This window comes from Peromyscus eremicus, chromosome 3 (assembly GCF_949786415.1).
Source record: "Peromyscus eremicus chromosome 3, PerEre_H2_v1, whole genome shotgun sequence".
Lineage (NCBI taxonomy): Eukaryota > Metazoa > Chordata > Mammalia > Rodentia > Cricetidae > Peromyscus > Peromyscus eremicus.
The window spans coordinates 100,029,358-100,100,495 of record NC_081418.1 but is presented as its reverse complement, the minus strand read 5'-3'; the positions used below and the strand labels follow the sequence as shown (position 1 = coordinate 100,100,495).

The 71,138-nt window shown below is 45.7% G+C and overlaps 2 protein-coding genes across 2 annotated transcripts; both read right to left on the bottom strand.

The window, feature by feature from the left end:
• Window positions 1-12,154: 12,154 nt before the first annotated feature.
• Hmces (5-hydroxymethylcytosine binding, ES cell specific) lies at window positions 12,155-40,168 on the bottom strand. The gene is made up of 7 exons (XM_059258155.1): window positions 40,088-40,168; window positions 39,071-39,275; window positions 33,767-33,910; window positions 23,988-24,113; window positions 18,762-18,940; window positions 16,444-16,636; window positions 12,155-12,703 (listed from the first exon to the last, which is right to left on the bottom strand). The coding sequence occupies exons 2-7, from the start codon at window positions 39,251-39,253 to the stop codon at window positions 12,458-12,460; spliced, it is 1,071 nt and encodes a 356-aa protein (XP_059114138.1). The 5' UTR covers window positions 39,254-39,275; window positions 40,088-40,168; the 3' UTR covers window positions 12,155-12,457.
• Window positions 40,169-40,568: 400 nt separating this feature from the next.
• Copg1 (COPI coat complex subunit gamma 1) lies at window positions 40,569-66,395 on the bottom strand. Its single transcript, XM_059258154.1, has 24 exons — window positions 66,239-66,395; window positions 65,148-65,200; window positions 64,557-64,637; window positions 64,255-64,326; window positions 64,016-64,095; window positions 62,040-62,115; window positions 61,752-61,844; window positions 61,329-61,415; window positions 60,084-60,241; window positions 59,868-60,001; window positions 58,240-58,307; window positions 57,895-58,083; window positions 55,689-55,784; window positions 50,636-50,879; window positions 49,685-49,760; window positions 48,989-49,092; window positions 47,701-47,826; window positions 47,363-47,431; window positions 45,567-45,709; window positions 45,136-45,307; window positions 44,472-44,569; window positions 43,916-44,054; window positions 43,530-43,628; window positions 40,569-42,095 (listed from the first exon to the last, which is right to left on the bottom strand). The coding sequence occupies exons 1-24, from the start codon at window positions 66,273-66,275 to the stop codon at window positions 41,965-41,967; spliced, it is 2,625 nt and encodes an 874-aa protein (XP_059114137.1). The 5' UTR covers window positions 66,276-66,395; the 3' UTR covers window positions 40,569-41,964.
• Window positions 66,396-71,138: the final 4,743 nt, after the last annotated feature.

The window sequence follows — 71,138 nt, the reverse complement described above, 5'->3', positions numbered from 1 at the left end:
TTCGGCTTAAAGCCATTAATGAATGGTAGGGTGAGAGAGTCTAATCAGACAATGGGAGGCCACCAATGGTGGGTGTGAGTTTGACCCAGGTGGGACACACAACCAACATTCTCCAAAATGGTCAGGCCGAGCAATATTCAATAGCTGATACACAGAGGTTAATGTCTGAAACAAGATGCTGTGACAGGGAGGTGGGATCAATATCATCTAAGGAGAGTGATGTTAGGGATGTAAGTACCTTTGAGGAGAATTGGACCACTGATCAATGTGTTACAGCTCTGAAGGGAAATGTTTCCCCAATGCAATTGTTACAGCTCTCTATTACAATTTCTTTTATTATTTTATTACAAAATAAAACTTGGATGAAAACCTTAGAGAATAAACCTGAGTGATCCACAGGGCGATGGAGGCATGAACACCTGCTCTCTACTCCACTTCCCAGATTGAAAAGACCACCCAGCCTCTTGGCTCCTCCATGTATCCTTCTCTCTCCCTCTTAGTCTGCCAGGAAATTATATGGTCCACTCCAACAAGCTGAACGTGGACCCCACCCTCGGAACCAAGGTTGGACTCTATCGGTGGTCTCAGATCAACCAACACAAATCTCCCCCAACATTTCTCCAGTGCAAGTGTTACATCTCTGAAGGGAAAGGTATTCTTGAAGTCTAGGACAGAGAAAAGAGAGGTCTCCAAGGGGGTGGTGGAGAGAAGATTACTGGGGTTGGGCACTCTGGGGTGCGGGAGAAACCCCTGCTGAGTTTGTAAGTTGGAGATCCTGAACTAAGGAGTTTCCATTGGTTATTTTTTTTTAACCATGAGTATGGCGGAGTTAAAGGGGAAGCAGTGGGGTGCAGAAGATCCTTAAGTCCCCTGCGGCTTTGGAGAGAGTGGGTATTGATCCTGGGTGATATAATTGATAGGGTTTCACAGTTGAATGCTTTGCTATGGAGGGAGTTTCCGTGTCTCATACTTGCATCCAGCTGGGAAGGCAGTAAGGGAAAAGATGTGTCAGATTGTGTGGTTTGGAGAAGGAGGAGGAGAGTGGTCCGTGAACCTGGGGTCAAATGGACTGGGGGAGCAAAGGAAACAGAGGCTAAGAGGTCCCTTCCCAGAAAGGGCCTAGGACAGTTGGTACTGTTAGGAAGGAGTGGGTAAGATAAACACTTGTAACAATACAACTAAGTGGTGGGATTTGGTGAGGTTGGTAAGGCTGTCCCCTACCCCAACAACAGGGGAACAAGAAGGAGAGGTGGGTCCCCGAAACTCCTTTAGGACTGCGTAGGTAGTCCCAATGTCTAGAAGGAAGGAGATGCATATACCTGATACTGTGCTGACTGCCTGAGGCTACTTGTTGGAGACGGTGGTGGTCAGGCCAATGGAGCCCAGTCCCCCTCAGTTATCCATGGCCAGACCTAGGAGGTCATCCTGAGGGCAATCTGGGCTTGACATACCCATGTCTCAAAGGTATGGGGGCAGCCAGCAGCCCAGTGTCCCTCTTGATGGCACCTTGGACATGGTTGATGGGGTTTGGGAGGGTTTGGGCAGATCCAGGCTCAGTGATTCTCCTGACCACATTTGAAGCAGGGACCTTGAGGTTCTCAGGCTTTCAGCAGCAAGGGGGCAGTTGCTATGGCTGGCTGAGAGGCCTTAGTCAACATCAGTTTTTTTGTTCTCAGGCTTTTTCATTTCTTCCATGGTATACCTTAAAGGCTACCAGGGGCTCCCTCTCTAGATTTTTAATGTCAGGGAAACTCTGGGAAAAGCCACGCTTAAGAGCAGACTTATGGAGACAGGCCAGAAGGTAGGTTTTGTCTAGACTTCATCTGCATGTGCTCTAGCCTGGACCAGACTCACATGTGTTCCTCAGGGAGAAGACTGGGGAGAATCAGATAAACATCATGCAAAGTACGTTTTTAAGACTGAGTAATATATTGGAATTCTTTAATAAAGGTGGAAAAGTAGCCATATGGGATCCCAATCCTTTTCTTTCTTTCTTTCTTTCTTTTTTTTTTTTTTTTTTTTTTTGGTTTTTCGAGACAGGGTTTCTCTGTGTAGCTTTGCACCTTTCCTGGAACTCGCTTTGGAGACCAGGCTGGCCTCGAACTCACAGAGATCCACCTGCCTCTGCCTCCCAGTGCTGGGATTAAAGGCGTGTGCCACCACCGCCCGGCCCCCAATCCTTTTCTATTTGAGAGTGTTCACTTAATGAGTAGGAGATGTGAACCCTGACCACATCTGCTCTCCACCACAGCAAACTTCCACAAAGGAAGGCTTGTTTAGGCTGGGTAGGGGGAAGTTGTTGGTGGAGTTTTCCTGTCCTGATCACCTGTCCCCAAATAACCAGCAGCCGCTTCCCAAACGACTGACTCAGAGACTGAATATAAATTATAAATGCTCAGTCAATAATTCAGGCTTGTTACTGACTAGCTCTTACAACTTAACTCTTTTCTATTAATCTACATGCTGCTCCAAGGCTCATGGCTTTCACCTCTATACTATTTTATGTGTCTGATTCATTCTCTGTTGAGCTGTTGACTCCTCTGACTCTGTTCTTCCTCATCTCATCATTCGTGTTTAACTTTCCTCCCTAATATTATCCTGTTCAGCTATTGGCCAGTCAGCTTGTTGATTAAACCAATCATAGCGACATATATTCACACAGTGTACAGAAGGATTATTCCACAGCATTTCCCCCCTTTTTTTGTCTAATTAAAAATGAAGGTTTTAACTTTAACATAGTAAAATTATATACAACAAAAAGTTATCAAGAATTACAGTTACAATATCCAGTCTATTTGTATTTGGCAAAATTAGAGAAAATATTCTATTATCTCATCTTGGTGAGTCTAAAGTTTTATATCTAATTTGCTTTCTCTCATAACTAAGGAAAACTGTAAGTTTAACTCTTTAGTTTTGAACTCCATTGAAGACTCCAGAAGGATGAAATGTTACCTAATGACAGGGACATCAGGCTGCCGGGACAGTCACCCAAAGTTCCTTTGTAACATTGGGGCATCCACCTTTGGCCTACATGCCTAGCATATCTGACAGACTTTCCTGTGAAGGAGGGAATTTTGAAGGACTGTCCTACCTTGTCTTGGCAAAGTTTGGCAGTCTCCTTTCTTGCATCCTGCTGGTCCAGTTTGGACAGTAACTGTCAGCAATTGAGGCAAGGGCAGTTTCTTTGCCCACATGGCTAGCTTTTGCCATAAATTAAACAAATTCCATACAGAGTTTCTTCGATGCTCATCATCTTCTCTGAAGTAGATTGGTGCTGGCAGGAACATATTTGTCTCACTGTCATGAAAAGCCTTAGGTTATTAAACATTATATGCATATTCTGTAGGTCTTTGAAGTGTTTGAAGACTCTCTAAATATACCTGTGTATGCCTTGAAAACATACCTAACATGACTATTATAGATGACTATTAATCTGTATTTCTTAACTATACATTACATTTTTTTTTTTTTTCTGGAGCTGAGGACTGAACCCAGGGCCTTACACTTGCTAGGCAAGCACTCTACCACTGAGCTAAATCCCCAACCCCCATTACATTTTAAAATGAGCTGCATAAACACAATACCTTAAACAAGAATAGATATATACATACAGTATAGCTGGTCTTCCTAGGACTTGGTTATCATCTCGAAATTTTCTCTCTGAGACCTAAAGATACTTTGTCTACAAACAGCATGAAGAAATGTGGAGAAACCATGCCCACATTCCCAAGAATTAGGGGTGTGGGTGGCTCTTGGTTATTTGGTGGGTTATGGATGTTTTTTATCATTTAGGGGAATATAGAATAGATACATATTTAAAATTTTTTTACACTGTATATATGTTTCTACTCCTGTTTAAAGCATTTTTGTATATTGATAAAAATTTAAGGTTATTTTTGTTACAACATATTTTATATATGTTTCTATTTTTGTTTAAGGTATCGTATCTATGCAGTTCATTTAAAAATGTAAGGTAAAATTCTAGTTTTTGAAAGCTGTTATTATAAACTATAGGATAATCAGGAAAAATAGGTTAGTGGTTAGTCATTTATAACAATCAAATTTGTAGATATGTTAGGTATGTTTTCTAGGTCAAATAGATACATTTTAAATGGATGGTCTGCAAACCTTTCAAAAACCTACATTTAAAATGTTTTGTTAATTTAAAGTTTTTCATGAAAATGAGACACATCTACTCCTGGCAGCACCAACTTACTTCAAAGAAGATGATGGATGGGCATTGAAGAAACTCCTTATGGAGTTTGCTTTCATTGTGGCAAGTTAGCCACTGGGCGAAGAAACTGTTCTTGCCTTTGACTGCTGACAATGTGCTATGCAGACTGGACATGCAGAACACACAGGAAAAAGACTGTTGAACTTTGCCAAAACAAGGCAGGACAGCCTTTCAAAATTCCTGCTTCACAGAAGAGTCTGTCAGATAATCGGCAGGACACAGAGAAAAGTGACTGACGAACTTTGCCAAAACAAGGCGTGACAGTCCAAAATTCCTGTTTCATAGAAAAGTCTGCCACATACTCTGGGCCTGTAGGATGAAGATGGAGGCACCAACTTTGCAGAGGAACTTTGGGTGACTGTCCAGGCAGCCAAATGTCTCTGTTGTTAGATAATATTACATCCTCCTGGGTCTTTGATGGTGTTGAAGACTATTAAATAGTTAGTTGCAGTTTTCCTTAGTTGTGATAGAAAATAAATTAGGTGTAAAATTTTGGATTCATTAAGAATAGGATAGATAATACATTATTTTCTTTGAATATGCTAACTACAAATAGACTGAATATTGTAAACAATTCTTACTTGATAACTGTTTTTGTTGTATGTAGTTATACTATGTCAAAGTTAAAACCTTTACTTTTATTTAGACAAAAAGGGGGAAATATAGTAGAATATTTTAAGGTGTGTTACTTTTGTTTATGTTGCATTTGTTTAACTCTGTGAAGCCGTGTTACTGTGCCTGTCTAACACACCTGATGGTCTAATAAAGAACTGGCCAATAGCAAGGCAGGAGAAAGAATAGGCAGGGCTCGCAGGCAGAGAGAATATATAGAGGGAGGAATCTGATCTAGGAGCCAGAGAAGGAGGAGGACTCCAGGGGCCAGCCACTCAGCTACACAGAAAGCCAAGGAATAAGAGTAAGATTTCCAGAAGTTAGAGAACAGGAAAAGCCCAGAGGCAAAAGATGAGACAGGTTAACTTAAGGAAAGCTGGCTGGAAACTAAGCCAAGCTAAGGCCGGGCATTCATAAGTAAGAATATGCCTCCATGTGTGATTTATTTGGGAGCGGGGTGGCAGGCCCCCCAAAAGAATTAAAAAAAAAAAACCCAACAATACTGAGTTATTCTTCTCTTTTCCTCCTTGAGGGAGAACAGTCCATGTAAGCTGTCTGGCGCACTGTGTATCAGGGTCCTCCTAGTGCTGAGGATATCACAGCCAAGTAAAGGTACCGGACGAAGGATATGACTAGAAAGGAGTGTGAAAAGAATTGTCCTGCAAGAAGAATGCAGGGAAGTGGCTGAGTATTAGGCAGAAAGGAGGGGGTCTCATATATCCCCAAGACAGAAATTGGCAAGGGAACTATGGGACTCGAGTAGGGGGGTCATTGTCCACCAGGAAGTTGATGGACTTACCCTCTACCTGGAGCATCACCCTTGGCTCAGTGAGGGTGATGGGAATCTCCAAGTCTGGGTGCCGTCAGTCCTCTGCCAGGCTAAGGAGCTCGAAGGCTGGAAGAGTCTCAGATGCCTGTGCCGGTGAAGCTGGACCTCCATGGCATGGCCACTTCCAGTGGCCAGGCTGCTGGCAGACAGGGCATGGCCTTATTGGAGGCCGAGGGTTGGGGCAGTTTTGGGACCAGTGTGGTCTTCCTGGCATTTGAAGCAGGCCCCTGGCAGAGTTGACTTTGGCTGGATCCCAGCGGGATGGAGCCTTGTGGACTTCCCATTTCCTCTGCAGGAGTGCCAATGGTCTCAGGGCAGCTGCCAAGGTGTGAGCTTGGAGCACAGCCTTCTGTAGCAGGCAAGCTTTCAGGGAAGACTCAGCTGCCTCCTCTTAGGTGTTAAAAACCTTAAAAGCCATTTGCACCAATTCCTGTATGGGGCCTTTTTTAGTTTCTTTAATATCTGGTGATGACTGAGAAATGAAATGGGTAGCCAGGACTGTGGCTCCTGCTGGGGAGGCTGGGTCAAGTGGGTACATTGAATCATGGTCTCTTGTAATCAATTTAGAAAATGGCCAGATTTTTGTCAGCTCATTGTGTAATCTCTCAGAGCTTGTCAAAATTAACAACTTTGTTGGAGACCATCTCGATACCCTGAAGGAGGCAGCGGACCATGAGGTCCCTCCTCTGGCAGCCATTTTGACCTGGCTGATAGTCCCAGTTGGGTTCTTTTGCCAATAATGACATGTCACCCACAGGGACTGTATTGTCCATTAGGTGGGTCTGGTCTGAGTACTGTCTAGCTGCTGCCTGAACCCTACCTTGTTCCTTGGGAATTAGAGTGTAGGCCTAGATGACATAAGGGTCATGCCAGGTCAGGTTATAGGCTTGGGAAAGATAACAGAACTCCTTGATACAGTCAGAAGGATTAGCAAACAAGGAGCGAAACCGCTTTTCAATCTGTGAAAGGGAGAAAGGGACATGGACTCAAACAATTCCCTCAGTTCTGGCCCCCTCTCAGAGGGGCAGAGGAGAGCAGGGATCTGCTGGGACTGAGTATGAGAAGCCATCATGGAGGATTCAGGGGTAGTACTGCCAGTGTGTGGATGGGGACCAGGGTACAGGTTGTGGCACTGTAGAAGGGGGAGGGGATAGAAGAGCGGCAGGTAGGAGGAGGGAGGGGGAGAGAGAAAGGTGGGTAGTGGGGAGGAGGTTGGCCCTGAATCTTTGTCCCGGAGGGGGAAGAGAGGGGAGGTGTGGATAAATGGAAGAAGGTTGGCCACTAAGTAGAGCCTGTGGGAGTGTAGGAGAGGTGTGTGTGTGTGGGGGGGTGTGGGGTGTGTGTGTGGGGGGGTTGGGCAGGGATCAAGGGGTGGGGCGCCAGAGACTCACAAGGCTCGTCAGGGTGGAGAGCTCAGGGTCTAAGTTCTCAGATAAAGAGGGGTCTGGAGGCGCCACAACCCTAATCACAACACCTGGGCCACTGAGCACTGACTAGAGGGCGGGGCACGAGCACAGGACCCCAAACCCTGGATGTAAGCGAGTTCAAACCACTGTCTGTACACTGGCATAAATTCTCAAGACCATGGAGGATGTTAAGTCAAGTAAGTGTTCCCTCAGCTGGCCATCTTAACTGCTTATCAAGAGTGTCCTGAGGCCAGGCCACAGAGCAAAAGAAAACTAGGCCTTTGGGGCATATGGCATGAGACACCCCCAATTTGGTTAAATTTTGCAGCGGACACCCCAGGGGTGACTGAGGATCAGGATAGACTTGGCGTTGCCCATTTCTACGCCTGTGCCAGATACAGAAGACTAGGGCAAGGTGTCCCTGGGGTCAAGAGTGGGGGACATCTCCTAACACAAATGAAGCACGAATTCTAACTGGTCTTAATAATAAACACCCAGAACCAGATATTGGCGTAAATGCTGAAAGATCAGTAAAGGGAACAGCCACTAGGTCTTCTTACCTCCATGAGGCCTCAACTGGAAAGGGCCAAGTGTCTGTCTCCACCCCACCTTATCACTTCCTCTCCACCCAGCCATATCACTTCCTGTTTCCTCCTCCCAAGTGCTGGGATTAAAGGTGTGTACCACCCCCGGCCTGGCCTCTAGTGGCTGGCTCTGCACTCTGATCTCCAGGAAAGCTTTATTTGTGAGAGTACAAACAAAACATCACCACACACCAAGGTCCCCTGAACAATGTCCAGAACGGACTGGCTCGCCCTGGCATGGCCAGAGTCTGGCTGGGGATCCCGAGGGTCCTGGACCTGGAGAGAAGTACCTGGTACCTCTGTAGGCAGTGGCTGGGAAATGGGTGACTTATCCCAAGTTGAAAGTCGATCCTGTCTGGCAGAGAGAAAGATAAGGGGAGAGGAGTGGCCCCCACGTGGCCAGAGGACGGGGTCCACCTGGCGGGAGGGCTCAACTCCTCCCAGGTTTCGACACCAAGATAATAGGTTTTCTGCACCCTGGTAATAGCTGGGGTTGTGGCCAAGTATGGTTAAAACCTGGAATGTTGGTCACCGGTCCCACATACCACTTTCAGACCGGTAGAGCAGTCTGCCCTCTTTGGTCTGAGGTTTAGTTAGAAACAAAGGAGAAATCCTCTACTTCCCTTTCCCATTGGATCCCAGGACTGGTTTGGGCAGTCCTAGAGAAGGAAAGGTAAGTGGAGGAAGCTGGCCTCCCGATGTTGTAGTCTGCTGCAGGGCGTGCAGGCCAGATTGAAACAGGCTTGGATTCTCTTTGCAAAATGGACTAATCTGAGAATTAAAGAGACAGTGTGAAGCTCTGGGCAGTTACAGCAATGACGAGTAAATACTTGGGCATTCCTTGCCTGCTAGTCCTTTCTAGTCTTTTTAACGAGCTAGGTAACTAACAAAAGGGCCTTCGTCTGTGATGTTTGCTCTACAACTGGAAAAGTCATGGGAAGGACGGGCAGACAAGAGAACCGCTGTGTAGGCAGAAACTTTTGGTGATGCTCTATGACCTACACATCTGTAACCGCATCAGCAAGGACTTTTTTTTTTGGAACAAAAGGACAACAGAAGGTGTTCCCAGTTGGGCAAAGAGGGTGCTGCACAAGTCTTACAACCTAGACTCCAACCCTGGAACTCACAAAGAGGGAACCGACTGAGTCCACATGTGTGCTGTGGCACATGATACACTTTTTTTTTTTAAAAAGAAAAGATGCTCCAGAGTTGTACAGACAGGATCGAACATTGGCAAGAAGGTGGGAAAAACAGGTAACACAATTCTGAAATAACTGAAAATTTGGCAAGCAAATTTGGCAATGTAAAGCTGATGGCTTAAATAAAAAAGTTAAAAATGTAATGTCTGAGGTAAAAGTGGTTAAAAAACATGCAAGTAATAAAACTGTTTTCAGATATAAAAATGTAGAGTCTCACAATGACAGCATGAAATATGCAGGCAATGGATGGAATTAAAAAATACCATCCTGAGTGAGGTAACCCAGACTCAGAAGGTCAAACATGTATGTACTCACAAGTGGATACTAGATATAAAGCAAAGAACAGTCAGACTGCAACCCACAGAACCAGGGAGGCTGTATAGCAGGGGGGACCCTAGGACGACTGTGGCTTATAAGTTTTGGTTTTACTCAATTACTGGGCAAGCCTCAATGAAACATTTCACTATTAGGATAAGAATTTATACTGTATCAAGCTGATAACAGAAAAATAAATAAAAAAGAAAAGATCATCCTGAGTGAGGTAACCCAAACCCAGGACAAACATGGTATGCACTCACTCATAAGTGGATACTAGATATAAAGCAAAGAACAATCAGACTGCAACCCACAGAACCAGGGAGGCTACATAGCAGGGGGACCCTAGGATGACTGTGGCTTATAAGTTTTGGTTTTACTCAAACACTGGGCAAGCCTCAGTGAAACATTTCACTATTAGGATAAGAATTTGTACTATATCAAGCTGATGAAAGAAAAAAATAAAAATAAAAAAAAATGTAGCATCTCATATGGGCTGGCCTTGAACTCCTAACCCTCCTGCCTCCATCCTCTACTTGTGCTGGGATTACAGGTGGGTACCACCAGGGGAGGATAGAATGTTATTTATATGAAAGTGCTACTTGAATGAAAAGTTACCCAAGCATTGCATTCATGCTAAAATTAAAGGTCCTACCAAGGAATTTAACCATAAGTAATGAGGGGAGATAGTAATAAAAACAAAGGAAACTCATTACACGATGCAAATAGGACTACGTAATTCAGTGAGTGTTCTAGTAAGCTGTAGCATGAATCTTAAAAGTTCTTATTAATAAAATCAAACCCGAGGCCAGTTATTGGGGTCAATGCTGGTAGATCAGAGAGACAGAACAAGCCACAGCTACCTTACCTCGCCGGATCCTCAGCTGGTCTTGTCTCCTCAGACTGGAGGCCTCTGAGTCCTCATCCAGAATGGGTCTCAGCTGAATTGCTGCTCAAAAGCCTGAATGCTTAACCAGCCAAATGCTTCAGTTTCTGGTCCTCATGCCTTATATACCTTTCTGCTTTCTACCACCACTCCCTGGGATTAAAGGCTTGCTTTCTGTGAGTAAAGGCGTGATCCATCACCATGCCTGTCTGCCTCTGGAATGCTAGGATTAAAGGCATATGCTACCACTGCCTATCCTTTATGTTTAATATTGTGGCTGCTCTGTCTCTGACCCCAGATAAGTTTATTAGCATGCACAATATTTGGGGGAATACAATACCACAGTAAGCTATCTGAACTTAAAAATAAAACTTAAAGAAATGAGATCACTCCCTAAACCAGAGCCACAGCAGAAGCAGTGTTCCTGGACCCTGGTGTCCAGGGTAAATCTACATCCTCTGCTGTTTGCTCAAGGGGCAAACAGGGAAAAGGCAGCCTGGGAAGGTGTAGGTGATGGGGTCTACACACCTGGCCCCGTCCACACTTAGTGGGCACCTCTCCCTTCTCCCCCTCCACACCTGCACTCAGACAGCAGAGGGTGCAAAACTGGTGGAAACCACCATCCCTTATTTGCACAAGTCCCTAGGCCAGTGCTGCCAACAGTGCAGGATCCCGCCCAGTTGCGCTGCCTCTGGAAAAGCAGACAGTGCCCAGGTTAAGTCCCTATCTATACCCGAGTGGTCTTTCTGTGAGCCATCCCCGGCGGCTGCCCTGTTCCCTACACCTTCTCTAGGGGCTATGTGGAAGGGCCTAGCCGGGACACTAGCCCTTTAGACAGGGACAGCCCTCTGGGGCACCTGCACTGCGTACTTATTTATAAGGCGAGCTGCAGTGCAGGCACCCAGGAAGTGCTCACAGGCACTTAATACTTGCAACTGCGCTCGCTTAGGCAGCAGTTATACTAAAATTGGACTGACTCAATTAATCAAACACCTGGACAAGAACTTTGACTTTTTGTTAACAATAGGAGAAAACAAGAGTAAAAAAGTCCGTTTGCAGGGATCTTCCTTGCGAAAGGAAATAGTATCCCAAGCAACCAGGAAGTGATTAGGTGCCAGGAAAGGAAAGGGCCCCACAGAGCAAATGGCTGTCTCAGGGTGAGGTAGGTGGGAGCCACGTCTCTAGACTCCTAGTTGCAGATCCACCTGCTGCGCTGTTTGAGAGGCTGGGAATCTGTACAGGTCTAGGTTCTCACGAGGATCCTCCCCTCTGTCTTAAGGGATGGGTCCTGAAGGCCTCTAAACCCAACTCTCCCCAAATCATTCAGTTGATGGTGTGGCCACCTCAGGCTGGTTTTGAACTACACACAGAGGACTTTTAAGTATTAATTCTAAAAGCCTGAACAAGAGGCTGCCATGCTACTAAACTCTGATGGATTTCCCCTCAGAGGGCCCCAGTGGTAAAACCCATTCATTAAAAAAAATAATTTAAATATATAAATAAAAGCTGGGCGGTGGTGGCGCACGCCTTTAATCCCAGTACTCGGGAGGCAGAGGCAGGTGGATCTCTGTGAGTTCGAGGCCAGCCTGGGCTACCAAGTGAGTTCCAGGACAGGCTCCAAAGCTACACAGAGAAACTCTATCTCAAAAAACAAAACAAAAAAATTCACCATGCCAGGCGGTGGTGGCGTACCTTTAATCCCAGCACTTGGGAGGCAGAGGCAGATTGATCTCTGTAAGTTCAAGGCCAACCTGGTCTACAGAGTGAGTTCTGGGACAGACAGGACTGTTACACTGAGAAAGCCTGTATCAAAAAACAAAAACAAGCCAGCGGTGGTGACGCATGCCTTTAATCCCAGCACTTGGAAGGCAGAGGCAGGCATCTCTGTGAGTTCGAGGCCAGTCTCAGCTACAGAGTGAGTTCCAGGAAAGGCTCCAAAGCTACAGAGAGAAACCTTGTCTCGGAAAAACAAAACAAAACAAAACAAAAACAAAACAAAAACAAAAAAAAAACAAAAAAAACCCCAACCAACCAACCAAAAAAACCAAAAACAACAAAAATATCAGGAAAAACTCTGTAAGAGCAGAACTCTTGCCAGCCAAGGTTTATCAAACAATTTATTTATAACAAAATACATTTTAAGAACTTAACTGTAAAAGAGAGCCCAGAGATTGAGAAGAGCCCTCTTCCGGGAACACCAGAACAGAAGAAAAGCCCCCAGCTGGAGGTGAGACTCAGCCTAGGCAGCATGGGTAGAGGCCCACAGAGGGCTGCGGCGGCCTGTCCTTTTCTTCTCAGGCAGTCCCACAGTAGCCATGTCCCTCCTAGGCCCACAACTGTCAGCTGACACTGTGCTACCACCATCTTCCCGTCAACTGCTGCTGACGGTCATTTACTGCGTCAGACTGTGAGGCCGCTTGGCCATGGGCTCTTCCTCCTTCTCCTGCTTCAGCCACCGGTCCAGGAGGCTGCTGGCGGCAGCTCTTTTAGTAGGCAATGGGCTCTTCTGTAGAAACTGGCTGGACCACTGGGGTACACCTGACTCATCCTTTTTGGGTGACTCAGGGGCTTCTTTTTTGGGTGACTTTGTAGCCAGCCACTGCATCATCTTTTGACTGCTGCCACTTGTCTTGGGCTCCTATGACAGAGAGAAATCTCTTAACATCCAGGTTTGAGCTTCAGAGTTAAGACCAAAAACACTGAGTTAGGAAGAAGCATGCACCCCAACTCCCAACCTACAGTTGCATAATGTTACTAAGGGTGCAAGTAAAAGGGGGCAGAGAGTGCTCCAAGGGAGGGAAGAAGCACTTAAAGACCAGAGGACAAGAGCCAGGGTGGAGCTGCGGAGTCTTCTAGGAAATTCAGTGACTAATGGATGGGAATGGATGCTGGAAGTGAGGCTGCCACCACACTCGGAGTCAATGGCTTCCCCTGCACAGTGTGCCTTGTCACTATTCCCTCTGCTGCCTGGGTGCCACACCCAGCCCTGAAGTGAGAGGTTCTCAAAGAGCAAACAGCACAGAGTATAGACGAGGACATTAAAAAAAGGACTGACTAGCAGTGGTGGTGTACACCTTTAATCCCTGAATTTGGGAAGCAGAGGCAGATGACTCTCTGAATTCAAGGTCAGCCTGGTTTACAGACTCCAGACCCAAACAAAAGGCAAGGCAAAGCTATAACCCCAGCAGCAGGTAGGGGTGTCCCTCAGGGATCATAATTGCCAGTCTATCTCTGGGTTCACTAAGAGATCCCCTGTCAGCTGGGCGCGGTGGCACATACCTTTAATGCAAGCACTTGGGAGGAAGAGGCAGGCAGATCTCTGAGTTTGAGGCCAGCCTGGTCTACAGAGTGAATTCCAGGACAGCCAGGGCAACACAGAGAGAAACCCTGACTCAAACAAACAAACAAACAACAAAAAAGGAGGAAAGAGTACTGTCCAGTCCAAGGTTAATTATGTAATTATATTACAAATTTTACTTATTATGTATGTGTACATGTATGGGTATGCACATGCCACCATTTGCACATGAAGATCAGAGGATAACTTGCAGGAGTGGACTGAGAGAATCACATATGGGTTCTGGAGACAGAACTCAGGTCATCGGGCTTGGCAGCAAGTGCCTTTACTTGCTGAGCTCTCTTGCTGGCCCCATAACTAAATTTTTAGAGGAAAAAAAATAATCAGTGTCAGGACTGCAAAATATTTCAGAGAAATTAGACAAAAAAGAAAAAAAAGAAACAAAAAACAATGACAAGGACCATCAGAAAAGAAAACAAGATTCTTTTGGGGAAATGCAGAAGGCCAGATGGTCCTCACAGTCCTCTGATCCTGCTCCAGCAGCCCTGTCCCATGGAGCATGCTGCTCCTGGTCCCTCCATGCCATGGAGGGATGAGATGCTTCCATGTGTCGGTGGAGCCAGCTTTCTGATGGGGAACTTCCCTTCCCTCCCCACTGCAGGTATTTGCCTGCTCATGTTCCTTCAACACATCATCTGGATCCTTGCATTTAGTTACAGAGCACTTTAAGAATTGGGGGTGGTGGTAGTGGTGGTGGAGAGATGGCTCAGAGGTTAAGAGCACTGACTGCTCTTCCAGAGGTTCTGAGTTCAATTCCCAGCAACCACATGGTGGCTCACAACTATCTGTAATGAGATCTGGCACCCTCCTCTGTATACATAATAAATAAAAAATCTTAAAAAAAAAAAAAAAAAAGAATGCTCTCAGGTACTCTGGACTAGAGCTTCTCCAACTTAGAGTTGTGAAAACAGGTACACACAAGAATCACAGCTGGGAGGCTCAGAGACAGCTCAGTGAGTAAAGCACTTGCTTTGCAAGTGTGAGGACCAGGGTTCAACCCTACCATCTACCTAAACAGGCCAGGCAGGGTGGCACACACTTGTAATCCCAGAGCTGGAGTGCACAGACAGAAGGATCCTTGAGGCTCTCTGGCTAGTTAGGCTAGACTAATTGGTGAGCTCCAGGCCAGAGGACTCCATGTTTCTGAAGATGGTACGGTATCTGAAATTGTTCTCTGGCCTCCACACATATGTGCACATGAGTGTGTACATACATGTGCACTTTGCATACACAGAGAAATGAATACATACATTAAGAGAAAAATAATCATAGCTGGAACAGAGACTCAAAACTCCTTTCTCATGGGGCAGTAGTAGCACATGTCTTTAATCTCAGCTTTCAGGAGGCAGAGGCAGGCAATCTCCATTAGTTCGAGGCCAGCCTGGTCTACAAAGCAAGTTCCAGGACGGCCACTGCAGTGACACAGAGAGACCCTGTCTCAAGAAACTAAAAAAAAAAAAAAAAAAAAACAACAAAAACAAACAAAACAAAAAACAAAAAGAAACAAAAAAACCCTTCTCACATTTCCCCTGTATATTGAATCCTAGACTCATCAAGGAGATTCTTAACAACAGAGAAAGCCAATTTTCCCCTGAATATTGATTCTATATATTTAGACAGGGTCCAGAATTTAATTGTCTGGAACCCACAGCCTCTTAACATGGTAGACAAGCAAGCATGCCATCGTTGAGCTGCACCCTAGCCCTAGAAATTACTTTGAAAGAGCTTTGTATCGAGGCTGTGGTGGTTTGAAAGGAAATGGTCCCCAAAGAGACTGGCACTACTAGGAGGTGTGGCCTTGTTGGAGGGAGTGTATCACTGTGGAGGCAGGCTTTGAGGTCTCATATATGCTCGAGCCACAACCAGTGAGACAGTTCACTTCCTATTGCCTGCAAGATGTAGAACTCTCAGCTCCTTCTCCAGTACCATGTCTGTCTGCATGCTGCCACCACCATGATGATAATGGACTCAACCTCTGAAATGGTAAGCCACCCAATTAAATGTTTTCCTTTATAAGAGTTGCCATGGTCATGGTGTCTCTTCATAGCAACAGAAATCCTAATACAGGGGCTAAGTTACAGCAGGATCTGAACATCCCTCCTATGTTTATCTTCCAAAGAGTATGAGAGCTCTGGATAGTTTAAATTAAAATTCTGACCAGGCTTTTGGTACATGCCTTTAATCCCAGCACGTGGGAGGCAGAGGCAGGCAGATCTCTGTGGTTTGAAGCCAGCCTGGTCTTCATGGTGTGTTCTAGGCTAACCAGGGCTACACAGTGAGACTGTCTCAAAACAAAAAAATTCTGATTGTGGGTGCTAGAGAGATTTAAGGTTCACTTAAGCTGGAATGACAGATGGTGACATCCATGTCTTGGCCCATACAGGAAAACACCAGCTCTGCCCGCTTTGATCCCACTTATTCATCAAGGGTCTATGAGGCACCAATCATTTCAGGACCTCTCTACAACAGCGGTTCTCAACCTTCCTAATGCTGTGACCCCTTAATAAAGTTCTTCATGGTGTGGTGACCCCCCAACCATAAAATTATTTTTGATGCTACTGCATTACTATAGTTTTGCTACTGTTATGAGCAGTAAGTTACGAGTACTTTGCTGCTGTGCAGAAGGCCCAGGTTCATTTCCAAGCACCCATATTGGGCAGCTCACAACTGCTTGCAACTCCAGTTCCAAGAGATCAGATGACCTTTTCTGGACTCTACAGCCACTGTACTCATGTGCACAAACCCATCCACAAACACACACATATATAAATAAATAAAAATTAAATAAATCTTTAAAAAATCATAGGAAAAAAATCCAGGTGTGGTGGTACATACCTTTAATATCAGCTATAGGAGGCTGAGGCAGGTGGATCTCTGTGAGTTTGAGGCCAGCCAGAGCTACACAGTGAAACCATGTCTAAAATTCAAATCACATGAACTCAAGTGAAATAAACATTAAGGCAAGGAAGGGCATATTCTGAACAACAGGAGTCTCATAATGGATTAGTCACAGTCCCTACCTTCTTAACCACCAAGTCAGCAGGAGCCAGACACTCAGGAGTGTTGTTTCGGGAGTTGTTCACCACTGAAGAAACTGGATGGAAGGTGATATTGTCTATGGGGTGGATTAACTTCAGAGCTTCCTGAGTGGTGACCTCACCAAAGTTAAGCCATTTCGAGATTGCCTCTTCTCCGTCTAGTATGGCAGGCATCCTGGCCAGGGATCAGATGGAGAGGTAGATGAAGGTAGGGAAAGGAAAGAAATGGAGTCAGTTGTTAGTTCAGGCATCACAGGGGCTCCTGGTCCTCACTCTTACCTCACCTGCTGACACGGCCCCATGTTCCCTGATATAACCTGATAGTGCACTGGAGTCAACATTCAGTTATGAATCTAGTGCATGCCTGTGTACCCCTAGAGAATTGGAGAACTTTCCTTGTGCCCTGGACTAGAACTAAAGGAAATTAGATCCTGGAAAAGTCTGTCCAAGTGTCTCCAGACATCATCTGTAAAAGACCTCCATCAAAAAGGGCTCGCCAGTCACTGAAGTGAGCCTGTAGTCACAGTTACACAGGATGCTGAGGTGGGTGGATCATTTGATCCCAGGAGTTCAACCTAGACTGGGCAACACAGCAAGACCCATCTTTTGTTCTGTTTTAGAGACAAATTCTTGCTGTAGTCCAATCTGGCCTCAAACTCAAACTCATAATTCTCTTGCCTCCCTTTTCACTCCCTGCATGTTAGGATTTTACAGGCCCAGTGTTGCCACACCAGGTGAGATACATTTCTTTCTTTCTTTCTTTCTTTTTTGAGACAGGGTGTCTCTGTAGAACTCACTCTGTAGACCAGGCTGTCCTTGAACTCAGAGATCCACCTGCCTCTGCCTCTGCGCTAGGATTTAAGACAGGCTTTGAGACAAATTTCTTTAAAAAAAAAAAAAAAAAAAAAAAAAAAAAAAAAGGACAGTCAAGGTGGCATATATACATAATCCCAGCACTCAGAAGAATGAAGCAGGAAGATTACCAAGAATTTCAGGCCAGCCTAGATTTCTACAGTGAGTTCCCAGACAAACTTGGATAGAGTGAGACCCAGCTTCAAAAAATGAAAGTGAGCAAGAGAGAACAAAAAACCTTAAAAATCTCTGAAATTCATACCTCTTGGGCTGTATTAGATCTTAGTTGGAAATAACTGACAACTGTTTTTTCTTTTTTTGTTTCTTCAAGACAGGGTTTCTCTATGTAACAGCTCTGGCTGTCCTGGAACTCACTTTATAGACCAGGCTGGCCTTGAACTCACAGAGATCTACCTGTCTCTGCCTCCGGAGTGCTGGGATTAAAGTGTGCACCACCACCACCTGGCTAGCTTCCAGTTTTAAAGCCCAGGCTCACCTGCTACTGGTTGTTTGGCACAGCTAATTTTAGGAGACAAATGTATAAACATTTATAAAAACAATATCTTCAACAATCAATGTATTTATTATTTTAAGATTTATTATTTGTAATTATATATAGATGTGTGGGTATACATGTGGGAATGTGCATGTGGCTACAGGTATCTGTAGGGACCAGAGTCAGTAGATCTCCAAGAAGTGGAGTTATAGACAGTTATGAGCTGGGTCCTTTGCAAGAGCAGCAAGTGCTCTTATCTACTGAGCCATCTCTCCAGCCCTTCAACATGTATTTTAAAAATCATAGGGTTGGGAATCAAGTATCAGTGACATACCACTGGCCTAGTAAGTCCATGGTCATACTAAGTACATATTCAACCATGAGCTATACCATCAGCCTCTAAAAACATTTTAAAATTGTGGTGGTATTTTAATAAATAAAGTTGCCTGGGGTCAGAGCTATTAGAGCCATAGCAAGTGTGTGGCAGTGGTGGTGTACGCCTTTAAGGACCTGGAGGGCGGTACATACAGGCAGTGACGAGGCAGTCACATGATTGGGTTTACAACCAATCAGAAGCCAGAACAGAGAGACTATAGAGACAGACACACAGGAAGGAGGGCTCCTCTTTCGGAGAGCTCTCTTGGCTGAGGAGGATCCCTGAATCAGGAAGGGTGAGGTTCTTGGCTCTGACCTCTTGGCTTTCTTCTCTGAATCGGCTCTGTGTTTTTTGTCTGATAAAACCGTTAGCTACATCTACACTGAATTACATCTACATAAAATCTCAGAAATCCAAATGATTTCATGTGGCTTTTACTACGTAATTTTGCAAGCATGTCAGTAATGTTTTTAGAACTATATATCATGTTTTGGGAAAACTGATTAATTTGTACAAGTTAGTTTCCCAGTCTCTAAAATCAGAGTAAACTCTCCCCAGAAAAAAGTAGTGACTTGCCTGTTGTGGATGTCACTCAAGCCTCTGCAGGAATCCACCGTGATGATGCTGTAGGAATACAGGCGCTCTCCCTCTGGGGGTTCCCAGCAGTCAAAGATTCCTGCCATGGTCAGCAGCCTCCAGTTGTCCCAGACCTTTTCCTTGCTGTCAGGGCTGTCTGAAGCATCATTCCCACCAGACTGGAAACAGCAGGATTGGACATGCTGAGTACCACTTCAGACCTGACTGCAGATCAGCTGCTTTGAAGCAATTCGGCCCATTTTATTTTGACCCTATCTGACCCACGATCATCAACACCAACAGGCTTCATGGCAAATGTCTACTGAAGCTGTAGATTATGGCTTCCTAATACTTTCAGAATTTAATACCTTCACTTGGTTTCAAGCTTTTGAAAATCTAGCTCACTGCTTACCTAAAGCACAAGGAGACACCAGAGAAAATACAAGCCTGTGTTGAATAAAGATAATGAAAACAGCAAGATCCAACCCAGTTCTATTCCTATAATAGTGACCTGATCTCATATTTAAAGGCATAATAGAAGAATTCCCAGGAATAACTATTATTTATTTCGGTCTCTGTCCTATACACTGTGTTTAACAACAACCAAAAATTCTAAGAAGCATAAAGTTAGAAGAAAGAATCTACTGCCAAGGGAAATCATCAGAACCAGACTCAAGGCATGATTACATTTCCCAGATGGCTTACTTAAAACCTTAAAGGCTCTTTAAACCAACAAACATTACTCAAACTGAAACACAGAGTAAAAGAAAAATTCAAAAGATACTGTTCAATAACTATGGGACAATATCAAATATTCTAACACATCTATAATATATAGAGAAATGCTTTTTCGACAAATAAAGCCAGACTTCAAGCTGGGCTTAATGGCAATGCCTTTAATCCCAATACTCAGGAGGCAGAGGTAGGCAGATTTCTGAGAATTTGAGGCCAATCTAGTCTACATAAAAGTCCTAGGACGGCCACAGCTAGATCACAGAGAAACACTGTTTCAAAAATAAAAGGAAACAAAACCCCAGAAACATAAAGCCAAACAAAAAGCACTCAATTAAAAATTAGCTGGGGAGCTGGCTCAGTCAGTAAAGTGCTTCCCACATGAGCATGAAGACCCACGTTCTCATCCCCAGTACCCACATTAAAGCTGGACACAGTGACATGTGCATATCACCACTTGGGAGCTTGCTAGCCAGCCAGCTGGCCTAGGCAAACCAGTGAGCTTCCAGTTCAACGATACCCTGTCTCAAAAAATAAGGACAACTGAGGAAGACGTGCAACATCAAATTCTGGCCTCTATCTGCACATATGATCATGTGCATCTTCAAGTAACAGCGCATGCACTCATGAACACACACACACACACACACACACACACACACACACACACACGAACACAAAAAAAGTAGGTAAGTAACAGAAAAGGAACAAAGTTAATGAGATAAATAAAAGACAATTAGCAAATATTTTAACCCAATTATTTCAATAATTATAGTCAAGGGAAAAGTTCCAAACATAAAAGACTTCTTGTTAGATTACTTGAGAAAGACAAGCTATGTGCAAAGTCCATGTATTACTTGCTCTGGAAAGCCTTCCATGATGCCCTAGTCTGAATTTATTTTATTTTTTTATTTTGAGTAAAACCAAAACTTATTCTAAGCCACAGTCATCCTAGGTATCGTGTGTTCTTACAACTGTACAGGTGTACCTTCCACGAGTGTTCATCACTACATTCCTTCATGTTCTCTTCTCTCTCTCCCCTCCCCCACCCCCTTCTCCAGGGCAAAACAAGGTGAGGCCTCTGAAAAGGAGAAAAAAAAAAGCATGGAGGAAGGTGGCAGTGGTGGTAAATAGGGAGAAAGTAGGGTGAGAAAAAAGAGAAGAGTCTTAGAAGGGCTGAATTAATTTTTCTTAATTGTAACAGAAAAAAATCCCATTAGAGAATCTAAATGCAAGCTTTAACCTCATCCCTGAAATAACACAATAGGCAGGACAAAAAACGGGCTTGGTGTATAAGTAAGGGCTAGCAGTGAGGTCTGGGACCAATCCTGGTACTAGCGGGCCCCTTAAGAGATCAGAAACCTCTCTGTGAAGGAGCAGCAGTCAAAGAGTATCTCAGGTCTCCAGTGGTAGAGGCTTATTTGAGTGGAGAGGGGCTTTCTTCATTTTCCTTGGAAGAGGGACAACATATGGCTAACGAACTGACTGGATACCAGAAGAGCTGAAAATGGTTCTACCTTTAAAGCTGGAAGTTTGCTACCACTGAAGAACCTTAACTAGATGTGAACCCACTGAAGAACGAAGTACTCTACACCTACAACGACAAATCCCAGCTTGTCAAGGGTGACTAGGTAAACGAAGAGGCTTAGCTGGTAAACCCAAACAAAGAAAGAAGGAAAATAGTAAGGCTGGTGGCAGAAAGAAAATAATTGTAAAAAAAAAAAAAAAAAAGTGGAAGTATTCAGTTCAATTTGGTTTTGAAATGTCTGGCTAAGGAGAAAATAGTTAAATCTTTATTCATTTATATCAAACAGACAAACAAAGCCAGATCAATCAGTAATTGAGCATCCTAAACTGTTTTTCTTGCCTACCTACTCCTCTCCTAAAAAACCAATCTTCAGTATTGGCTGGCCAACATACACTATCTTGCTAGGCATGGTGGCACACAACTTGAATCCTAGCACTCTAGAGGCAGTTGGATCTCTGCACATTCATGGCCAGCCTCGTCTACATATCAAGTTCCATGACTACCAGGGGTACATAGAAAAACCCTGTTTCAAAAAAGTAAACAAAATAACACACATCTTAGAAGCCAACAACCCTCTGCCCATCTCATTTTCAGCCCCTTTTTTGCCTCCTAGAGTTTCTCTAGTGAAACAATTTTAGCAAATTACTAAATCTAACTGAAAAGGAAACATAATGCTGGCATGTTTGGTTTATTTTCAACTTTCTAATGTTAGGATGTGAGCCATTTATATTATGTGTCTTACAGTGAAAGTTCAATGAGGGACATGTTAAATACAGAATTATCATGTGACTTGGCAATTTACTAAGTATATATAGACATAAAGCCCGGTCTTCATTTGAGTGTTCAGAGCAGCAATGTTCTGACCAAAAGGTGGAAACTGAGTGGTTTAAGACAAAGCAATTCACTTGGCATGATGATACATGACTTCTTTGGTTTGTTTGGTTTTTTTTTTTCAGGAGGAGATTTCTATATGTAGCCTTAGCTGTCCTGGAACTTGCTCTGTAGGCCATGCTGGCCTCCAGCTCAGAGATCTGCCCTCCTCTGCTTCCCAGGTTCAGGGATCAAAGACATTCACCACTATGCCTGGCTGGTACATGCCTTTAATTCCAGCACTTAGGAGGTAGAACTGGGTAGATCTGAGTTTGAGGCCAGCCTGGTCTTCATAACAAATTCCAGTCCAGACAGAGACACAAAATGAGACCCAGAGGTGGAAGGTAAATCCCTGTTGCTGAAGACACCATGCACTTCAGAAACAAGGCCCAAAGATCCCCAAGCTGGAACTGACTCAATGCCCACTCCCTTAGGACTAGTTTCTATGGGACAAAAAGTCACTATGCAAGCTTCCAAAGGAGGGAGGCAATCAATAATCTACCCAGCTATGATGCTAATGAACGTCAATGACTAGTATGGTATGGTAACTCTGAGGGTAACCAATAATCTACCCAGCTATGATGCTTATGAACCACATCAATGACTAGTATGGTATGGTAACTCTGAGGGGGCAGCAGTGGCACATATACCTTGGTGGTAACCAACAGTTCTTTAATTAGACTTAAGACCCACTCAACAAGAGGGAAATCATGCCCGGTATTATGAACCTAGTTAACTCAGTACTAGTGAAGTCATGGATACTGGAGGAGAATCTACAACCACTACCCTTGCTGTGGGATGTATGGCAAATGTGTTGCTGATTAATCAATAAAACACTGATTGGCCATTGGCTAGGCAGGAAGTATAGGCGGGGCAAGGAGGAGAATAAAGCTGGGAAGTGGAAGGCTGAGTCAGAGAGACACTGCCAGCCACCACGATGAGGAACAGCATGTGAAGATGCTGGTAAGCCACGAGCCATGTGGCAAGGTATAGATTAATGGAAATGGATTAATTTAAGCTATAGGAACAGTTAGCAAGAAGCCTGCCACGGCCATACAGTTTGAAAGCAACATAAGTCTCTGTGTTTACTTGGTCAGGTCTGAGAGGCTGTGGGACTGGCAGGTGAAAGAGATTTGCCCTGACTGTGGGCCAGGCAGGAAAACTCAAGCTACATACCCTACTACACCAGAATAATTCCTAACAATTTAAGCATTTGTCCTCATACCCACAGATAAGTGTAGTCTTCATCCCTCATTAAGGAAACTTCTTTTTGCAACAAAGACCATTACAGAAAACCATAACCCATCAAAATGCAGAGTTATGGAGCCCAGTCTCAATGGATACATCTATAAAACACTCCTGTACCTGAGGCTCAGAGAACACTGAAGAAGAAAAGGTGGAAAGATTGAGCCAGAGGTTTGGGAGTTGACTATGAGACTCTATTTCCTAATAATGTCATAAACTAAACTCATAAAGTCCCAGCAACACGACTGCTCAAATGTAAGCTGAACAAGGACACCAATGGACATGCCAACGTAGATGGGGAAAAGTCTTCAAGGCCTCAACCCTACACAAACACAACAGCAATTGAGAAATGCCGGGAATGGGAGAAATAATCATTCCTAGAGAAGAGCACAGCAACTGGTTGTCTATAGTGCCTGGTAGTCAGCACTGAAAACATATATTGTAAATAACATTATATTGACTGAGCATATTATACCTGGGAATGTGTGTGTGTATACACACGTACACATATATGCATGCAATAAGAATGAAAAAGAGGTCATGAAACATGGAGGGGGTATATGGGGCATTTTGGATGGAGGAAAAAGAGAAATGTTATAATTATAATCTCAAAAATAAACAAATTACAGACATGTATTAACTTAATGATGAGATAATTCTAAGAAATGTGGCATTAGGAATTTTGTTGTTCTAACAGTGGACTGTACTTAACACACCCTAGATTACATAGCAATGACTAGGGTCATTAACATATATGTGTCCTACTATTTATACAAACATTGCTATATGGTATATGACCTTAATTTGTTTCTCTGTCTTTCCAAACATGCTGTTCATGCAACTGCTGATACCTTCTCTGTCTTGATTTGAGGAAAATAGATGAAGTATGGCTGTCTCTGGCTTGTTCCCTGACACCGCTGCCACTCGTAGAATCCATCTGCTAAAACAACACAGCGCCGTCCTTTTCCCAGAGGAACCTGAGAGAGAATAAACAGGATATGGTCATAGTGACAGGATTCCATGACATGGACTTTCAGGTTCAGCACTGTACTTCAGTGGTAGAGGGCTGGCCTAGCATATACCCAGAGGAGTTAAATTTCTCTGCATCTCAAATCTCAAGTTTTTTTTTTTCTTTTTTTTTTTAAAAGAGACAGGATCTCACTATGTAACTCTGATTGTCCTGGAACTCAATATGTAGTCCAGGCTGGTGCCTCTACCTCCTGAGTTCTGAGATTAAAGGCATATACCACTATACCTGATTTTAGACATTAATTTTTTTAAAAAGTACATTTATTTCTATGTGTCACAGTACAAGTTTGTGTTGCAGGGACATATGATCACACTGTGAAGCCTGAGTCTGTGTTAATTAAATAAAATCAACCTTGAGTCAGGAGGTGGAGCCAACAACAAGCTGACAGAAAGCAATCACTGAGAGTCAGAGGGAGTCCGAAAAATGGATAGAGATGCACAGGGAATAGGAAGGAGGGACTTGGAGTGTGGCAGTGCATTTTCGTTTGGAACTACGGAAGAGGCTCTCTTTCTGAGACTCTGGTGAAGAGGGAAGGTCAGCTAGTTGCTTCTCAATCTCTTTGAGCTAGCAAGTTTTCACCCCAGCCTCTGACTCCTGAATCTTTATTGGTAAATAGAACAGAGATTTAGCTAAAAACTACATTTGGTGGCAGCAGTTACTGGCTGAAACAATAGATTCAGGTGCAGCCTCTGTGCTGGCAGAAAAACATGTTTGTAAGTAAAAGGACAATTTGCAGGAGTCAGTTCTCTCCTTCCTATGTGTGAGCTCCAAGGGATCAAACTGTGGCCCTTATGCTTGGTGGCAAATGCCTTTACGTATTGAGCCATCTGATAGGCCCCCATACTGTTTGTCTAATGTATTAAGTCACCACTCAACTAAACAGATGTTAAAAAAGATTAATAACATACATGTTGAACCCAGAGTCCCCCAAAGACCATCAAGAGATCAAATCCAATACAAAAGCAAAGAGTCTTTTTATTGTTTCGAGTTAACTTGGGCCTCTCCCTCTGTTTGACAAAACAACAGAGCAGGAGAGACCCTGAGTAGCAATGGGGCAGGGTTTTATTTTTTTATTTTTATTTATTTATTTATTTTTGATCTTTTTTTTCTTTATTAAGAAATTTTCTACTCACTCCATATACTATCCACAGATCCCCCTTCCTCCCTCCTCCCACACCCCAGCCCTCTTTCCCAAGCCACCCCACATCCCTACATCCCCCAAATCGAAGTCTCCCAAGGGGAGTCAGCAGAGCCCAGCACACTGAGCCTAGGCAGGTCCAAGCCCCTTCCAACTGCACCAAGGCTGTGCAAAGTGTCACACCACAGGCACCGGGTTCCAGAAGCCTGCCCATAGACCAGGGACAGATCCCGATCCCCCTGGGACAGGGTTTTTATAGGGGGTAAAGCAAGGGAGGGTCTTGGGGGGTCTACAGACTACATAGAAACAGACTCGGGATTGGTTTATGGGACTGTCAATCATGTTAGTAACTTTTAATTGGCATGGGTTAGTTGGGGGTTACAGTTATCCATTTTTGGGCAGGCCTGGACAAGTCCTAGGCTTTGTCCTTGAGCTGCTGTGGATGCTGGCTGGCCTAGCATGTACTGACTGTGGGGGCTGGCTCAGTGGCCCAGGCTTGGTGCATCCTATCTCCCTGTCTCTGCTGGCAGGGGCATTAGTGATTAATTATCTTTTGTTCATGGCCCTCCCAGAATCTGCTTGCTCAAGTCTCAGGAAACTGAAATTGAGACCTGATCTCTGAGAGAAGACTGAGCAGCCTGTTATGGTGTCTGCTTGGTCCTTTCAGTTCATAAAGACAAAAAAGTACTTTCCCACTGAATAGGAACAACAGGTAAACATGACCACTAGTGTTGTATAGCAGTTTCCTTTAGGAGGAAGAGGAGACTCATGAGACTCCAGAGGTAAACAAAACAACACACCCGAGGAAGTAGAAACTTACAAGACTGTAGAGGGCCCCTCCCCAGCTTTATAGGAGAAAACATGTCTCCTGACAACAGTTCTCCTGGGGAAGGAGACAGACCAGCCCACTGCAGAGAGATCCAGAGTGGCAGCTTGTAAGAGCTGAGGTGGCTTTCAGTGACGACCCTGCTTTTTGAGTCATCCCTACTCCTGTAAGTGACCCCATACCCATACTCCTCTTAGTAACCCCAATAAAAACTCACTGGTTCACCAAACTGGACTTTTGTCTGTCTTGGGCTCCCTTTCAGGGGTAAGTAGATGTGTGTGTTGCACTTCCTCAGTTAAAGTTTGCCAACAATAGTCTCCACAGTTTGCTCCAAGTGGACCATGCTTTCTAGTATTCACATACTATCTCATCCTTTCCCAGACTGAATTAGGCTGGCTCAGAACGACAAACAGAACACAGCACAAGCAATGCTGTAGACTAGTAAGACCAGGTCACAAAGCTTTTGTAGCTTCTGTTCTGCCTTCTTGAATCATGAGCACTGCAGCAAATGAGGTGCCCCATCAGAAGCCTGGCCTGGCTAAGATACTCTCGTGCTCAGAACGTAGAAAGGCTTCTAGTTGTTCCAGCCATACTAGATATGGTATCAGCCATGTGTGAAGAAGCCATTTATCTGTCTTCGCTCTCTATTGCCATAGCAAAACACCAAGCCCCAAAGCAACTCGGGGAGGAAAGGTTTTATCTCTGTTTATAATTTATCATGAAGGGAAGTCAGAGCAGGAACTCAAGGAAAAACTGAAGTACATGATCCTAGTGTTGTGGCGCACAAATTTAATTCCAGTACTTGCACAGTAGAGGCAGAGGTAGGATCTCTGTGAGTTTGAGACCAGCCTGGCCTATACAACGAGTCCCAGGACAGCCCAGGCTACATAGAGAGATCATGTCTCAAAAACAACAAAAAATTGAATTCAACAATAATTGAAGCAGAGGACATGGAGGATTGCTGTTTACTGGCCTGCTTCACATGGCTTACTCTGTTTTGTTTTGTTTTTCCATATGACCCAGGGCCTAAGGATGGGACCAACAACAGTGGTCCTTTCACACCAATCACTGTTCAAGAAAATGCCCCACAGACATGTCTACAGGTTAATCTGATGGGAGTATTTTCTCAATTGAGGTTCCTTCTTCCCAGCTTGTGTCAACATGACAAAAAACTAACCAGCACAACTACCACAGTTATCGACCCCAGCCTGCTAAGTACATCAGACATTCCCAGTAAAAACTGCCTTGCTGAGCTCAATTAGTCCAGAGTATATGAGTGGTAATTGTTTGTCTTTACATTTTTATTACTTTTTTACTTTTGGTGGGGAAGGGGCTGATCATGGTACCGTGGGCATGTGGAAGGTCAGAAGACAACTTGTGGGAGTTGGTGCTGTCCTTTTACCATTTATATTCAGGGGTTGAAGTCAGGTCATTAGCTTGGGTAGCAGGTACTTTTTTTACTCAGGGAACTTTCTGTCTGTTACCTCCACCCCCATTTTGAGATTTAAGGTCTCACTGTATACCTCTGCTTGGCCTGGAACTCACTATGTAGACCAGGCTGGCCTTGAACTCAGAGATCTGTTGGCCTCAGCCTCCCAAGTGCTGGAATTAAAGGTATATGCCACCAAAATGGGTCAATTATTTTTGTTTTAAATCACTTTTCAACTGCTGTGATAAAACATCATGAACAAGGCAACTTACTAAAAAAAAAAAAAGAAAAAAAATTGTTTGTCTTAGTTACTTTTCAACTGTTGTGGTAAGACTCCATGGCTAAAGCAACTTGAAGAAAGTTTTATTGGAGGCATACAGTTTCAGAGGGTGAGCCTGGAACCATCATGGTGGGCAACAAGGCAGCAGGCACAGGCAGGGTGCTAGAGTAGTAGCTGAGAACTTATTATATCTCGGGGCACAACCAGCAGACAGAAAAAGTGAGAGAGCTAACTGGGAATGTCATGGGCTTTTGAAAAGTCAAAACTCACCCCCCAGTGACACACTGTAGCACAAATCCTAACTGGAGCCAGATATCGGGGTAAATGCTGAAAGATCAGAGAGACAAAGGAACAAGCCACAGCAACTCTCACCTCACTAACTCCTCAGCCAAAGAAAAGACTGAGCTCCTCCTGTCTCTTTTCACCTTATATTCCCTTTTCTCCGCCCAGCCATATCACTTCCTGTCTCAACCTCCCTAGTGCTGAGATTAAAGGTGTGTTCCACCACTGCCTGGCCTCTATGGCTAACCAGTGGCTAATTCTGCCCTCTAGTCTTCAGGCAAACTTTATTTGTTAGCAAATACACAAAATATCACCACATTTTCCATTTTTGTCTAAAATAAAAAAAGATTATACCTAATATAAGAAAAACTACTGGCATGGGTACAACTCCAGTAACACCAACCGCCAAGGCCCATTTTTCTTGATTCCAGCACGACTTAAGCTGGCAGTCTGCAAAAGAACAACTAAGAACCATAAAGAAAAAACAGGTAGCTCATAAGGAGCATAACTAATGATCTTATAATGGCTACATTCAGGCTCATAAATTTTAAGGTATCTTCAAAGGGGGGCTAAATGAATTTCAGGAGGCCAATAAATGTTGCACAGAGCCACTCTTGAAAAGTAGGTACTACACCAGCTTGCAGCTCATTTTTTAGTAAAAGGGGGACCCATAGGGTCCTGGCCCCTGTTTTGGTTAACTGTTGCCTTGCTTGCTGACCTTGACCTTGATATCCTCCCTATGCTAATTCCCTCCCAGGTTCCACCCTCCTGAATGCTAAGGGAAGTTCCTTGTCTGTGTATCCTGCATAATGGGTGTTAACAGCTTAGATGCAAGATTGTAAAACTTTTGTAGCAAACTTCTGCCCTCTGGGGTTCTCCCATTGTGCTGTAAGCCTGTATTTAAGACCTCCTCCCTCCTTCAATAAATAGCATTCGGCATTAAAAAAAATAAAAAATTATAAAGTTGAAAAACAAAAAAAAAGGAAAAACTATATACAGTAAGTACAATTAACTATATACAATATATACAGGCAATAATTATATAAATAATGTCTAATCTATTAATACTTGACAAATTTGGAGAAAATATTCCATTATTTTTCCTATTTTGATGAGTCCAAAGTGTTGTACCTAATTCATTTTCTATCCTAACTTGTATTACCAACCAAAAATTATCTTTTGATGTCTCTCAAACTTAGACACTTTACACCTCTTTATTGAGTTTCTTTTCTGAATTTGTTAACAAGGAAAACAATAACTATCTAGTCTTCAACTCCAGAGACCTGAGAAGGAAATAATATTAACTGAGTAAGTAGGAAGTGCAAGCAAGTGATGTTCAAAAATTGTGAGAAATGACAGACACAGCTGACTGTCTGGACATAAACATGGCTTTCAGAGCTGGTGGTAAATGTGCCTCCACCATGGGACTAGCTTCTCAAGGAACCATGGTGGTAAATGTGCCTCCACCATGGGACTAGCTTCTCAAGGAACCAAGGAATGAAATTCATAGCACTAAATGCCCACATAAAGAAGTCGGAGAAATCTCACACTAGTGATTAAACAGCACACATTAAAGCTCTAGAACAAAAAGAAGCAAACACGCCCAGGAGGAATAGATGCCAGGAAACAATCAAATTGAGGGCTGAAATCAATAAAATAGAAACAAAGAGAACAATACAAAGAATCAATGAAACAAAGAGTTGGTTCTTTGAGAAAATCAACAAGATAGACAATCCCTTATCCAAACTAACCAAAAGGCAAAGAGAGAATATCCAAATTAACAAAATCAGAAATGAAAAGGGAGACATAACATCAAACAATGAGGAAATCCAGAGAATCATCAGGTCATACTTCAAAAACCTGTACTCCACAAAATTGGAAAATCTAAAAGAAACAGACAATTTTCTGGATAGGTATCACATACCAAAATTAAATCAAGACTAGATAAACAATTTAAATAGACCTATAACCCCTAAGGAAATATAAACTGTCATTAATACTCTTCAAACTGTTCAACACAATCAAAACAGAAGGAACACTGCCAAACACTTTTTATGAGGCTACAGTTACAATGATACCCAAACCACACTAAGATCCAACAAAGAAGGAAAATTACAGACCAATCTCTCTCATGAACATTGATGCAAAAATATGCAATAAAATACTGGCAAAATGAATCCAAGAACACATCAAAAAAAATCATCCACCATGATCAAATAGGCTTCATCCTAGAGATGCATGGATGGTTTAACATATAAAAATCTGTCAATGTAATACACTTTATAAACAAATTGGAAAAAAACCAAACATGATTATCTCATTAGATGCTGAAAAAGCCTTTGACAAAATCCAACACCTCTTCATGACAAAGGTCTTGGAGAGATCAGGGACACAAGGAACATACCTAAACTGAGAGCAACAATTAATAAATGGGACTTCCTGAAACTGAGAAGCTTCTGTAAGGCAAATAAGACAAAATGACAGCCTACAGAATGGGAAAAGATCTTCACCAAACCTACATCTATCTGACAGAGGGCTGATCTCCAAAATATATAAAGAACTCAAGAAACTAGACATCAAAATACCAAACAATTCAATTAAAAAATGTGCTACAGACCTAAACAGAGAATTCTCAACAGAAGAATCTCAAATGGCCGAACGACATTTAAGGAATTGCTCAACATCCTTAGTCATCAGGGAAATGCAAATCAAAACAATTCTGAGATACCATCTTACACCTGTCAGAATGGCTAAGATCAAAAACACTGATCCCAGCTTATGTTTGGAGGAGAGGTTATTGCTTTTATTTCCACAAGAAATGAGAGGCTGTGGATTCATTTTGTGTGAAGAAAAATCAGCTACAGATTGAGACCCAGGACAGGCACCAAAACTACACAGAGAAACCCTGTCTCAAAAAAACCACAAAAAAAAAAAAAAAAAAAAAAGAGAAATATCCAATTTGGTTGAGGAAGACCCCCTGAATAATCTCCAATGGGAACAGATGGCCCAGATGTTTTAGAGCGCCTATGTTGCAATTTCTTCTGAGTTGTGCATCCAGAAAGGCTTCAAGGCTGCTAGCTGAGATGATCCAGCCTCAGAGACTACTCTAGTCAGGACTTGACCATAATCCTAAATTTTCTCAGGGTTCCCATAAGATTAACAGTGCCCCCAATAAGCAGGAAGTAGCCTAGAAAACTATGCCCACATTCCCAAAAAATGGATTATGGATGTTTGTCTGTTTAGGGGGTATGGTTAAAAATTGCTATTGGTCATAGTCAATCTCTTTCTTTTTTTTTTTTTTTTCTGTTTTTTTTTTGAGACAGGGTTTCTCTGTGTAGCTTTGCGCCTTTCCTGGGACTCACTTGGTAGCCCAGGCTGGCCTCGAACTCACAGAGATCCGCCTGGCTCTGCCTCCCGAGTGCTGGGATTAAAGGCGTGCGCCACCACCGCCCGGCCATAGTCAATCTCTTTCTAAAAGAAGAAAGGGGAATATGATATAGAAATGATGGGGAAAAAAGGATAGGATATTAAATCTACTTTAATCCAAAAAACAACTGTCAATCTTTTTTTTCTTTTTTTCTTAAGAGATTTTCTATTCATTTTACATGTCAACCTCAGACTCCCCTGTCCTCCCTCCTCCTACCCCAAGCCTTCCCCCCCCAACCCACCCTCCATTTCCATCTCCTCCAAGGCAAGGTCTCCCATGGGGAGTCAGCAGAGCCTGGTGCATTCAGTTGAGAACAACTGTCAATCTTACATATTTTACATCAGTATGGATTTTAGTTTATTGATACAAATTTAAAGTTAATTTTATTATACTGTATGTATATTTCTACTCTTGTTTAGGATATTATGTTTATGCAGCTCATTTAAAAATGTAATATATAATTAAGAAATATAGATTAATAATCATCTATATTAGCAAACTTATAGTCATGTTAGGTATGTTTTCTTTCTTTTTTTTTTTAAAGATTTATTTATTTATTTATTATGTATACAGTGTTCTGTCTGCATATACACCTGCAGGCCAGAAGAGGGCACCAGATCTCATTATGGATGGTTGTGAGCCAGTGTGGTTGCTGGGAATTGAACTCAGGACCTCTGGAAGAACAGCAAGTGCTCTTAACCTCTGAGCCATCTCTCCAGCCCTAGGTATGTTTTCAAGGTGATACAGAGATATAGTTCAGATAGACAGACAATCTTCAAACACTTCAAAGAACTAAAGAATATGGCATTAAAAATGTTTTAAGGCCGGGCGGTGGTGGCGCACGCCTTTAATCCCAGCACTCGGGAGGCAGAGCCAGGCGGATCTCTGTGAGTTCGAGGCCAGCCTGGGCTACCAAGTGAGTTCCAGGAAAGGCGCAAAGCTACACAGAGAAACCCTGTCTCAAAAAAACAAAAAAAAACAAAAAAAAAACAAAAATGTTTTAAGAACTTAGACTTTTCATGACAATGAGACACGTCTGCTCCTGGCAGTATCAATTACTTCAAAGAAGATGATGGGCACTGAAAAAAACTCCATATGGAGTTTGTTTTTCTTATGGCAAAAGCTAGCCAAGTGGGCAAAGAAAGTGCCCTTTCCTTGACTGCTGACAGTATGCTGTACAAACTGGACAAGCAGGACACAAAGGAAAGTGACTGCAGGATTTTCCCAAGACAAGGTGGGACGGTCCTTCAAAAATCCTGCTTCACAGATAGGTCTGTCAGATAGTCTAAGCCTGTAGGCCAAAGATGGATGCCCCAACGTTGCTGAGGAACTTTGGGTGACTGTCCAGACTGTCTGATGTCCCTGTCATTAGGTAACATTACATCCTTCTGGAGTCTTAATGAAATTGAAGAAAGATAGTTATAATAAAAGATAAATTAGATACAAAACTTTAGACTCACCAAGATAAGATACATAATAAGTATTTTCTCTAATTTTGCCAAATGCAAATGGATTAGATATTACTGTAATTCTTAATAACTTTTTGTTGTATATAATCTTAATTAGACAAAAAGGGGGAAATGTTGTGGAATAATTCTCTTGTACACTGTAATTTGTCCCTTGAATTGGTTTAATAAAACACTGATTGGCCAGTAGCCAGGCAGGAAGTGTAGGCGGGGTGACCAAACTGAGAATGCTTTGAAGGGTGGAGCCAGGAGTCGAGAGCTAGACACAAAGGAAGCAAGATGAGAATGCTGTATTGAGAAATGGTACCAAGCCATATGGCTAAACATAGATAAGAATTACGGGTTAATTTAAGTGTAAGAGCTAGTTAGTAAGAAGCCTGAGCTACCAGCCAAACATTTATAAGTAATATTAAGCCTCTGAATCAATTATTTGGGAAGCGGCTGTCCAGGTATTTGGGAGTTGCTGGTGGGACAGAAACTTCTGTCTATAACACACCTCCTCCAACAAGGCCACACCTCCTAATCCTTCTCAACCAGTTTAACTAACTAGGACTAAGTATTATGAGCCTATGGCAAAACCACTCTGTTTCAAACCACCATTACCAATAAGTTTGAGCATTGTTGGTCTGAACAAAGCAATAAATAGAACAAGACTCAACATTAACACTTGGGAATATCCTTTGAAACCTTATTTATTAGGTATACAAAATACTAAACAGTGTTAGAAGTAAGTGCCTAGGTGGGCTACCTACCTTGAAAGACTGCTTTTCCATGATGGTATCACTACGACAGTTAGTAGTGTTGAACTGCAGCTTGGATGGATCACTTTCTTTGAACCAAGATGGAACCAGGCCCCATCGCATGGGAAAAATTATCCGCTCTGATGAGTCTGCATCCTACCACAGAAAAAAGGTTCAGATTTAGCACTTGGATTGGGGGCGTATACTTGTAATCTCAACATTCAAAAGGATGAAGCAGGAGGACTGCTGCTAATTTAAGGACAGCTTGGGCTACATAGCAAGTTCTAGGCAAGTCTGGACCACATACAGAAATCCTGGCTCAAGTGCTAGAGAGATGGTGCAGTGGTTTGGAGAACTTGCTGCTCTCTGGAGGACCTGAGTTAAGTTCTTAGCACCCATGTCTGGCAGCTCCACTTGCATGTAACACCAGCTGCGGGGTATCTGAGGCCCTCTTTCCACTGGCATACACTCAAACAGATATAAACACACACATAAATTTTTAAAAAAGGTTGAGCAAGATACAAAAATACAATTTTTTATATTATTTATATTATATATTGTATTTATATAAAAATACAAATATAGGCTTAGAGACAGCAGGAAGACCATAATCACTATATACATTATTGTGGGAAATACATAAGAGGGAAAAAGTCAGCTGGGCATGGTAGTACAGGCTTTTAATCCTGATACCTGAGAGACAGAGGCAGGCAGTTCTCTGTGAGTTCAAAGCTAGCCTGTTCTATATAATGATACCCTGTCTCAAAAGAAAAAAATAAAAGGAAAAGGTAGACCAAAGAGTGGTGGGCAGAAAACACCTGTAATCCCAATACCTGGGAAGCTGATGCAGATGCATTATGAATTTCAGGCTAACCTAGGCTACATTGCAAACTCTGTCTGAAGAGGTCATAGGCCCAAGTAGGGATACCATTAGTCTTCTTTTTGATAAATGGACATGGTGTCAAGCTAAATATTTACTTAAAAAAATTATTTATTTACTTAGATCAGTGCTGTTCTCAGCCTTGGTCAGAGAAGCTTCCAAATGCAGAGGATGATGGTTAACGCACAGGGGGGTCAGAGTACTGAGAATAATGACTTCTAAGTGTTCAGTTCTAAATGGGACACCTATATGATCCCCTGTAAGACACAGAGATCATGGAAGAGAGAAGAAAAAGATTGTAAAAATTGGAGAGGGGAAAAAAGTAGGAGAAGGATGAAGAAAAGAGTAGCAGACAAAGTTGAGAAGGTAATGGGGGACATTATATTCATGTATGAAGTTGTCAAAATTTCAAACAAAAGAATGTAAAAGTGGCCGGGCGGTGGTGGCGCACGACTTTAATCCCAGCACTCGAGAGGCAGAGCCAGGTGGATCTCTGTGAGTTTGAGGTCAGTCTGGGCTACCAAGTGAGTTCCAGGAAAGTCACAAAGCTACACAAAGAAACCCTGTCTCGAAAAACCAAAAAAAAAATAAAAATTAAAAAAAAAAAATGTAAAAGTGGAAGGACTAAGCTGGGTGTAGTGGTATTTGCCTTTAATCCTAGCACTCAGAAGCTGGATGTGGCGGCACTTACCTTTAATCCCAGCACTAGGGAGGCAGGCAGATCTCTGAGTTAGAGGCCAACCTGCTCTACAAGGAGAGTTCCAGGTCAGCCAGGGATACACAAAGAAATCCTGTCCTGAAAAAATGAACAAAAAAAGGTGGAATAACTAGGAGTGCTGTGAAACTCTCTTCTGGAAATAACATGGCTGCTGTACCCATGAACAAGAGCAGCATTGGATACTCACACAAGACCTGTTCAAGAACGGGCCCACCAACATTCAACATTCCACAATGGACAGGGCCATGAAGCCCTAGCCCTCCCTGGGAAGCTGTAGGGAGGTAAGGTTGTTGGGGGAAGATTCATATTCCTCAGTGGTGTAGCCACTGGTAAGCTGCCCTTGCTCGTTAGTAACCCCCTACTGTTCATGCAAGCAACCCTAACTAATGCACCCCCCACCCCAGACATGAGAGTATGGGGGGACTTTTTGTGAAGAAGGAGTTCACTGGAAGGAGGAGATGAGTAAGAGGCTAGTACATGGAGAGTATCCTCTGAAAGAACAATAAAAACTCTTAACTGCCCAGCCCTCTGCCATTTCTTTCTTCTTTTCCTTTTCTTTTTTTGAGACAGGGTCTCATGTATCCCAGACTGGCCTCACATTCCCTATGTACCCAAGGATAACCTTGAACTTCGTTCTGATCATCTGCCTAAGTGTTAGAATTACAGGCATGTATTTCAAGGCCCAGCAAATTGCCTGTACTTTAACATGAAGCCACACAGACATAAAAACACTGGGTTGTGGGCTGGTGAGATAAGATAGCTTAGTGGGTAAAGTTGCTTGTCACTTAAGTCTGACAACTTGACTCTAATCCCTGGAACCCAAATGGTGGAAGGAGAGAACTGCCTCCAGCAGTTCTCAACACATATCCACCCTCTCTGTGTCACATAAATATAAAAATGAAATTGAATCATAATATAAGACCCCACAGGTTAAGGCCAGATATATGATTCACATATATATATAAAAAAAATACAGTGGAGAGTGGTATGTGAGAGAGAACAGAGAAAGGAGGGGGTGGAGGTTCTTAATCTGGGTCTCATCAAAGGTACTGGATATAGATAAGAGAAATGGAAGAGTAGACACAACCTAAGATGAGTAAGGAGTCTACACCAGGAATACCCAGAGCATTTATTTTTCACAGAAGTTAATACAGCAGGCCACAGATTATTATTTTTAGGAGGTCAGATTCTAAGGCTGATCTCTGATTGGCATCTTGGGATGATTCTGAGTGTTTTCCCTTTCCCTAGCTGATAAGGGGACTTTAATCAAACAATGAAGTCAATGTTCAACATGTAAAACCCTTCAGACACCTAAGGTAATGCTAAGGGACATTTAGTTTCTCCGGCTTGAGATTGCTACAGGTATCTAGTGGGTAGAGGCCAGGGGACTGCTAAAACATTTTACAATGTACTGGCTGGCTCTCTGTATCAAGGAATTATCTCACCCATTAAAATGTCAGCAGTGGGTCTGGGAGATTGTTCAGTGGGTAAAAGCACTGGCTGCTATTCTAGAGGACCAAAGTTTTATTCCCAGCACCCACATGGTGGCTCACAAGTATTTGTTAACTCCAATTCTGGCCTCCACAGACACTGTATGCACATGGTGCAGTCATTCATTCAGGCAAAACACCTATTCATGTAAAAATAAATAATTTTTTTTAAATGTCAGTGATGTCTTGGTTGAAAAAAATCTTGTGCTGTGGGATGTCTTTCTGTACGCTGTGAATATGTGTTGCTCTTATTGGTTGATAAATAAGGCTGTTTTGTCCTATGGCAAGAAAACTTACAGCCAGGTGGGAAATCCAAGCGGAGACACAGAAAGAAAAGGAAGGGCAGCTGGCTGCCCAAGGAGCAATGAAATGCCAGCAGATTGATAACGCCACGGCCACGTGGCAACATATAGATTAATAGAAATGGGTTAAGTTATAAGAGCTAGCTAACAAGAAGCCTGACCCACAGGCCATACATTTTTTAAATAATATAAGCCTCTGTGTGTTTACTTGGGACTAAGCAGCTGAGGGGTGTGGGTGGGAGAGATTTGTCCCAACTGCAGGGCTAGGCAGGACTGAAGAAACTTCTGACTACCATCTTGTTCTCACAAATTCTACTGGACACCTTGTGAGTTTTTTCATCATTGCACAAACCAACCCAAACACTAGGGCAATGGATACAAAGTGCCCAAGAAGCTAAAATACTTAAAGTACTGCTCAGTATTAGTCATCTTTTCCTCTACAAGTTTTGAATTTGGAATAGAACAGCTGGTGGCACTGTGGTAGACGGGGAAAAAAAAAAAGAGGAAGTATTTTGCAAATCAGTGGTTTCAAATACAAATATTGCTATCTATACATATACACTGGCAGTTTAACTGCTGAAATGCTCCTAATTTTATTTTAGAATTTATAGGTTTGAGAAAAGTAAAGTATCAAATATTTACCAAATTAAGAAACCCTAGCAATTTAAACAAATCATATTACAGATGTGCAGTCAAACACTACATGGGCAAATTCAAATGACCCAAAGCCAGGGCTTTGTTTGCTAGGGGCTCCATTTTCCCATTCTTGCTCCCCAAGATCCACCCATTGGAACAGGGACCACGGTCTGTTCAGCAGTTAAGGGGACTTGCTGCTTTTGGAGAGGACCTGGGTTTAATTCCAAGCACTCACACGGTGGCCTTCTGTAACTCCACTTCCAGGGTATCTGAAGCCATGACTCCTGAGGGCACCAGGCACATACCTGCTGTACATACATACATGCATACAGACAAAACATTTCTATACATTAAAAAAATGTTTAAAATATTAAAAAAATTCTTCATGTGCTAGGACTGAACCAAAGGCTCTGAGAATATGAAATATGCTTTATATCACCGAGCAGCATTACCTGCTTCAATCACGTTAATTCTTTTTTTTCACATTTATTTATGTTATGTGTCCACTCTGCCACAGAGTGGGAGTGGAGCTCAGAGGACAACTTGCAGAACAGGTTCTCTCCTTCCACCATGTAGGCTTTGGGGATCAAATTCAGGCTGTCAGGTTTGGCAGCACGCTCACCCACCGAGTCCTTTTACAGGCTCCCCAATTTTTTTTTTTTTTTTTTTTAGACATAGAGTTTCACTATGCAGCCTTGGCTAGCCTGGAACTCACTGTGTAGACCAGGCTGGCCTCCAACTCACAGAGATCTGCCTGCCTCTGTCTGCTTAGTGATGGGATTAAAGGTGTGAACCACCACACCACCACACTTGGGTGGGGTTTTTTGTTGTTGTTGCTGCTTGTTTTTTAATGACACTCAGATGACATTGATAAATCAATGATATTTGAAGGCTACCTTAAAAAAAAAAAAGGTTCAAGCCAGGTAGAGTGACACACACCTGTAATACAGAATTCTGGAGACAGAGGCAAGAGGTTTGTTGTTAAGTTTGAAGCCAGCCTGGCTTATATAGTGAGTTCCAGGACAGCCAGAGCAGAAGAATTTTTAAATGTATTCAACTATGAGGTTTATAAAAACTGGGCATGCATTAAAACAGTTTAATTGAGCCTGAAGAATACTGACTTACTCCTTACCAAGGCCCAGAATGATTTTCAATTAGGGCCTAAATCTGCCTTTAAAGGCTGCTTTCAAGGTCATTCCGGAGGCCGGGCAGACATCACAGGAATCAGGAGTCAGAGGACCATCACCATGCTGGGCCAGAAGCTAGTCCCAGTGTTGACACAGTCCTTACCTTCTCAAAGTGCAGCCGGGAGAGAAGCACTGGGCTGCTGGACTGAGGGCTCTTGTTGTAGGAGGGGCAGTACTTCTCGGGGTCCCTCCACTGCGGGAGCTGCCGCCTGCCCTGGCGATCGTGATAGGCACAGGCCCTCGTGAGAACATCTCTAGGCAAGTGACAGGATGTTCGCCCGCACATTCTTCAGCGCTGCCTCTCAGACCTATAAAGTCACAAAACGTAAGGCTTGACTCCCCAGGTCCCAGCGTCCTCCCTGCCATCGAGGCCACCTCTTTCACGGACGGCCCATTAGGTCGGGGTCAAACTGTCGCGGCCACTACAGGGCACGGCTTCAGTGTTCAGCGGGAAAGCCGTTCCCCCGGGGTTTATTTCGATGGGTTCACGATTCCGCAAGAAAGGCTAGAGCTCTCTGCGTTCACCCCGGCCACACTCGCCAGCCCGGGAGACCGCAATGTCGCCCTGCGCGCACCCGCTCTGCTCCGGGGGAGGGGCCTGCTGCACGCCGGTCCCGGCCACGAACCTGGGCGGGCCAGCGCCAGCCCGCCGGCCGCGTCCCCTCGGCGAGGCCCTCTCCTCCGCCGGCCGCGTCCCCTCGGCGAGGCCTTCTCCTCCGTCGGCCTCGTCCCCTCGGCGAGGCCCTCTCCTCCGCCGGCCGCGTCCCCTCGGCGAGGCCCTCTCCTCCGCCGGCCGCGTCCCCTCGGCGAGGCCTTCTCCTCCGCCCGCCCGCGTCCCCTCGGCGAGGCCCTCTCCTCATTCCCGCGTTTCCTGAGCTGGACCCCGCCCTCCGCCCGCCCGCGTCCCCTAGGCGAGGCCCTCCTCTCCGCCCTCCGCCCGCCCGCATCCCCTAGGCGAGGCCCTCCTCTCCGCCCTCCGCCCGCCCGCGTCCCCTAGGCGAGGCCCTCCTCTCCGCCCTCCGCCCGCCCGCATCCCCTCGGCGAGGCCCTCCTCTCCGCCCGCCCGCCCGCCCGCCCGCGTCCGCTTGAGGCTCCCGACCCCGCGCTCCCATCTCCTCACCGCCAGCGGGCCGAGTCCACTCTGCAGCACGTCTCGCGTCCTCCTGAGGGGCACCCACCCCGCCCCCGGGGTAACCCGGCCCCGCCCCCGCCGTGACGTCGGCGCCGTCGGGGTTTCCTCCCCACAGGTGGGGGTGCGGCCGTGCTGAGCTGAGCCAGGGCACGCGCTAGACACCAAGTTCCTTTGATGGGCTCTCTTAAAGCAAAACAAAACACACACACCTGAGACCAGCACTCAAGGAGACCCCGTGTTTCCTCCTTCCCAGACCAGAACCTGAAACCAGGAAACCTGTTCTGCCTTCCAAGTCATTCATGTCACCCTCACTCGTGGACCGATGGCCACCAGAATGAGACTTTCTAGCTCTCCACATACAACCCTTTGATGGTCAGGAAGTCCCACTGTTTCCTTTTTAACATTTGTGTGTGTGCCTTTAAATAAAACAAGAACACGGTTGTCTTCACAAAAGGAGGCGGAGACACAATTTCCTTCAGTGAGGTTTATTAGAATGGAATGGCCTCCAGGCTGTGATCAGGCCAGGGGGTGGGAGGGGAAGGTATTAGGCAGAAAGAATACAATTATGGAGGTCTAAGCAAGAGCGGGCATTAAAGGGAAGGACAGGCTTTTCTTTAAAGCCTGGAGAGGCCCTCCACTAAGGGTGGAAGGAAGGGGGGGAGGGGGCAGGCAAGAGCAGCGGCTCCAAGGCGTCCCTGGGAGAGGGATGGAGGAGGTTGGGGACAAGGAATGTCTTCAGGGAGCAGCCTTCAGAGAACCTCCAAGAGCAGATTCCCCCAAACAAATGAGAAATCTGACTCTTTGTAACCCTTTAAGGGTGACAGGAACTTTCACATCACGTGATTCAGTTCAACACAACCAATCACACGGAGGAGCCACGACCATAAATCATTAGTCCACAGCACAGACATCATCGTCTTAACTATGCTCAGGTGTGGCCTGATCTCTTCATGTTATGGGATTTGGCCTAAAGGTGCAGGCCTATGTTCTAACATGCGCATGTCTATGTGCATGGGCATACTGCATACAAGGTGCGCATGAGGAGATCGGAGGACAACTTGTGGGAAATGGTTTTCTCCTTCCACCACATGGGTAGTCAAGTCTTGGCAAGTGCCTTTCCCCGCCGAGCCATCTCAGTAGCTCCCAGAGGAGGTCCACTACTTACAAAAGTTCTACTGCTGTTTCCAATGGTTTAAAACCACCTGATTTGAGTTTAAAGCCCACGACCCTTGGGGCATACCCCAGGACTTTACTCCAGCCAAAAGAGAATACAGAGACTGTTCTTCCCACTCACAGACTGACCCAGAGCAGACACTCCGAACACCCCCCAATCCAGGGCTCATCAGGTAACACCCTGGTGAAGGACCTCAGCCCTGTGGAGACCCATCCATCTATAAACGCCTGAAGAGGAGCGGCTCGTCAGCCCTGCTGGCTGTCGTCACTCGGCTAGCCTTTATCCCCATCCTAAGCTTGGCACCGGCACAGCCCCAAGGGGTGCCCGCACGCTCCACTTGGTGAAGGAGGCCTCGGGGAGAGTGGAGGCCCTGAGCACAAGCCTGCAGCAGAAGCAGTTCTAAGAAATACATGCTGACTTATTACAGGGATAAGACAGTTTTTCGGGGGATAAATATGCGAGAAAGTCTGAACATTTTATTCATTTGTGATGTCTCCTTGCAGGTAGGGTGAAAAAATATCTACCCTAGCATTCCTGGGTGATAGGATGGAATTAAAAAAAAAATCTGTATTGATTTGTGATTGTTTCTGAATACAGAGGTACGGGGAAGGGTTTCCACTGGCTTCACAGGGAAGAAGCTACTTCAACGTAGTGTTGGAAAAGGTAGGAGTAGGGCCAGGTAGCCTGGACCTTAGCCCACTGATGCCAGGATGATGTCTACCGGCAGCTCCTCGGAGCTTCTGGCTGTCACCTGCATTGTCACTGTGTCCAAAAGCAGAAGTCGAGAGCGCACAAGGATGTCATGACCGCCCCGGAACACACCTGGAAGAAGAGAGGAAGTAGTTTGTGGAGGCTACATTAAGGGTGACATATGTAGCAGCTGATCAAGGCAGCCCCTATGCTGAGGCCCAGTTGGGAGGGCTGGGCAAACCTCACTGCTTCTCCAAACGCTGGCACCCTTGACAAGGAAGTATGGCAGTAAGAATGTTAACTATTTCAGCCTCCTGCCGGGCTCAAGTGAGCACAGATATGAAAGGCTGAAACCTCATGCTAGAGGCTCTCACACAGTGGCTGAATCTCAGAGTGCTGATGAGGGGAAGAACCCTAACAAGAAAAAACCACAAAGCAGGTGTCGGACAGACCCAGGGGACTGAGTTACCTCATCAGGGCCAGAGGGGTGAGCCTGGTGGCGGTGGTCTGTGAGCACGCACTGAAGCAGAACATCTTCCCAACCGTGTTTGTAAACATTCACCTCACCCCACCCCCACAATAAGTAACACCCCCTCAAAAAAAATCCCCCAAGGTTGGGTGTGTCTCAATGGTAGAACATTTGCCTTGCCTAGCAGCCAAGAGGTTCTGGGTCTGATTATCAGCACTGGAGGGGGGAAAACAAAAACAAAAACAAAAACAAAAACCAGGTGTGTGGTTCATTGAAGCTGAGACAGGAGGATTACTTACAAGAACAAGAAATCTTGGGTTACACAGCAAGACTGCATCAAGAATCTGCCTAGCCTCAGTCCCAGAGTTTTCAATCCCCTCAATTACCAGCTCCATCCCCACAACTGTCTCAGATAAAATAATCTAGGGCCCTTTTTGAGTTAAACACGGGATATCAAGTATTTACATATGAATTACACAAATAATTTGCATGCAAATACTCTAGGGGAGAGTGGGTACAGGTGTTCTGAGTGTGGGAAGACAGTTAGTGTTCATTATATGCCCTATTTAATTTTTGTATGTGTTTGAAAATTCCCAAGACAAAATGCTTAAATGGTCATTCTTTCATTTTGCTTTGCTTAGGTGTTTGAGCCCAAAAGTTTCTCAAATGCTGAAATTACAGGGTGAGCTACCAGGCCAGGCCCCATACCCATTCTTCTTAGATGAAACAAAAACAAAAAACAACCAATAAAGTTGATCATTAGACAAAGGAACATCAACAAGTTACTGGAAAAAGAAATATGAAAGGAAGACACTTCATTCAAAATGCAAAAACTTACATTAAACTACACTGGGGGCTGGGGAGATGGCATTTGTATCCCCAATGTTAGATCATAGACCTGCTGCTTTCAGGGAGAAATGCTAAGCCATCAGGCCACACCCACTGCAGCCAGTCTCACAGGAAAAAGGATAAGGCCCTGCCAGGACTACTGAGCACAAGGGTGTGTTGGGGGGGATGGATGGATGGGGGCAGACAAAGCCCAGCAGCATCCCCACCTGTAAAGCTACCCAGACCCTCGCACAGGAGATGTTTCTTACCAGCTAGCAGCAGCGTGTGAGTGTTCTTGTTTTCTGGCACTTTGTCTGACCTCTCACAAGGATGCATTCCCAAGAACTTCACAATATTGCCCACAGCCTCTGTAGGAAGAAACCCCAGCACTATTAAGTCTTGTGTGTGTGTGTGTGTGTGTGTGTGTGTGTGTGTGTTATTTTGTTGGGCGCTAGTTAAATCCTGGGCCTCAAACATACGCACTTTCCTGCTGAGCCACAAGCCCAGTGCCAAGTCTCCAGGCCATCACCACTCAGCATATGTGCTCTAGATATGGCCATGGATTCTTGGTGGGAAGAGGGAGGCACACCAGCCACAGTACAGCTGAGGGCTCTGAAAGGCAGCCAGGTCAGAGATGGTGTCTCCAGCATTGTACCTTCAAGTGTCTTGATGGTAGACAGGGTGAATGTTTCCTCCTTCTCAAACTCATCCCCGACCTCATCCCAGGCTGCTTCAAAGTTCACTTTCATGACTTTCTGGATGTGATCAGCCACAGTAACTTCTAGATCCTCCAGCTGGAGAAATGGGGATAGAAGTTAGACTCTAGGGAGAGACTTCCTGTTCCATTTCTAGGCCTCTGCTCTGAACTCATCTACTTTCCCTTCCTTCCCGCAGCTCACTTAGCAGGTATCTGCCAGTGCGGGAACATGTGGGCTTCAGGACAGAACAAGCTATGTTGGGACCCATCTCAAGGTACTCAATGAAAGTGGCTTCGCCGGGCGGTGGTGGCGCACGCCTTTAATCCCAGCACTTGGGAGGCAGAGCCAGGCGGATCTCTGTGAGTTCAAGGCCAGCCTGGTCTCCAAAGCGAGTTCCAGGAAAGGCGCAAAGCTACACAGAGAAACCCTGTCTCGAAAAACCACAAAAAAAAAAAAAAAAAAAAACAAAAACAAAAACGAAAGTGGCTTCAGTCCCTGACACTATCCCCTTACCACATATTCATCCTCATAGCCTTCTTCATCAATCTCTCCAGTGTTGGGGTCACAGTCCTTAACGGTGAACTTCATCACACAGCTGAATGTGCATGCCACTGTAGGGAAGAAGGACTGGATGAACACAAGCTCCTTCAGAGTCACGTGGACATGTCCTGTCCTTTAGGCAGCATTAGGAACAGCTAACATACCCTCAACCCCAGCATGCTAGACAAAGGCGGCACCATCTCCTAGGACGGGAATGTCCAGTCCCAGGTCCAAAGACAAGACTAAAGAAATAGAGGCAATGCAGTGTGGCTCTGACCATGCCTCAGCTGCATGAAAAAGAAGTTGGTCAGATCGCCGGAAAGATGAATTTGAGATGCGTGGGTGTCTGCGCGTGTCTTTGAGAGAGAGCGCACCATAAAGAAAGAGTACTAAATTGTCTGAAGACCGAACAGGCTCTGATTCTCAACTCAACACAACCCACCTAACTTCAGCCTCGGCTTCCTCGCCTATGAGCAGGAATAGGCAGGCCTTTTCCTGGAGTTGCTCTGAGAATGAAACGGTAATATTGGAAAGGAACTTGGGCCTGAGCAAGTCTCATGTCTGAACTGAGGAGTTTCCATGCCATCCTTGATGCACGGCTCCCATGCAGCCTGGGTGGTATCTACAGAGAGCTCACCAGCTGTAGGGTCTTCCTTGGGCAGAGCCACTAGTGTGTAGCAGGTCCCGGGCTGGTTGTAGGGCAAGCTCCGGGCAGGCACATAGGAGAGTACTTCATATGCCTCAGTGGGCTCCATCTGCACTGTGACATTCTCCAGGGTCTGGTCATTGAGGGTGTTTGTGCAGTCAAACTGGATGAGGAGGAGTAGGGCTCAGATGTTACTATATGGGAAGAGGAAGGATATCCCCCCATCCCCAGCCCTCTGCCTGGTTGACATTCACTGGCTATAGAAGTCCTGGGCAAAGAGAGATGAGACACGCCTGCTGGTGACAGGTATGGTCATCAAGCTGAGCCCCCAACCAACTCAATGGTAAGCCCTACAGGACCCATCAGATCTGGGACTGCTCCTGGATGCAGGCACCTGCTGGGTCTCAGGCCACTGTGCTTACCTGGAACACCAAGTGGTCAGAGAAGGTGTGTTTGGTGCAACGGATGACATACTCAGTCTCTGACTCGGTGAGGGCCACTGGTTCAGGTGAAGACTTGAAGAGGGGTCCCAGGCCCTGGAACTCAGGCACCGCTGCTAACTGCTCTGAAATCCACAGGCCACATTCACTTGTTTCTGGATCTCCACACCAATCGTGTTGCACACCCAGGCCTCATACCCTCCTGAGAGGGAGGACCTGTGCATGTCCAACTGGCTGCTCACTCTTCCTCAGCACATTCCTCAGCTCTGTCTGGTTCATGCTACATAACCCTCCAGGAAGATGCCTCTCTGTCTTATGCAAGACCTCTGAAGCAATTCACCAAGTCTGAGTTCCCAATGTCCCAGGCCTAATCCATCTGAAGACCTTTAGCTTTAGTTCATCAATGATTCATATTCTCTCTGTGTGTCTCTCTCTGTCCATCTGTCTGTCTATCTCTCTCTCTGAGACTGGAGGGGACAGCTGTTAGCCACCTGACACGTGTGTAAGGAACTGAACTTGGGTCCTCTGTAAGAACAGCATGTGCACTTAACTGCAGAGCTGGATAGAGATTATGGAGATTAGGAAGACTATGATGAAGTGTGTACTGTTAAAGTTACAAACTCAGGTGAAGGGCAAATCCACGCTCTGTACTGGACAGTTAAGACATAAGGCCAATAATGAGCTACTTCTTTTTTGGAGGGTCTAACTCCGTAGCCCAGGCTAGCCTCAACTTTGTGATCCTTCTGCCTCAGCTTGCTGTCTTGAGATCACAAGTGAGTGCTACTATGCTCAATGAAGAGCTACTTCAGAATGTTGCAGAAATACCAGACATTAGGTAGCACAGGCCTGTAATCCCAGTTACTCAGGAGGACAAAGCAGGAGGGGCCAGTTCAAGGCCTGCCTGCTGGACAGAGTGAATTCACCGCTAGCCTGTGTACCTCATTAAGATGTTGTCTCAACATAACAAAGATAACAAGAGCTATAGTTCAGCGTTGGAACACTTATACTCAGCATGCTTGAGGCCCCAGGTTCAGTCCCAGCACCAATAAATAACTAAGTAAATAAATAAAACTTTTCCTTCAGAAAACTTTAGCATGGCCTGTGGGTAAGACTCCTCACTATGCACCATGGCCAGGTCCTAGCCCAGGGTCCCCATGACTCTACCAGGCTAATTCGTCACAGGCTGAAAGCAGGTGAAGAGGCCCATGCCAGGTGGCTGTAAAAGGTGTCCACCTCTAGCAGCTTCAGACCCTGCTCTCTTCCCCTCTCAAGCTTTCTCCCTGCAGTCACTGGTCAGCTCTGTGCCTCACAAGGCTTGAGGAACTATCACTGCAGCAACAAGGAACAGATACAGGACAAGATTTGGAGGTGGGCTGAGCTCGAGTTCTTTGACAATAGTCTCTCGGTTTCAAAACCAGTGTTTTAACAGCAGACAAACTTTATAAGGTAACATGGACTGAACACGTAACGAATCAAAACCAAGCACCAGTGTCTCTGAACTCTGGCTACACTCCATCACACATCCTGGAAGCAAGGCCAGGAGCACTCAGACGCAAACGTGAAAGAAGCCCCAGGACTCTCAATCACCCGGCATGCACGGGAACCAATAAAGTTCTTGCTCTCTTTAAAAAATGGGGCTGGGCTGAAATGCAGAATCTCAAACACACCAAGCAGGCACTCTACCACTGAGGCACACATCCTCTGAAGTTCCTAATCTTAAACAGAGGGAGACCAGGTCTGAAGTCACGTCACGTCTGACCATACTGACCACTACTTACCCTGGAAAATCTCCTGCCGAGTGGCTGCCACTTTCTCCGGCTGTTTGACTGTGGTCGTGGCAGTACTTTCTGCAAGAGCAAGCAGAGCTGGTGACCCACAGCTCTAGTCCCAGGCAGCAAGTGCTGTTGACCCCAGGTTATTCCTCAGACATTATAAATGCCAACTCTCCTGAGAGAGAAGCATATAAGGAAAAGAGCAAGCTTGTCAGCCTGGCTGTCCCCGTTGCCTGAAGCAAGAGGTGGCAAGGGCCACTCCCTCTTTTCAGCACACCCACCCATCCTGGTCTATTCTGCAGCCAAGGGAGACACATGGGCCTTGGGGATGAGCAGGGCCTTACCTGGTCTCTGCTCTGCCACAGGGGTGGTGGCCAGAGGCACAGACTTGAGGTCAAATGGCTTTTCTGATGGTTCTAGTGTGTACTGCTGCAGGGCTCTCTCCAGACCAGGGATAGACACGGTCAGACCTAAAGCCAGTGGAGAGGTCATTCTACCTGGCAGGCATGACAGCTAGGCATGTCACACCTAGGGAGGACAGAGGCCTGGATCCCCTGCTATGAATGCTAGATGTGCTGATGCTGAGAAAATCACGGAACCTCTGAGCCTTACTCCTCATCCTCCTTTCCAGAGGGTTGGGGAGTAGGTAAATATAAAGTGACTTAAAAAATTACTAAGACAAGCCGGGGGCTGGAGAGATGGCTCAGAGGTTAAGAGCACTGACTGCTCTTTCAGAGGTCCTGAGTTCAATTCCCAGCAACCACATGGTGGCTCACAACCATCTGTAATGAGATCTGGTGTCCTCTTCTGGTCTGCAGGCATACATGCTGTATACATAATAAATAAATAAATCTTTAAAAAAAAAAAAAAAAAAAAAAAAAGACAAGCTGGGCGGTGGTGGCGCATGCCTTTAATCCCAGCACTTGGGAGGCAGAGCCAGGCGGATCTCTGTGAGTTCGAGGCCAGCTTGGGCTACCAAGTGAGTCCCAGGAAAGGCGCAAAGCTACACAGAGAAACCCTGTCTCGGAAAACCAAAAAAAAAAAAAAAAAGAAAAAAAAATTACTAAGATAATAGAAGTTTCCATTTTATTTACTGTTTGGTTTTGTCTGAAATGTCATTTTGCTATGGAGCCGAGGCTGACTTAGAACTCCCTATCCTCCAGCCTCAGCCTCCTTGGAGTACTGAGATGAGGCAGAAGCCATCATATCGGGCTTAAATGTTTTTATTAATGAGTGTTTTGCACTCTGGACATGGAGCCAAGAAGATTGTGGTAAATTCCAGGCCAACCTAAGCTATATAATGAGACACTATCTCAAAACAACAGTTTTGGACTGAGGATACAATACAATAGTAGAGACTTGCCAAGCATGTGTAAGGCCCTGGGTTCAAGCCAGAGTAACACACACAAAGAGAACTTTAATTTACTTGGCTATTTCCACTGACACGGGTTCAAGCCACGCGACCCTGGGGCTTCTGAGGTCATATCAATCCAAGAGGTTGCTATACAAGTCCAAAGAAGCATGTATGTTCTTGGATGTCTTGGCTCAGGGACGGCATAACTGCTCTTAGGGCACAGGAAGGGCCAAAGGCTCCAAGAGGGGACTGGGTCCTGGGCAGGCAAGAAGACTTACCATTTAGTATATAACCTGCATTGAGGGCCTTCTGCTTCTGCTCCAGGACGTTCAGATAGAAGGTAGCTCTGTCTCTCACTTCATTGTCGTCATCCATCACACACCTGTGGCCAGGACACAAAGTACTCCTGACTGAGCACAAGCCAGGGTTTCAAAGGGACCTTGCAGGACTGTATGGGGGTGCTAAGGTGATACAGAGCTCTTAACGCTCAGCTGCTAAGAGTAGTCTCTTAAATGACAGCATGAAACACAAGGGGCTGATCAGCTCAGTGGCAGACAGCTCCCTAGTAAAGATCTCCCCCAGCAAACGAGACAAACCAAAGAGACAAAACACCCAGAGGTGCCCGTGAGCTCAGAGGAGACATGCTTATACTCTCCTCTGCCCTCAGCAGGTACCAGCACCACACACACGGTGCATAAACATACACGTGGGCAAAAACTTCACACAAATGAGGTAAAAATAATTAAATCTTTGCTGGGTATGGTGGCACAAACCTTTAATTCCAGCACGTGGGAGGCAGAGGCAGGTGGATCTCAGTGAGTTTAAGGTCAGCCTGGTCTACAGAGCGAGTTCCAAGACAGCCAAGGGCTAAACAGAGAAACCTTGCCTCAGAAATAAAAAAAAAAGGGGGGGGGGACCCAAGGGAACACTGTTAACACACTGTTAAGCACTCTGGCTCCTGTTCTGAGACTCACCTTTTCAGCAACACCAAGATACTAGGTAACATCTCTTCGTTCTGGGCTCCGAACTTGGCCAGAGCACTCACTGCACCTAGTTCCAAGACCAAGATAAACATGATTCACCAACAGCCCCTCAGGCCCACCTGCCGGAGAGCTGAGGGTGCCATTAATGCTCAGGGTGGGAACTCATGCCCAAGAGCTAGGGGGTGGCACCAATACACTCATAGGGCAGCTCTTGAGCAATCCTGGTGGATCCTGGTGCTACCCAGCCTCAACTTCCTCCTGCAGTTACTGGGGAAAGTGGGGAGACAGAGCAGTGGCTTCTGCTCTAGGGCTCTATGGGCCAGTCTCAAATGATAAAGGCCACAGACGCTATCCACACTGTCAAGTCACTCACTTCAGAACAGCTTCAGCTGTAGCTAGCTAGGCCTGAACTAAAGCATAGGAGGAAATAAACCACCACTTAGTGAACAGCAACTGCTAAAAGAAGAAAACCTTCCTAAGAGGGGCGTAGAAGAAAGAAAATGGAAAATCATATGAAATTAAGAACAAGATGGTAGACTGCCCAATCACTGCCTTATACAAAAAGGTAAATTTTATGGTGTGTTATATCTCAAGTTGGTAAAGGAAAAAAAAAAAAAAAGGTCAGGTATGGCAGTGAATACTTGTGATCCCAGCATGCAGAAGGCTGAAGCAGGAGGATTTCAAGTATGAGCTAGCCTGGCTCTATAACAAGGCCCTACCACAAAAAAATAAATAAGAGTAAAACACTCTAAGCACTAATATACAGTGAAGCTTGAATAAAATTAAATTGTAGAAAGTCATTTATTCAGATGACATATAGAGTCTTTCTGACAATAAAAAAACAGCTCATGAGGCCATGTCCCCTGTGGGCTTAGGTCCCTTTGCCGGCAAATTTGCTGCAAAAGAAGCCAGGAGCCCAGGATCACCCCAGCTCAGACCTACCTGCTCGAACTTCTTCATGCTCTAAGACCACGCGGTTATAGATAAAGCGAATGTACTTGGAGGGGTTGTTGGTTTTGGGCCCCTCCTGGCCCAACAAATGCAGGATCCGGGTTGCCAGCACGGTGAACTCGCAGTCCTCAATGAACTCGCAGAGGTGGGACAGTCCCGTCTCCTTGCTCTCTGAGTTCTCCTCAATGATGCTGATGATGCAGTCCACGATGGCACGCTTATACTCAAAGCCACCCTGCAGAGACAAATGTCTAGCTAAGCTAAGAGCTCACATCCTCTGGAGACCAGCTGAGGCCCAGATCCTAGGCTTCTGTCTCTTTGTTGGGTCAAACAAAGGCTTGGCCTGGAAGCTCACTGGGCCTCTAAGTCTAAGAACAGAAAGGTGAATGGGAACACTTTGGACCCCAATTCTCTTGCTGAGAGAATGATACATTCTGTTAGTGAACTGCCATGTGCTTTAGAGCTCATTGAGAAGCTGGCTTGGGAGGAAGCACTGCTCCCTACCCCGACCCTGGCCTCAGATCCAAGCATGTTTTTGTCTTCCAAGACCCTTGTCCGGGGATGACTGTCACCTGCCCCATGAGAACACAAGGAGAATAGCAATACAGGCCAAGAGTGAACCAGAGAGTAAATCACAGAAGTAAAACACTGTATCCCAGGCACCTTCCCAAAGCGAAAGACTCCCCTACTGCTCATCTCACAGTAAAAACATCTGTGGTGGGAACGGCTAACTGGAAGACTCACCTAGCAGGAGACAGTCTGCATGGGACCCTCCGACAACAATGCCCTCACATGAACCCTTCTCCCCCTGGCTTTCCCAGTCACTCCCACAGGATGATGTGAATGTCTACCTACAGTTTGCTGTTTTCTTCCTTTCTTCCTGCTTGCTATATACCTAACAGACTCACTCACTTGAAACTGAAAGCCTGATTATGGGAGATCATTCTCCACAGACACTGAGACATGAAAAAAGGCAGAATAGGTGGTACATCCCATCTGGAAAACAATATGGTGGTTCCTCACGGCATCAAGTACAGAATTATCATCTATTTCTGGGTATCAGCAACAGAACAGGTCTCTAAGCTCATGATCTCAGAAGTGCCTGTCGAAACAGTGACAGCATAGAAACTGAGTGTTCACAGGCGGATGGACGGGTAAACAAAACGTAGTCTTTTCAACACAGACAAAGAAGAAAAATGATACATGCTATAATACATATGAAACCTGAGGACATTATGAGTGAAATAAGGGAGGCAGAAAAAGAAGAACACTTCATGATTCCCCTCAAGGTAACTGGATCAGTCAGATTCATGGACAGAAGAATTGCAGGTGAGAGCCTCCAAGAGGCAGGTGGGGAGACAGTGTTTAATAGGTACAGTCTTCGCTGAAAACTCAAGAGCTGGGGCTGGAGAGGCTTAGCAGTTAAGAGCACTGTTCGTACAGAGGACTCAGGTTTGATTCCCAGCACCCACATGCTGACTCATAACCATCCATAACTCCAGTTCCAGGGGATCTCATGACCTCTTCTGACCTCTGAGGATGCCAAGCATACACATGGTGTACATATATACATGCAGGCAAAACACTCACACACAAAATAAAATGAATAAATCTAACTGAAAAAAACTTAAACTGGGAGAAGGGTCCTGGAGAGATGGCTTAGTGGTTAAGAGCACCTGATGCTATTCTTCCAAAGGACTGGAGCTCAGTTCCCAGACACAGCACTTAGACAAGCACATACACAGCCCACATAAATAAACACAAAATATTTTTTAAAAATTAAAAACTAAAAAAAAAAAAAAAATTAAACCTAAGAAGGTTTGAGATGAGCTAGACACAGTTTTATAAGCCTGTAATTCCAACTCACATGTACATACCCCAACATCCTCCATATATAAAGTTAAATTAAAAAAAAAAATCCGCCGGGCGGTGGTGGCGCACGCCTTTAATCCCAGCACTCTGGAGGCAGAGGCAGGTGGATCTTTGTGAGTTCGAGGCCAGCCTGGTCTACAGAGCGAGATCCAGGAAAAGGTGCAAAGCTACACAGAGAAACCCTGTCTCAAAAAACAAACAAAACAAAACAAAACAAAAAATCCCAGATCAGGGTAGGGTGTAGGTGAGTAAAACAAGACTCTGATTTGATCCCCAGCACTCATCCCACCCCAACTTTGTTTTGCGGACTGTGATGACACACGGATGTGCTGGATGGGCTGCTGGTGAGAAGGAAGTGCCATCCAGCCTGTGTGTACTCATGAGCATGCATCAGAGCATGTGGACGTCAGAAGACACGTGAGGAGTCAGTTTTCTCCTTCTGTCATGGCTCTTTCTGTTTTATGAGTTTTAGTGGTGGAACTCTGATCTCTGGCCATCAGGCATGGCAGCAAGTGTCTTAACTTTTAAGGGACTCAGCCATTAGTGTTTGCCTCACAGGTTGTTCTAAAGAACAAAATTCGATCTGAAGCAGGCATGCTGCATGCCTATAATTCCAGCACTCAAGATGCTGGAATTTAAATTTAAAGTCAGTCAGGACTGCATAGTAAGAACTAATCTCAAGGGTCAGCAATGTATCCCGCACTACAATCCCTCAAATGCTACTTCAATCTCACTGCTGCAGCCACCCACTGGCTCCAACTAGTGACAGAGTCAATAAGAGCAAGGCGAGTTCTCAAGTCCGAGTGCTGTGGCCTCTCAGTGGAGCCATTACATTGACTGCTATGTAAAGCATGGAGCTTCAGGGAGGCAGCGGAAAGCTGAAGAGACAAAGCCTGGGCTTTTCCAGTGAGGAAAATACGGGTTTAAGGGCCAGAGGCACTAAGTGTTTTCTTAGCTCTTCAGAATTACCTGAAAGGCAAGTCTCTGCACTCAGGTCACTTACTAAGCCCCTGATTCAGTTTCTTTTAGCTGGGTCTAGTGTATCCCAGGCTAACCTCAAAATCACTATGTACCCAAGGACAACCTTGAGCTCCTGATCTCATTTCTACTTCTCAAGTGCTGGGATTGTAGGTATGTATCACCTACCCAGTTTATACAGTGCTGGAATCAAAATCAGGGTTTGTGCATACTAGGCAAACATTCTACCAACCGAGCTACACCTCCAGTTCCCAGAATCCTCTTTCTGCCTTCTTTCTTTTTTAAGTGTGTGAGTGTGTGTGTGCGCGCGTGCACGCACACCTGAGTGTGGGAATGTGCACACAAATGCAGGTACCCACTGATCTATAGAGACCAGCAGATGGTGTTGGATTCCCTGGAGCTGGAGTTATAGGTGGTTATGAACTGCTAAATGAGCCCAAACTTGGGTTCTCTGAAAGAATAGTATGTATTCTTAACTACTGAACTCTCTTTCGCTCCAGTTCTTCTTTTAAAACATACACACACGGGCTGGAGAGATGGCTCAGAGGTTAAGAGCACTGGCTGCTCTTCCAGAGGTCCTGAGTTCAATTCCCAGCAACCACATGGTGGCTTACAACCATCTGTAATGAGATCTGGTGCCCTCTTCTGGCCTGCAGGCAAACATGCTGTATATATAATAAATAAATAAATCTTTAAAAAAAAAAAAAAAACATACACACACACACACACACACACACACACACACACAAAATCATTCTGTGTGTATGTGTCATATATCGTGAGTGCAGGCCTATACATGCCACATCACAAACATGGAGGTCAGAGGACAACTTTCAGGAGTTGGTTCTCTGCTTCCACCATGGAATCCAGGGATTAAAATCAAGTCAGGTTGTGTGGTAAGCACTTCTACCAGCTGAACCATCTCACTGGCCCCAGAGTCCTCATTCTTAAAATATTAGTGACAAGGACCATCACAAGGATCGGGAGACCCCACATGCCACATATAGTCTCTAACATATTGAGATTGCAGCTGAAGGCTCTTAGGGCCTTCTTATACTTATACTCTTATACTCTTGAGAAAGCCCAAGCAATCAATGCAAAAGCTGCTCTCCTGTTGGACCTTGGTCTACGTTGGACTGGGTGGGGCAAAGGGCTCTGTACGTCTATGGGCCAAATCTGTTCCACTTTTTGTTTGTCTTTTGAAAAATTATTGTATATGTATGGGTATTTTGCCTGCAAGTATATCTGTGTATCACATGCACGCTTGGTGCTTGTGGTATTCAGAAGAGGGCATCAGATCTCCTGGAACTAGAGTCACAGACAGTTGTGAGCTGCTATATAGGTGCTAGGAATTGAACCCAGGTCCTCTGGAAAAACAGCCAGTGGTCTTAATTACTGAGCTGTTTCTCTAGCCCCCATGTTTCTGAGCCCATGAATAGCTGGTTTTGTTGAAACAAAAACAAAAACAAAAACAAAAACAAAAATAAGTCTAGAAGTGGCGCATGCCTTTAATCCCAGCACTTGGGAGGCAGAGGCAGGAGGATCTTTGAGTTTGAGGCCAGCCTGGTTTACAGAGTGAGTTCCAAGGCAGCCAGGGTTACAGAGAAACCCTGTCTTGCAAAACTAACCAAACAAACAACAAAAACAGAACTAGCCAGGCATAGTGGAACATGCCTTTAATCCCAGCACTCTGAAGGCAGAGACAGGAGAATCTCTGTCAGTTCAAGGCTAGCCTTATCTACATAGCCAGTTCCAGGACAGTAAGAGGATAGGTAGAAACCTGTCTAGCCTTATCTACATAGTCAGTTCCAGGACAGTAAGAGGATAGGTAGAAACCTGTCTCAAAACAAAACACCCCAGAACCAATGCTATATTTTAGCACCAGCTTTTCAAGAGCTCCTGGATGGCACTCGGCCTTCTAAGCTTTACTTGCTAATAGGTTACACACATCCTCCTTTCTGCACAAGCACTGCCCTGGGGCGCCTGCTGGACTTGTTCCCATGCTGGTGAGTCACACATTACTCCTGTAATTATGAGCGGCTGGTGCTGCTGTATCAGCTGTGCACAGGAGCTTAAAGTGTAGCAGGTTCCAGGAAGCCAGCTGTTTAACGGTGTGCTGAGCTTAATACCGAGAAACAGATCCCGACAGCCAGGCACCAAAAGAGCTGGCAGGACCCCAGTGGCCGACTCCTACCTCTTCCCTTAGCATGGTGAACAGGAAGTTCATGAGCACGGCATGTTTTCGAGGATACTTCTGGCACAGGGCACTGATGGCCTGGACAACCACCACCTGTGGTAAAGAGACACGCATAAGTCGTAGCCCTTGACAATCCTGATGACTTCCTCACTAAATGTCACAGAGTCCCTCCTGAGGCAACACCATGCCTAGGCCCAACACAAGAGCAAGAAACCAAGAGGAAAGCCACTCCATGCTGGGGCACACAGTCCTGAGGTCACTCAGGGAAGGAAAACATGGCACTCTCAATAACACAAGTGAGGGTCTCTCTATCCCCAAACCCTGCCTGGCCTGCTTCCCTCCTGCCTTGCACATTTTCACCCAACATTCCATTCTGTTCTCTTCTCGAGGTCTCTTTGGTATACTTATTTCTTCCCTGTGCTTTACCCCTTTTCTTTCTTTAACTGGCTCAGGTCTTCACATGGCTCTACATTAGCCCTCTTGCTTGATCCTAAGCCAGTTCATCTTCTGAGATACCAATCTTCTCAAACTCATCCTCCACTGTCTAGAATGGTTATTCTTGTGTGCAAATCTCACCGCACCATCAGCCGATATACCTTCATATAGCTCACAGGCAGAGTAGATTTCTGTCCACTTTTCACAACCCACACTCTGAATTTATCCTGCTGTATCAAAACTTGTTCCCACCATTCTCTGCTCTGATGAAAACTCCCCAGTGACATATTTCATGACCCCATTTACATAACACTGAAATAATCTAACTACAGAAAATAAGAATAGATTAGTGACTGTCAAGAATCAGGGACGAGGGGCTGGGAATGGAGTGCACGAGCCCTGTCTAGTGAGGGTAAGTCTGATTGTGGCAGCAATTTTGAAAGGCATCACACGTGCACCTCATAACTGATGAACTCTGAGTAAATGCTCTAGATTGTACAATTGCTGGTTTCTTTGTTGACACTATACTATGACTATACGGGATGTAGGCACTGGAGTTGAGAGGAACGCCCAGGACCTTTCCTCTTATTTATTTGCAAACTCCTGTGAATTATTTGAAAGTAAAAGCTTAAAAGTTACGCTGGGCATAGTGGCGTACAACTTTAATCCCAGCACTCAAGAGGCAGAGGCAGGTGGATCTCTGTGAGTTTGAAGCCAGTCTGGTCTACACAGCAAGTTCCAGGACAGCCAGGGCTACACAGAGAAACCCTGTCTTAGCCAGGTGGTGGTGGCACAAGCCTTTAATCTCAGCACTCGGGAGGCAGAGGCAGGCAGATCTCTGTGAGTTTGAGGCCAGCCTGGTCTACAAAGTGAGTTCCAAGAAAGGCGCAAAACTACACAGAGAAACCCTGTCTCGAAAAACAAAACAAAACAAAACAAAAACCATACTACAAGCCAGATATGGGGGCCAGGCATCTGGACTCTCAAGCATTAGGAGACAACAGAAAGATGACTGCTCCAAGGTTGATGCTATCCTGGGTTCTACAGAGTTCCAGGTCAGCCTGAGCTACAGAGAACGATCCTGTCTAGAAAAAAAGGACAGCAAAAGGCAGGTAGGGTGATGGGTGACACCCCAGCAATCCCAGTAGCAATGAAGGAGCTAACCCAGGAGAACCTGAGTTCAAGGCCAGCATGGGCCATACAGGGACAGCCTGTCTTGATTTGAAAAACAGAAAGAAAATAAATCCCAAACTACAACCTTTCCAAATGTCTATTTTAACAGTTAAAGCTATCACAAGCTGTAGGTCTGCAGGGAACAGCCTGGCCTGTGCTGACACCATCCCCTTCGCCATCCCCAAAGCATCTGACCCCAGCTGGCTTGGGTCCTTGTCCATGGCCCCCGTTGCCTTCCTCATCCATGTCTCCCCAGCAGCTACTAGTGGACTGTCAGCTCCTCGCTGCATCTCAGGCTGTGGCTTTGTCTACATGTGTGTTCATTTCTTAAAGCTTATCTTCCCCAACAGAGGGCATCTGTCCCATGCATTGCTGTCCCTTCTCCTGAAATTCCAGGACAGACAGCAAGAGCTCAATAAAAACTCCAAGAATCCACAAACAAACCCTTTCCTGGTCTAAAAAGTACTGATCTTAAGGTTCAAAGGGACAGAGGACCAAAGACCTGAAGCAGGTCCGTACACTCCAGCCAGTGGCGTGGACAGCAGGTTCAGAACATCTCGTCTTGGGGACTGCAGGCTGTGAGGGCACTTGGTACCTTGAACTCATCTGAGATCTCCGACATGAAGGAAGAGATTTGCTTCATGAGGCGGTCAATGCTGCTCTCACTCCCCGTCTTGAGGAGGGTGGTGATGGCCAATGTGGCGATGCTCCGGTTCGAGTCTGTGACCAGGTTTTCCAGATCCAGATTGCAGGCGGTCACTGCCGATGGGTGCTTCATGGCCACCTGCAGAGGGACTCAATTCTGTCATTTCACCTACAGGGTAGGCCTGGCCAGAGGTCCTTCGGGGACTATGTCTACTCCGCTCCCAGCCCATTCAGAGGGAGGAGACCTGCTCTCAGCTAGTCCAGCCCCGCCCCCTCCTCTCCACCCGACTCTTACCTTATTGAGGGTGCGGACAGCTGCATAGCGAAGAGCGGCCTTGGGCGAACTACAGAAAAGCTGGAGCACTGCAGGGAGACAGACACACGTATCAGGCTGTCCTTGATGCCAGGCAGTGGAATACTTCGGGCCCCAGGGGAGCAAGCATGGAATCAAAGGTGAACAAGCTCTCAGGCCTGTTTGTTGCACGAAAGCCCTTTGCTCAGCAGAGGCCGGCAGAACTGCCTTGTCCTGAACCTTGTCAGTGAGGGCCCCGTGTCAATGGTTGATACGTACTAAACACCTGCCATGAGCTAGGCCTTCTGAGTGGGTGACATGACTGTCTGAGTCTCCCAACTCCCAGGGAACAGCAGCAGGGCAACTAAAATGACTTTTAGTTACCATCCACCCGGTAGGAACAGGGTCCAGGCACTTAGCACCTCTCTCCTTCCATGCTCACAGCACCCAGGGGAACATCGCTCAACACCAAGCTGGGGAGCTGAGTCCTCCCTCAAGGACCAACTTTATTCTCTCTGGGACAGTGCCAAAGAGTTGACCCCTACAGCATAGATCAGGGACCATATCATTTCCTAACCCTGGCTGCCCGAAGCTCACAGCTGAAGTCTGTGTTCGAGCATAGTCTTGGATGGGACTGTATTCTGGACCATCCGAGTTCCTTTCTATGCTCAAGCATAGTTTAGCTTTTACTGTCTTGTCACTTGTTTTGGAACTAACATTTTTCTTAAAGTAAGATAACATATCTTCTAAAGCCTCTGTGTCTTTCATTACTCTGGAAATATGGGGATATCACAGGAGTTATTACTCAGTGAGCGAATGCACCTGTTCATTTGTTTGTCTCCAAGGAGGGAGACTGCTATTCCAAACTGGAACCCCATCTTTCCACCAGGTTTATACCACCACTCTGGGGAACTCTAGAAAAAGCCCAATCATTCCAGCCCTCCTGTCACACTCCTTAGCCTTTGGGCTGGTCCTGGTTAGGTGTTCATCCCTCTCTCCGACTCTTGGGATCCAACACAGACCCTTTTTGAATTCTCAACAGCCACTGTTCTGCACCAGCCCCTCGGCTCTTTACGTTCTGGGTGCATATTCTCTACTCCCCCGCTAACAGCAGCATGGGGCGGGTGGACAAGGCACTGACTTGATGGCCAGAGCAGAAACAACACAAAGCTGCTGGATTCTTGGTAACTCACACTGCATCCATGCTAGCGTCTCAGACTGGGCTGGATAGCTTCTACAGATCCCGCCTTTACTACCCACAGGAAAGAGGGCTGGTCATGTTTCAGAAGGGAAGTGAGGCCTGAGAGGAAGGTCAGAGGACAAGGGCTTGCCTACCTGTTAAGAGCAGTGCCAGTGAGTCCAGCTGTGAGCTCCAGGGCTACCCCAGGAGGACATTGGGCTTTACAGGTCCTGCGCCCCACCCCAATTTCTTCCTCTGGAGTCGGCTACCTATCAGTGCTAGTATGGACCACACACTTGTCTCTTCAGCACTGAGATGGAACTGAAAACAGCCCACCTCAAAAGCAATGCCTGTGACACCCCTAGACCACGGTCTGTCTGAAGACAACCTCTGGCTCAGGGCCTGTGCCCAGCAGGCCAACTCTGCGGCAGGGAAGGGGACGTATGGAGACCTGACACGGCGGGGGCCAGCTCTTTGGCACTGCAACCGGGCAGGTTGACGATGGCCGAGGCAGCTTCATACACCACCATCTCATGCTTGTTACGTAGGCAGCTCTCGATGAAGTCAAACAGCGGGCTATCACGGCTACAAAAGACAGAGCGATGACAAGTGGGGGACAACCCAGCGATGCGGGGACCCCATCTAGCTGGCAGACCAGCGTTCTCACCTGCCATCCTCTTCCTCCAGTTGCTTGCTGGCCACTCGGATCATCATGCAGTAGGCAAAGGGGGACTTGAGGCCGTGCCGGGTGAACTTACTGATCATCTTACTCACGGCCAGACGGTCGTTCTTCCGCACATGGTACAGAAGTCCCAGTGCATGGTACTACAGGACGGGGCAGCACAAGAAACAAGTACGTAAGGCCAGGTCTACTGCTGTGCAGCACTGAGGCCACCGTATGCCTCTGGCTTACCCTTCTTATTTTAAGGAAAGTATAGCAATCACTTTCACACAAAAGGGCTACAGTAATTTCCCCAAGTACTCTGCAAAACCCACTCCAGCATAATGTTCAACACACCACATACATAATGTTCTCATTTGCACCAGAGTTTTGGCAAGGACCCTGCAGGCACCCTGACTATGTGGGACAAGACACCTGAACTGAATGAGCTGCACCAGAGAGCGGGGGCAGGGGGGGGGGGCGGCAAGACCTGAGTGTGGTCCTGTGGGACATAAGACACAAACCCTTCTAACACCCAGAGAACTGGCCTGCTTGTTCCTGCTTATCTGTCCCACTCATGGCCAAGCTGGCTCTGGAGGGCTAGAAAACCAGGGATGACACTTGTAGAGATGTAAGGTACCAAGGTCACTTCTGTTCTTTCTGTTCACTCTTAGTCAAGTGGCATTTGAGGGCGAAGGTATGGCAGGTATATGTGCTTTCCATGTGAGTGTCTCTGACCCTTAGAGATGTGCTGATGGGTCAATGCTGACCCCAAAGACAAGATCCACATGAGTGAAGAGAATGACAATCACTGAAGGAAAGGGACAAACCAGCCTTTCCCATCCCTCATTATGTGTGTTTCTCATTTAGGTCTCGCTCTTCCAACTTTCCAAAGAAACGGAGATTCGGAGGGAGGCATACCAGGTTAGGTTACTAAGGACAGTTTCTCTGATGGAAACAGCATGCCACCAATGGTCTGGATGGCCATTGGCCTACCCAGCCAGGTGGGCGGTAATGGCCTATGTTCCAAAACACTCTCATCTGCCTTTCAATGCACTTGGCTATTTCAGCAGCTCCAGTAAGAAACTCTTTCCAAGCACCATGTGCTACCCCAGCCGTTTCTCCCAAGTCCCCATCTCCCCACACCCAGTGACACAAGGATGAAAGCCTGTCCTGCCAGAGGCCACCAGCACTTGTGGAGCGTAGACAGTGACAGTGTGTGATGCACCTACCTGTCAGCATCTTTCTCACCTGTACCATGATGTTATCACTGGACGCCGCCTCCTGGGCTTCGTTCACCCAGCGCTTGACCACATCAAAGCTGCATTTCAGCAGATGCTGTGGGCAGTGGAACTTGTTAAGGGGTCAAAAGGAAGGGTGCCCTTCTTGTCACACCCCTGTCCCCTCTCAGAAGCAGCCAGAGCCTCCTCACTGTCCTGATCCCAAGACCATGGACAGACAGTACAGCTGCCTCCTTCATTCTCCCCGCCTGGCAGATTTCCTGCCTGATTCCAGTCTAAACAATCTGCCATCTGGGGGGGGGGGGGGGTGTCAAAGCCACTCACCCCAGCTTTTCCCAATGGACCCAGAGTTTCTGCTTCTCTTCTCACAAGACTCTCAGACATTTTATTCTACCTTCAACCCACCCCTGCAGGCCCAGTCACAGCTACGTACCAGGGAAGACACAAGGGCAGAGCTGGAGACACTGGGTACCTTGTCCACAATCGCTTGTTTCATGTAGCGCTCCACAGCCTGCAGCATGGTGCTCTGTGGTGGGAGAAGGAGAGCTCAGACATGGAAACAGTGGGGTGCAGAGCAAAGCCAACACCTTTAGAAGCTCCTATGAGCCACTCCCAACCCGCCTCTCCACCCGATTCAGAGAGCTGCAGACACCCAGGGCTATGCTTGGGACGAGGCCTCCCTTGAGAGCCTGGGAAGCAGGCCGAGGGCGGAGGAACTCACGTCAGTGATCTGGCAGAGGGCTCGCACAGCAGGACCACGGTAATTATCTTCTTTCCCAGTCATGTCTTTTGTCAGGCTGCCAGGGAACGGAGGCACTGTGACCCCAGGCCATCCTCTCCTCTAGTCTATACCATGCTTGCCTGTTTACCACACCAGCCTCCTAACTACCGTTCCCTGTTCTCACCCCTCCAAGCTAAGCTCTAACCCAAACAGCAGCTCCAGGCAGTCACAGAACTCACAACAGAGCTGGGCATGGTGGCACACACTTGAAATCCCAACACTCCCAAGTACAGGCAGTAGGGTCACCATGACCTCAAGGCTTCCTAAAGCATCCAACTGAGCAGCTTCTCAGTGAGCTGTTCTCTCCTCTCAGGCCTTTTCACATGTGGTTGTTCAGCCTGGACTTACTCCTTCAGAATCCAGACCATTCTGGAGGCCTTTTCTGGTCCAAAGTCAAGCTGGTGCCCTTTGTTCTGCTTTCAGTCTGGCTGCCTGGCTATTTGCTTTAAATCCTGAGGCTGCAGAGGCTATGTTCTGTATAGGTTTCCTCTAAGATTGAAACATTCTATCCTTCAGAGAAGCTTAAGCAGGAGGGTAAACAACTCAAAGTAACTTCAGGAAGTCCCTAAAACTGACCAGATTCACTAGGCCCTACCCTGCCATATTAAGCAATAAAGTGGAGCTTTCCTCTCAGATTGAGAGCTGAGTGGCACAGAAGACTCTGAGAGCAGGGAAGCTGCCTGGAAGAAGCAGAAACTCGCCAAACTGCCCGGAAAAGGTTTAGACCAACTGAGGCACCAGGATGAGACACTCTCCAACCAACTGAACTGCCTACAGGCTGTGCAGTGTGCTGTAGGTTTCCAGCTTTGTGAGCTGTTGCCCATGTTGGGGTGGGCTTTGGTGATGCATCTGTCTGAGTCATTTCTGCTCCTGTAAGAGACCCTCACCCACATTACTGTAAGCAACTCCAATAAAATTCACTGGTTCACCAAATTGGACTTTGGTGGCATCTGTACTTTGGTTTGTTGTGGGATCCCTATCTGAGGTGAGTAGACATGTGTGTTGTGTCTCCCCAGGAACAGCTCTGTCACACATCATGGCTTTCCTGTTTGCTACAATACTCCCAGAACCACACATGGACTGATACACATTCAGTGCCATCTTTCTAAAAAAATTTTAGTATTTTTATTAGTTTTAGTAATGTGTAGGTACCTATGTCTGCAAGTGACTGTGTAAATGAGTGCAGGTACCCTCCACCATATCAGATTCCTCTGAAGCTGGAGTTACAGATGGTTTTAAGCCTGCTGATGTGGGTGCTAGGAACCAAACTCAGGTCCTCTGGAAAGGCAAGCAAATGCTCTTAACCACTGAGCCATCCTTCCAGCTCCAGTAAATACCGTCATAATGCACCTGAATATGACTGTATGGACCCCTTCTTGCACTGCAGAGTCAAGAAGAAATAAGAAAACTGGGCCTCGGGTTTTGTTGTTGTATTTTGTTCTTTGTTTTCTTTTCTTTGAGATATCTTGCTATGTAGCCCAGGTGATTCAAACTGGCAGCAATCCTCCTGTTTCTGCCAAGTGCTGAAAGTACAAGTGTGCACGATCATGTCCAGCTTTAACTCTCAGTTCTCAAGGACATTTGTACTAGTGACATCTGTCCCTAATTACTCAGCCTAATGCAGACACTAGTACTTGGCAAACAGACTTCTTCATAAAGTCCTTGCACTCTGTTTTTCTTTTCCTTAGCACTCCCTGAAGACTTTCTGAAAGGTCTATGCTGGCTGTGTTGTCTAAGGAGGAAGAAGGAAAGCAGGGACAGAGAAGTGAGAAAGAAACACAACAGTCTAGAAGCTGGCGTGGGGTGGGTGGGCCTAGGAGGAAAGGGCACTGGCCATATGCCCCAAGTCCCTTTGCTGTTCATGTTGCCTCTGTCAATGTATCCCATCAAGGAGCCATCCCCTGCCCAAGACTTGCCTGCTGGTAACAATGATGACATCCTCTGCAATGCAAGACATCTCCTTGATGGTCAAGTAGCACATGCGGCGGAGTGTGGGCTGAAAAGATACAAAGAAAGCCCTATCAATGCTGTTCAGTGAGAGAGGGTCAGAGCCAGGAGAAGCCTGCCATGGAAGGCAGTCCATGCTGATGGGTAGTCCCCCACCACACTGTCACAGGTCTCTCGTCTCTAGAGAAGCAGAGGTTGATGTACTTACATCATTGGACTGAAAGAGCTTGGTCATGGCAAAGAAAGCCTCGGTTGCTTCTGTGGTCCCCAGGTGCTCCCCCTGTGGTAATCATAAAAGAAGCCTCAGCTTTGGACAGGAGGTCAGCCAGGACAGACCTTCCAAGCCTGCAGAGGGACTCCAGGCAACAAATGAGAGCTGGAAACTCAGAGGACCCAGGACTGGATCCTTCTTTCCAACCAGAGTTGTCAAAAGGGTACATCCCCATTTACACCCCACCCCCACCCCACCCCACCCCACCCCCATATTCCCTGCCACCCTCATCTTATTACCTGGTTTATGAGGTAAAGGATCTTGGTGAGGATGTGGGCACATTTCCGAGGGTTGATAGGAGTTTCATTAAAGACCCGAGCCTGTGAAGAAGCAACTGTTATCTCAAACCTAGTACACTTCCCTTCCATGGCCAACCCTGAGGTTCATGAAGGGCCTGGAGAACCACAGGGTGTGTATTAACAACTCATTAGTATAGATAAATGTATTCTCCAATGGTAAGTTGGTTTTCTTCCTTTCTTTCTTAATTTATTTTATGTTCACTGGTTTTTTGCCTGCATGGATATCTGTGTGAGGGTGTCAGAAGCCCTGGAACTGGAGTTACAAACAGGCGTGAGCTGCCATGTGGGTGCTGGGAACAGAAACCAGGTCCTCTGAAGAACAGCCAGTGTTCTTAACCACTGAGCCATCTCTCCAGCCCCAAGTTTATTTGTCTTAACTCATCTACTAACCATACCTGCAGTCTATTTGCACTGCCCTAGTAACTACCGATACTTAGCAAATATAATGAACAACCAGCACACTATATATGTTAGTATTCTGACAGCATTGCCAGTATTCCTCACTGGACAGACAGGTGTGGTGGAACTTGCCTCTTGGAGTACTGCACTCTTCTCCAGGTGCTGGAGGGGGTTGGAGCCTCCACCTACAGTGAACAGAGAACACTGATTACAGGTTGTAATCCTGAACTAATTTTTTCCTTCTTTTTCTTTTTTGAGACAGAGCCTCATGCTGGCCTTGAACTTGGAATGTAGCAGAGAACCATCTTGAGCTTCTGATCTTCCTGCCTCCACCTCCTGGTTTATGTGGTGCTGTGGATCAAACACAGGGCTTCATGCATGCTAGGCAAGCACTCTACCTACCAACTGAGTTACATTTCCAAACCGTGACCCTAAATATCAAGACACTGCCCAACACAGGGAAGGGGAAGAAGTCTCTGTCATCTACCAGTGGCAGTCAAGGCTCTACTCTCTGTCTACAAATCCTGTTAAGGGAACTCCCCTCTTCCCCAGACCATTTCTGTGCCTCTCACGGTGCCACATTTTGCATTCATTCATGTAACCAGAACCTGAGTCTACGTGCCAGTGACAACCAACACTAACCAACCCGTGACTTGAGTTTCCCCAACAGCAGATGTTACATTTCTCATTAATTATGTGTGTTATTATCTGGTTGCTGTCTGGTCCCTCCACTATGTGATCATTCTAATATTCCTACTGCAGGCATTGAGTGTCCCAATGGTTTTAGCTACAGCAATATCAGGATCCCTGAGGTGCCTGGTGTTCAGTATATGTAGTTTATTGAATGAATGAAACAGTGAGGGTTCTTAGCTGCAGGACTGGTTACGCCCAGATTGGCTGGTACCAACTCAGCTCTGGCAAATACCAAGAGGACGGATGTTAATACAAGGGAGCATAACCTGGGCCCCTCCTCTGATAAAATGGGGAAACTGAGGCTCCAGAGAGGAGCGTGACCCGCACAAGGTCACACAGCAATCCTGGCCAGAGCTGGCGGGTGCTAACAGCATGTCTCCTCCGAGGACAGCTAAGGACCTGCGCATAAGCCCCTGCCTCTTTTGGGCCTCGACGCTGGTTCTGACACAGGCCCGGAAGAAGGGAGCCCAGGAAGGTCCTAGGAATCTGCGCGAGGATCTGGCCTCCCCAGGCTTTCAAGGGTCTCTCACCCGACTCCTCGTCCTTCTTGTCGAATTTCTTCAACATGGTGCCAGCGGAAGCTCCACGCAGCAGGGAGATGCTCAGACTAGCGGTGAGAGCAGCCTCTCCCAGCGGCTTCCGTACTCCCGCCCGCCACGTCGCCCTGAGCGCTGCGCTGTGGACGGCGCCTGCGCACTCTGTGCTTTGCGCCTGCGCACAACCGCGCCCACTGTACTTTCTGCTCCAGGACACGGAGACAACCGAGACCTGGGTGAGTATAGGAGGAGGGCGGAAGGGGAGGGCTGAGAACGCTGATAAAACGGGCGGGGCTTGGCACTGGGGGCGGGGCCCTGGACCTGAAGTTAAAGTTGTCCCGCCTCTGCGCCCCTGTGTGTTCCTGGTGTTCGCAGTTTCTTTTCTCCTGGCTAAATTTAAAGGGCGTTCTGGCGTGAGAATTGCAGCAGAGCACGTCCTCGGCCCTGTTATTGTGTATTGTCTTTTTTCGGAAGCCTCACTAACTGCTCATCTTTGTCAGTTCCTCTCTCCTGTTTTTCCTTTCTTTCTGAGTCACCGTCCAACATCTTGTATTTTTAATGTCTTGCTTTATTGATTTTTCATGCACTGCCGTGGATAATGTTGTTCCTAGTAGTTGCTCAGTAAGTTCTTGTTGAGTGAATTAATGCATGGAATTGCTCTCAAATTCACATCTGCCCCGTCCTGTGAAGACTTTGCTGCATTTGGTTAGCTGTGGGAGGATCGGCATCACACCTCGCTGCTGCTTTTGGAGTGTTTAACTGCTTCTCCTTGTGTGCTCAGGGAAACTCGAGTGAAACGAAGGTCCACACTGCTCCACGATGGTAGGTAACACAGGTCATAGACGGCGTTGGGGTGGCAGGGTACGGCGACTAGCAGAGACTGAGGCTGGGTGCTGCATCTGGCGCCAAGGTGAAATTATCCAACATTAACAGGCCAGTAACCTGTTCACCATCTTTAATCCAGACCCCACCCCTTATGTAGAGGAAAGCACCTGAAAAAATAAAATTGTTTGGTGCTGCGGTTTGATAAAGGAAATTATGGCACATCCGCATCCTTTAGAAGGTATCATTTTAGCTGGGCTTGGTAGCTGGTTAAAGCCAGGGCTACACAGAGAAGACCTATCAGGAAGGAAGGGGAGGGGAGGAAAGGAGGGAAGGAAGGAAGGAAGGAAGGAAGGAAGGAAGGAAGGAAGGAAGGAAGCCAGGAAGCCAGGAAGCCAGGAAGCCAGGAAGCCAGGAAGCCAGGAAGCCAGGAAGCCAGGAAGCCAGGAAGCCAGGAAGGAAGCCAGCCTGTTGGTGGTGGCGGCGGCGGCGGCAGTACACGCCTTTAATCCCAGGCAAGTGGATCTCTGTGAGATCAAGGCCAGCCTGGTCTACACAGAAAAGCCCTGTCTCAAAAATAAATAAATAAATAAATTTTTTAAAAAAATTAAAAATTTAGACAGAGTTTCTCTCTGTAGCCCTGGCTGTCCTAGAGCTCACTATGTAGATTAGGCTAGACTTTAATTCATAGAGATCCTCCTGCCTCTGCCCCCAGAGTGCTGGGATTAAAGGTGTGCACCACCATGCCTGGAATAAAAAAAATTTTTTTAAAGAAGGGGAGTGATGCACATGCATGGGTGATAGATAGCATGGGGAGCTGAGTCTACAAATGCCTAGTGATACTTTGTATTACTTAATATTGTAGAACTGTACAGATGAAACTGTAAAGTTGCCTGCTGATTCCATTGTCATAAAAGTAGTCACAAAAATAAATAAATAAATAAAATAAATAAATAAATAAATAAATAAAAAAAAAGTAGTCACTTGGTTGTCCAGTAGGGCTTTGAGTTGGCACACCCCAACAACTACCCCCATCTATGAGCTGCTGGAGCTCATAAAAGGGCAGAGCCTGCAGAACCAAAGCTGTAGGATCTCCATGACTCAGGACAGCAGCAGGTATCTGAGAGGAATCTCCGTGAGGGTTCAGTATCATTGGTGTAGCAGAAGAGAGAGGACCGGAAGCAGACCAATGACTCATGGCCATGAACCTTTGCAAGCAAAGCTGGTTGGACGATAGGGCAGACAGGTGACACACCAGGACACACAGCAGCTCCCACAGCGAGACTTTGTTCTATTTTCTTTTGTGTGTGTGTGTGGGGGGGGGTATTGGGGGGGTTAAAGAGTTGGAGGGCAGGTATGGAAGGACTGGGAAATGAGTGGGATTGGGGTGCATGATGCAAATTCACAAAGAATCAATAAAAAATGGGGGAAAAAACTTCAATTAGCAGACTAGACATTTTATAACCCGAGGAATCTTGGACTAATTGATGATACTTCTGCTTTTATTAACATTTTAATGCTATAAAATACTATGTGAATCTCTAGATTCTCTAGATTATGACATTATACAGTCTGTATTAGACATGCTGGGGTTTTTTTTCCAATGTTTTTCTTCTTAAGATTTAGTTTTTTAAATGTATTTTTGCCCTGAAGTACATGTTAATTTGATGTGAACTCTGCTTTTAAAAATCATCACTTAATTTTCTAATATATTAAAAGTTAAGCTTGTAAAAAAGTTTTTTGAAGAAGGGAATTTGTGAAATATATGTCTTTCTTTTTTAAGATTTATTTATTTTATGTATATGCGTGTTTTGTCTTCATGTACATCTGCACACCAGAAGAGGGTATTGGATCTCACAGGACTGGAATAATCCTTCTGTACATGGTGAATATGTGTTACTCTCATTGATTAATAAAAAGCTGACAAGCTGGTAGCGGGGCAGGAAGTTGGGCAGGAAGTTGGGCTAAACTGAGAATGATGGGAAGAAGGAGGGCGAGGGTGGAGTCAGAGGGTCACCAGGAGCCTCAGACGGAACAAGACATGCTGGAAGACAGGTAAGGCCATGAATCGTGTGGCAGAATGTAGATTAATAGAAATTGGTTAATTTAAGTTGTAAGAGCTGGTTAGTAATAAGCCTAAGCTATCAACTGAGCATTTATAAGTAATGTAAGCCTCAGTGTGGTAATTTGGAAGCAGCTGTTGGGATGGAAAAACTCTGCCTACACAGAACTACAGTTGTGAGCTGCCATGTGGGTACTGGGACTTGAACCCAGGACCTCTGGAAGAGCAGCCAGTGTTTTTAATTGCTGAGCCATCTCTCTAGCCCATCTGTCTTCTTTCATTACAGAGCTTTTGGTGCCATATCCAAGAATCATTGCTTAAGCCAAGATAAATTTCACCCCTGTTTTGTTCAAGGATTATTATAGTTTTCCCTCTTACATTTAGTTCTTTGACCCATTTTTATTAGTTTTGATGTGTGATATGAGGTGTGGGGAAGTATTAGAGGGACCAGGGAGAAGTGGGAGGAGGGTATTAAGATTGGGTATGATCAAATACATTGCATACATGTATGAAATTGACAGAGAACAAATTAAAAAATTAGGGGCTATAGAGATGGCTCAATGGTTAAAAGCAAGCACTTGCTGATTTTCCAGAGGACCAAGAGGTCAGTTCCCAGCACCAGTAGCATGGGCTCACAACTGACTGTAACTCCAACTCCAAGGGATGTAATGCCCTCTTCTGGCCTCCAGTGCACCCACACGCATGTGTACACATATATGCACACAGATATTTAAATAAAAAATAAAATGAAATCTGAAAAAAGTAATGGTTATTGTTATAATATTTTATCAGCACAGTCCCCAACTCAAAAAGAAATTCTAAAGTGTACTGTATGAATTTCAAGTCTTCCTTTGACCTGTCTTATTTTGCAGAAGTCAGAATGTGAGCTAGGAAGCTAGGCCCTGCCAGTCCACCAAAATGCCAGGAGAGAGCCGGAATCCTCGCAGTGTAATGAGAAGGCTCAGGGCCACCCTTGCTTCAGGAGCAGACTTCAGTCTCAGAAAAGGAATGCTTGTTGAGCATGCATGAAATCCTGGGTTTGATCCCCATTATCACATAAGCTGTGCATGGCACACACTTGTAACCCCAGTACTCAGGAGGCAAAGGCAGGACTGGAAGTTCGAGGTCATCATTGGCTGTGTAGTGAGTTTGAGGCCAGCCTGGGATACGTGAAACTCTTTCTAAAACGTAAAATAAAACAAAGCACACACACATACATACAAACAGAGAGAGAGAGAGAGTTGGGCATAATGGTACATACCTATAGTACCAGAAACGTGGAAGGTTGAAGCAGGAAGATTGCCATGAGTTCAAAGCAAGCTCGGCTGCTACAGTAAGGTCCATGCTAGCCAGGATCGCATAGCAGGACTCTAAAATTAAACAAAACAAGCAAATGAAAAAGTACAATTGACAGCCCAAAATTCCTCGTCTGTCTCCTTCCTGCCAGAAATTCACTTTTTTTCCAGCTTTTTTTTTTTTAAAGCTGCTACGACAGCCTGTCTTCTGATGCATGCACTCAGGGTTGCCCCTTGAATACTCATGCCAAGGATGGGTTGCTGGCGGTATTCAACCCTTCCTGATATCACTGACAGTTTCCCTAAGTGTTTCTCCAATTTATGCGCCACCAAGGGTCTATATGTTCTCCTTCAGCAGGATGTGTGCATGTGTGTGTGTGTGTGTGTGTGTGTGTGTGTGTGTGTGTGTGTGTGTATTATCTGGGAGTCTGATTTGTTTTTCCAAAGTGAAAAATCATTTATCTGTTTGTTGGACAACCATGATGCTTCACTGAGCAAAGGGGATGAAGCCATCGTACACTGAGGAAGGCCAACCATTTCCTCAGTATCCTGAGTTAATAGTAACCTCATCCTGAAACACTGACATAGGAACACCCAGAGCCATGTCTGCCCAAAGATCTGGCACTTGAGGCTCAGTGAAGTTGACATCTAAAGTAAGTGATCACAAGCCATCTTCCCGTCTTCAGAGCATTTGCTGTATCTGGTATTCTGAAAA

Excerpts from the sequence above, each read along its gene's own strand:
- Copg1 (XM_059258154.1), bottom strand. The coding sequence starts at position 66,275 with ATGTTGAAGAAATTCGACAAGAAGGACGAGGAGTCGG. Across the intron at positions 61,845-62,039 it reads CCCTCTGCCAGATCACTGAC|AGCACCATGCTGCAGGCTGT; the intron begins GTGAGTTCCTCC and ends CTCCCACCACAG. Across the intron at positions 45,710-47,362 it reads TCGGCAGGAGATTTTCCAGG|AGCAGTTAGCAGCGGTGCCT; the intron begins GTAAGTAGTGGT and ends TGTGGATTTCAG.
- Hmces (XM_059258155.1), bottom strand. The coding sequence starts at position 39,253 with ATGTGCGGGCGAACATCCTGTCACTTGCCTAGAGATGTTCTCACGAGG. Across the intron at positions 33,911-39,070 it reads CCCGGCTGCACTTTGAGAAG|GATGCAGACTCATCAGAGCG; the intron begins GTAAGGACTGTG and ends TTTCTGTGGTAG. Across the intron at positions 18,941-23,987 it reads CTCAAATCAAGACAGAGAAG|TCTGGTGGGAATGATGCTTC; the intron begins GTATCAGCAGTT and ends TGCTGTTTCCAG.